At 35.3% G+C, this 72,089-nt stretch overlaps 2 protein-coding genes and 3 pseudogenes across 2 annotated transcripts; 4 read left to right on the top strand and 1 right to left on the bottom strand.

Annotated features, from left to right (window-relative positions):
• The window catches only part of LOC121224517 (mitogen-activated protein kinase 7-like), a 1,066-nt pseudogene extending 786 nt beyond the window's left edge, over positions 1-280 (top strand).
• Positions 281-2,966: 2,686 nt separating this feature from the next.
• Positions 2,967-8,704, bottom strand: LOC121224676 (uncharacterized; annotated as a pseudogene).
• A 9,872-nt stretch (positions 8,705-18,576) lies between these two features.
• On the top strand, positions 18,577-21,305 carry LOC107945821 (probable ubiquitin-conjugating enzyme E2 16). The gene is made up of 6 exons (XM_016879966.2): positions 18,577-18,943; positions 19,031-19,134; positions 19,219-19,321; positions 19,431-19,494; positions 20,550-20,638; positions 20,910-21,305. Exons 1-6 carry the CDS (start codon positions 18,914-18,916, stop codon positions 21,003-21,005), a joined length of 486 nt encoding a protein of 161 aa, XP_016735455.1. The 5' UTR covers positions 18,577-18,913; the 3' UTR covers positions 21,006-21,305.
• A 1,325-nt stretch (positions 21,306-22,630) lies between these two features.
• On the top strand, positions 22,631-24,666 carry LOC107945820 (AAA-ATPase At1g43910). The gene is made up of 2 exons (XM_016879965.2): positions 22,631-23,897; positions 24,003-24,666. The coding sequence occupies exons 1-2, from the start codon at positions 22,896-22,898 to the stop codon at positions 24,471-24,473; spliced, it is 1,473 nt and encodes a 490-aa protein (XP_016735454.2). The 5' UTR covers positions 22,631-22,895; the 3' UTR covers positions 24,474-24,666.
• Positions 24,667-27,420: 2,754 nt separating this feature from the next.
• On the top strand, positions 27,421-30,691 carry LOC121224516 (protein EXPRESSION OF TERPENOIDS 1-like; annotated as a pseudogene).
• Positions 30,692-72,089: the final 41,398 nt, after the last annotated feature.

Genomic DNA, 72,089 nt, shown 5'->3' with positions numbered 1-72,089 from the left:
CCTCGAAGTCCAGCAGGAGCTGATCTTCAGTTTGATAACCCAAAGCCAAAGGTAATGATCACTTCCTTCTCTACGGCACATTTGTCTCGTATACCCTCCAAAGCCGATCCTTAGCCATAGAATTGTTGCAAAGGATGCTTATTTCGGACCCGTCCAAGAGAATTACTGTCACAGAAGCACTCCAACATCCTTACATGGCAAACTATATGATCCAAGGTGCAATCCACCAGCCCGAGTCCCGATTAATCTCGACATTGATGAAAACATGGAGAAGAAATGATTAGGGGATGAAGTGAGTGAGATGCTTCACTACCACCAGAGGCTGATCAAAAAGTGCTACACCACATTGGTTAGCTTTGCTTACAGAAACAGTATTGGTATTGGTATAGAGAATTTACTACCTGAGCTTACCAATTGAGCAAAACATTTGTCTTTAACCCTTGTAATTATTCGGGTTTGAAATAAAAATAAATCCCGGGTTGAAACATTTCTGGATTTTACTTTCCTGTTCAAGCATTAAGGCTTAATCAAGTTAACACAGCTTTAAACCCTGGTTAGTCAAAACCATATTGGGCCTGAAGTTCCTTCAATATATCACTTAATCATAGCTGCCCCACATTTAGTCTAAAAAAGTAAAATAAACAATGTTCAATTTGCAGCAACTAGGAACCTTCGGGGCAATGCATGTGTTTGAAAGGATTCTAAATCAAATATCTGCTGTTGTGTGAACTACTTAATAATATTATATTTCCCTCTGGAAAAATCAATTGTCAGTTCAAAGTCTAAACCAGCCACCAGCCAACAATTCAACATTGTTAAAGAAAATAATGTTGTGGTACATTGATCCAGATTTTGATCTTAAAATAATTAAATAAATAAGGAATTAAGAATGAAGAAAGAATTACATATATTGCTACTGACACAGTAAACAAAAGATAGTTAAAGAATCTTAAATATAAAATTGTTTGAGAGCGCCATAATCACCCTGGTCTTTGCAGGAGCCACATGCTTTAAACCAGACCAGCCATGAGCTTGAAATTTAAGAATAATAATGGCAAACATAAAACACTAGTGCCTGCATTTTTTTATGGGGACCAATCTTCAGAAATCCGACATGAATCATGTACTTGTACGGCTTATATAGAGACTCCGTGAAAACATGTCCTTTTCCCAGGAAGCACTATGGTTACTCACCATTCTTGAATAGCTGTTAGAACACAACATAAATGCAATCCTGAAATGAAGATTTACTGCAACCGCAAGCTAGCAAAGAAACACGTCTTAAGCCGACAGAAGTAGAAAAAAAAAAAAAACCCTTAACAACATACACTGGTGTAGCCATTCATGTTTACAGTGTAACAGCAAGCTTGCCAACATCAATTTTGCAACTGCTACTTGCTAATAAAAAGACCATACTTTCAACTTCTATTTTTATCTTTTTAAATTTCCAGTGGGCATTTTCCTGTCTATAAAATTCAAATAAAATACTTCATCAACCTCTTTACTTCTCATCTCATCTTGATTTCCCTTTTAGCTTTTAACAAACTCCTTTCTTTCTCTAGATCTCTCGTCCTTCCATCTCTGGTTTCTTTTATCTACATTAATATAATCAATATCCATAGTTCTTTCCTGTTTTTCCCTTATTTGGTGTTTTTGATATGCTCAACAATCTTTCCCTGATGTTTGAGGATCATGTCTCCCGTACTCAGTGAAAATCCTCCTTTCTGGTTTATGATTAAACTCTACTCTGAGCGCAGGACCCATCTGTTCAATCTTTCTCTGTTGTTTTCCTTACTGGTTCTACGTTTTTCATGAACTCTCTTCTCTCTCCTCTCTCTCTCTCTCTCTCTCTGATTGTAACCCCATAGCCCGCTCTTTTCTCAAGCTTTTCTTCACCATTTTTCATAAATAATTCCATATCTGAGTTTCTTTGCATAATAAATTTCTGGGTTCTAGGCCAGTTATTGTTCTTCTGTTTTTTGTTATAATTGTTGTTGTTACTTATGTCTACTTCAAGCATTGGAGCATCCTCAGGTTCAAGCACGCTGAGAAGCTCGAGTTCATCGGAGGATTTTCAGCCGATTTTGGATGGAAAGGAAGCGCAAGAGAATGCTATCCAATAGGGAATCTGCACGTCCGCTCTCGATGCGTAAACAAAGCACCTGATATCTGATGGCCCAAGTTTCTGATCTCACCAACCACAATAACCAATCCTCACAAGCATCAATGTCACCACGCAGCTTTACTCCAACGTTGAGCGAGAAACTTGGTTCTTAGAGCTCAGATATGGAGCTCAGCAACAGTTGCAATCTCTCAATGAAATCATTCATTCATAAAACTCAGCAATGGGTTCTCCAAATGACACTAACTTTGACCAGCCGGCCTACTGTCATCCTTATCATCAGCTCAAGATGATAGTTTATATCTGGATTTTTCCAAACCATCAACCCTTATGCCTCTGCTGACATGATGATGTATTGATTGATTAATCAGGTCTTTGCAGTGTACCCTGGCTTCTGGTTGTTCATTAATGTTGCTCTTTTTATCTTTTACTGGTGTTTTCAAATGCCCGAGTTTTTTTCTTTTATTTCCTCGTTTTACTTGTATTATTTATGTGTATTAGAAATTCAAATTGCAACGCAGATGCATTTTCAGTTACACCGCGTTTATTATTATTATGAATGTAATAAATACCACCACAATCAATTAAGATGATCGAAATTGAAAAAAATAATCGAGACTTCACAAAATTTATGGTAAAACTTTCTTTAAACTTCAAACAAGTTACATGATCCACCTCCATTCTCAATCCAAATCTGCATAACATAAATCATACAAAGTCGAGAACTATAAGCCTAAAATCTTCGATCTCTTGGAATTCCAGAGTGTTGTAACTTCTATACAGCCATCTTTCACTCAACTGTCGGGTGATCTTTGTAGTCAAGACTATAAATGAACCTGCTTTTTCACCGTGGACCAGATGAAGCACGAGGTTACCCTTCATTGATTTAAGTGTTGAGTGACAAAGAGTACTCCCATCACAAGTAAAAGGCAACCACCAGTGTGCTGAAAAAGAGGGCACCGGGTTGTCGTGTCTGGACAAAACCATATACTCCACTTGAGGTTACGAGAATAAGGTCAGTGAGCCCATCATTCGAGAAGTCCTCGCAATCAGGGCATGGGAGGGCGGAGCAGGAAGATCGATTGATGTTAATACACTTCCTCCAGGAGAAATAATTACACCTGTTGGTCTCCAGCAGCAAGGATCATTTGCTGATTGTCATGCACACGCAATGAGATCGACTTGAATGTTGGAACCACCATACCGCCTTCCATCATCCCTGAAGGTGAAGGAAGATTTGACCACGTAGCATCTGTCAGGAGCTGCCATTGCCAAACAGCATCAGTCCATGCAAGCCAGGAGAGTATGCATTACCTGCGAGGATTAATGCATTCTAAGTTCCCAAATCTTCAGCTTACATAAAAATCTAACAAAATAAAACAATACATGAATTACTGAACCCGGTAGTTGCAAGATTGCACAATACCAGCCAAGGAGCTTGTGCAACTACGTCAGCTTCACAGAGGAGTGGCTACTAGGGGGGGAAGTTTCACATGAAAGAGTTACCTATAGAGTGTGTCCATCTCTATTACACGGAATGCTTACATCTATCAGGAAAGAAGGGAGAGGAATAACAGGATATACGGCAGGTTACTGGAATCCTCTGTCAAGATCTTGCATATATTAAGGAGGCTATCAAAATAAGACTAGCAAGGACAATCAAAGCAAACTTCCTGTAAATAGGAGTCTTTGTATAACTTGGGGATTAAATGGCTCTGCCTTCTTTCCATTTTTTCTTTTTTCTTTTTTCTTTTTTTTGTATGATTCATTGTCCTCTAGCTAATGGGCTAGAAAAGTTTGACCTACCAGTTAACTGCTCCTTCGGATGATAAATTTGCTTTCTCATCCAAAAACACAGTAGTAAAGGTATCACTCATTCCATGTTCACACATAACATGAATAAGGACAGATCTGCTAATAAAGTACTTAACTAGATATTCCAAAAACCCAAATCTAGGAAGGCATTTTTATAAACTTCAAATCTATAGGTCAAATAAATGAAAAAAGATATTGTTCTTTTTCTTTTAGAAAAGAATTCAGAACTCAAATGCATGCATCTTCAATCCAATGCCATGGAGCTACAAAAACATTAGACATAGAACAGCAGCATACCTCCTCGATTTGTCAAGAAAATAACATCACATGGCTCCCTTACGATGCCTATGTCCATCACTTCTGGGGATCAGAATGGGTGTTGCAACTTCTAAAGAAGCAACATGACTACTTCGACCAAAACCTCTGTAGAACTCTCCATGCTGGAATAAATTGAAAGGGGAATGATACATATTGAAGCATTAAATAGTTGTTCTCGAACTGGTACTCCAGAGGTTGCCACAGCCCAACAAGGTCGCAGCACCTCCATTGATCCACTAATACAGTCTGCTCAGCACCATTTCCACCAACAGCCTGAGGAGAACAAATATAAGTGGTCACTTCAGAAGTAGTTAGAACATTTGTACTAATGGAGTCATTTTTAAATATGAGATGCACAACAAAAACAATTTGGTACAAGGTAATATAATAAAATAAAAGAGAAGCCCGCACCTGGACATGATCCAGGACTCCATCTCCATTGATATCAGCATGAAGGCCTCTTCTTGAAGATGAAGCTGATGAAATCAATAAATATTATCCGTCAATTCAGTATAGCAATATACAATCTTGACATATAGCATGAATACATTGTATTTAAAGCTAACAGTAGGTCCATTTGACAATTGCAATGCATATTTCATGAGGGAAGAAAAATATATAACTAAAGCTGAAAATTAGATCAAGAAAAGATTTTCGATAAAAAAAAAAAAAAAACAGGGCTGACTTTCAAGTTACAAAAGTAGCATTTCATATTAACAGACAGTGAAAGAAATTTAGACACAAATTAGTTCAGCCATTCTCACAAAGCATTATATTTAAAAGTACATAGTGAGAGTCAACAGTCACCTTGCATACAGTTCGACCAGATGCCAAATGAACAGCTTCTATCCCTTCCTTTTGATGGGCCACAACAACGTTAGGAACCCACCAGAGCTGGGTGTAGTTTGTTATGGTTGGAATATAAGCCATTGGCTGCAACAAAAAAGTAAAGAAGAAAATTATAGGCATTTATAAGATAAATTCCATAGACTGTTTCCTTCGTGAATCAGGGAAAAAACTAATCATTAAAAACATACACGGTAAACATATCTTGCAAGGAAAATTCAGTTTGGAATATATCTGGAAATCACAAAAGAGAAACTGACAAGATAATGAAACTGAGAGGTCATACAATATAAGCAATATCCTTCAGTAAATAAGTTTGTCACAGGGTCGGGTCTCCTAGTGTACAAGACCAACTAAGTGGAGCAGCAAAAGGCGGCAATTAGATGCATCGAAGTCATAGAAAAGTCGCAACAAAGGAGAACATACAGTTATAAGAAAAGAGGTGCATATGAGGTGTCATTCCAATGAACTACAAGATACATTTCATCACAGCTAAAATGAAACCAGCCAAATAACTGAAAAACCTTCATGTCCATAGTCTCCTCTAAACTTCTGAATGAATGTTTGACAGAAGTACGCATATCCCATTGAAAAACTTACCTTCTTAGATTTTGCTGAACCGGCATACTTGGCAGCTTTCCAATCAAGTTTGATATTTTTTTGAATCATCCTTCCCTGGAGGATGGTGTTCCTCAGGCTTATGAAAAGGATATGTTGTTGACTTTCCAGGTACTCTTTTCAATGTTTTCCTCTTATGTCGCTTGAAATGTGACAACTTCAACAATGTATCTTCTCTCCTATCCTAGAGAAAAAAGATAGATGTAACATGAATCCCTCACATTCTTGAGTATGAAAAGAACAGAGTTCATAATTAGCATGTACTAATAATAGCTTACCCAATGATGTGGCATAACTCCAAGGATTGATTCTCTAAATTCCCTGCATTCAAACTACAGTTCACATGTCTAAGAGATTCTATACTTGGGATTGATTCAACTAGATTGGAAAAAAATCAAAATATTATCGCATTGGGAATCATCTAGATAGGGGAAATGCTTTAAAAGAAATAAACATACCAACGCAATTAGACAAATAACCACAACTTAGATTAGTTAAAAGTTACAGAAAACTAGAAACATGAGAGAACAAGTGTGCTTTAATAGCAGGTGAAATGAGACTCGTATTTGACTGAAAATTTGACTCACAAAACAAAGATGAATGTAACCAGGAAAACAGATGTGAAGCTAGAAAAAAACCAGCTGCCTATGATTTTTACTTGAATTATGACGAGTCAATTAACAAATAAGATTCAGCTACTAGTATCTTTTTTCCCCAAAGCACTTAAAGTTTATAACCTCCTTCAGAGATATATAATAATCCAAATGGCCTTAAAGCATACCTCACCAGGTTGACGAGTGTTCAGAGCATGCACATCAAGCTTGTAGTTATGTTGTGGAATTAGCTGTGATGAATCTGAAGAATGTTCTTCAATATTCTAAACCAAAAAATAAAATGATTATATCAGCATGTAGCGAAGGAGAAGATAGCTGATAAAGGTACCAAACTTGCAAATAAGGTGACAGCAACTATAAAGCAGCACTTATATTCTCCAAAAGCTTAACATTTGGTGAAAGATATGCAGAACTGCAAAGAGAACAACAGAAAATAATGATGAAAATTTTAAAAAATATTTCTGAAAATAAAGAAGCATACCTCGTTCTTCCTAGACCATTGAAGTCCACCTTTTCGTCCATCAAATGCATAAAAAGCAAAATGACGTAAATTCACAGTTCCAGAGTTTTCAGAAGCCTATATAGGATACAATGTATCAGTATTCAGATCATGAAACTAGGAGTGACATCCACTTATTTCTAATGCTGCGGATTTTGTGCATAGAAGTGCAGGAACATCAAGGAGCTCAAATAGAGAGAATAATAGAAATCATTTTGAACTTTGACAGGTTCAAATGGTTAATGCCAGAATGACAACTTCTAGGTATTTGACAGACAAGTTTAAAAAGACTAAAGTAACAAAAAGAAAAAAAATGGAACATAACAGAAGGAAGCACTCAAGAAAGTGTGTGAAATGGGGGGCTGTTCAGCAGCAGACTTAACATGCCTGGGTTTTACTAAATCTCTTTGCATAAACATGGGAATACCAACATAAATAATAATAAGCAAGCAGATGTTTAACATCGATGGACAATGATACATCCATACCTCCTTTTCATTTGCACTTCTTCTATGCTGCTCGGCACTTCGTTCTGCCATCCCAATTTCTTCAAAAGGATCTAGGTATAACTGATAATGTTAAGGAAACTTGTTAATTAACCGAAGATAAGTAACATAAAGAAAACCACTTCACAAACCATATATCCAAGTCTTGGTAATATTAAACACTGCAATGCTAAAAAGTTATTAAAAAATCAGTTCCTATGTAATCTGAATCTAATAGTTTTAAGAACCCAGACTTGGTGAACAGAAATGTACAGCAAGATTTTAAGCTTATAACTGGAGAAGGGACACTACAACGACGACGATGACGACAAAAACAACAACAAAAGCTTAGCTTAACATACATGGGGCTGCATTTCCATCCTCCCACCAACAATGACTAAACCTGAATCCCCGTGCTTCAAGGTGTAATTACTTATCGAAATTGCAATCTCTCTATGGTGCGCATTATGTGGAAAATCCTCCTGAATGCCACAAAAACCCAAGCCTATCAGGAAAACACTATTTGAGAACAAGTTACAGAATAGATCAAATACAAAACCCCAAGTACACAAACCTGCAAATTATTCTCCCATAACTTTGTGAGATTATGGTCAAAACACATAACAGACCAACCCGAAGTAACAACAACCAGGACCTGTTTCTGAGGTTGCCCAGACTTATAAATTCGATCTATAACACCGGTGGCCATGGCTACGGGACGTCTACCAGAAGCAACCCTGATCTTATCAGGCAACAAAGACACCTCTGCCAGCAAAGGCGCTTCACTGAATCCTTCATCAACACGCCGTGCGTGTGGCTCTAATACCTAGTAGGTTCCGAATTCAATCAAATTCATAATTTAGAAAAAAAATAGTTTTTCTTGCCACACAAATAAATTGATTAATTCTACAAAGAATTGAATAACCTGAATTTTGGCATCGTGAGTGGCGACGAGGATTTCCTTTTTCCGTCGCCATTCAGATCGGCAACGAGAGGCGGGGGGAGACGTTCAGCTTCGTATTTGATCGGGTATTCATCGGATAAATGATACCACGCTTCTCTAAACGAAAAATCTCCCTCGTGCTACACAAAACAAAGAAGGAAGTAAAAAATGGATATAGAAGGGAATTAAAAAGCCCATGTGTTTCTAGGGTTTATGGTTCGTGAGATGAATAGAAGTGAAGAAACAGGAAATAAACGAACCTGAAGAGAGAAGAATATGGCGAAAGCAGAGAGCATAAGAATAGCTAAATCTCGTTTCCTCATGGGGGCTCTGAGAGTTGGAGTCGCAGCTGGATTGAAGGATCAATGTCTGACTGGGGTCAGCTCAGCAAATCAGATGTAATTGTAAAACACTGGAAGTGGAAAAAAACGTCGGGCGGTTCATGTTTCAACTGACATAGGAAAACAAAGCATGGACTGGATCAGATCTTCGAGTTAGGGCCGAAAAGGAAACATGTCGGGTAAGAAATGGGTTCAAGCCCATAGAAACATTAAGGGCCACAAAAAGGGTAAATTTATTTTGGTTAAACAACAGCATTAGTCACCCAACTATTAATGTGTTTCTGTTTTTGTCACCAAACTACAAAAATTTTCAATTTTGTCACTAACATTTTTTTATTGTTTTTGTTATTGTCACCCTCAGTTAAATTGTTAATAGAAATAATGGCGTGACATCGTTTAACACTTAGCCACCGACACTTATACATTCTATTAGTTTGGTTTTGATTCTAAATAATCCAACAAATTTGATTCTTTATATTTACAAATTCTATCAATTTGGTCTTCAAACACGTCTTTATCATAAATTGAAATTATAAATCAAATTTACAACTTTGACTATGCACTTTTTTATAAATAAATTTATTATACTATATTAAAATGTATAATATAATATTTCCTCGATATATATAAATAATATAATATTAATCTTTTACTATATATTTTGGTTGGTTATATATGAGTGCAATGAACATTTGAGCCCTTTTATTTTTGAATTTTTTTTACTGAAATTTTAGAGTCCAAGAAAAGTGAACTTCTTAACTTGTAACACTTATATAGCAAAGCTAAAAATAGTTTAACCAATTGAAATTATTTTTAGTTAAGTCTAATTTTATTGAACTATTTTCAAACTATTTTAAATTAATTTAATCAACTTGCCTTTACTATATTTAGCCACTGAAACTCCTATAAATACAGCCTCCATGATTTTATGTTGCATGAATTCGTTTATTATTATTAAAAAATAGTGACCTTAAATTGAAGTTTAATAAAATTCTTAATATAGTAATAATGTGAATTTACTATGGACTTGATTAGATTTACCTTTAATATAGGTTGAACTAGACCTTGAGTTATATATATATACTACAATAAGAATTTCTTGTTTACCATGTTATTGTATTTGATTGAATATGCAAGTTGAATTTATTTTTAAATGTGATTTATGCTGAATATATGGTTACAAGCCCAAAATAAATTTTGAGAAAAGAAGGAAAAAAAGAAATTATTTCGTGTGGAAAATCCATAGTTGTTGTTAGAAAGAAGTGTGATAGTGGGAAAGTCTATGTCTAGGACCTAAATGTGCTATGGGTTATTTTTCTAAGATGGAAAAAGGGTCTATTTATAAGTTAAATTTGTAGGTCAAATAATATTAAAATAACCTACACTAATCAGAATTTAAGTGGGAACTAAATGCAGAGTTTAACTAGGAGAAAAAAAGCTGAAAAATACGATGCATAACTTTACAAATTTCCACATTGACTCATATTTCCACAACGCCCTCTTTACTAAAGTCGGCCACGGGCTTATCTCGAACTATGCAATATATTAACTGAGTCGAAGCAGTGATTAGAAGCTGGAAGTCTTCTAGTCTTCTTCTTGTTCACTACCAAATCAAAATTGACCCTGGTTTGATTTCCACGAACACAATGCATTATCTTTTCAAAACCTACATTTAAAAGAGAACCTCTCTTATACGAAACAATCATATCTTTTTCCCTCTTATGACCAAGTTATCTCCGCTTCAAATGAGTCGACTTCGACTCCTTAACAAACAAGGGACGTCTTATTTCACCAGTCACCATTGATTCTTCCAAAACATAAAGATTGTCAATCATTTTACCTTTCATCAAAACAAGAACCCACGGGATACCTTAATGTCGCTTGACTCGATGTTAATTTTACAACCCTTCAAGTTTGAAATTCCTAAAGAGATGAGATTTTTCTTTAAGTCAAGCAAATATCTGACATCTAACAGTGTCCTAATTGTCTCATCGTGCATCCTGATCTTAACAATACCAATATCGGTTACCTTGCTGGGTGAACCATTCCCAATACGTACAACTCCACCTTCAACTGAATTGTATGTGAAAAACCAGTCCCTGTTGGGACACATGTGGAAAGAATACCCCGAATCCAAGATCTACTCGGATGTAAACTTAGAGCTTTTACTTGTTGACACCAATAAGAAATCATCACCCTTGTCATTGGCCAAATTAGCACCAGCTAAATCTTCCTCGTTGCTTTCAGCAACTTTTTTATTTCGCAGTTTGTAACAATTTGCCTTGACATAATTTAACTTCTTACAATAGCGACATCTTTTGTCTCATTTCCTTGATGCTACCAAAATCGAGGCTTGCCTATCTGACTTGCTATCCGAACCAAACTCATTGTCAAGTTTGCCTTTGCTCAATAGATGACCCTTCACATCCTCGAATGAGAAATTATCTATCAAAAATCAAGGTCTCCCTGAAAGACTTGTACGAAGGGGGTGAAGAGCACAATAATAGCATAGCCTGATTTTCATCGTCAACCTGAACCTTAACATTTTTTAAATCATTCAAAAGAGTAATAAATTGACTGATGTAACCTCTAAGGTGTTCACTTTCATCCATGTGGAACGTGTATAAACATTGTTTCAACACCAATCGATTAGCCATAAACTTTGTCGCGTGAAAGGTTTCTAACCTTTTCCATAAGATGAATGTCATTTTCTCCATCAAAACCTCCTTCTCAAGATTACTCTAAATCAAAATTGTCGTAATTCGAAACTTGCCACAAATTGAAATTTGTGATGGCATCAAACTTATCAATATCAAATTAGCACCAGCTAAATCTTCCTCGTTACTCTCAGCAACCCTTTTATTTTGCAGTTTGTTACAATTTTCCTTGATATGATCTAACTTCTTTCAATAACGACATCTCTTGTCTCGTTTCCTTGATGCTACCAAAACCGAGGCTAGCCTATCTGACTTGCTATTTTAACCAAACTCGTTGTCAAGTTTGTCTTTACTCAACAGATGACCCTTCACATCAAGACCTACTCTTTGGCTAGGCCACCCAGCTTGACCCGAAGGCTCGCCCGAAGAGTAGGAGGGTTTAGGCAAAAATATAAGCTCGAAAAATGGGCTTGGGAAAAAAAGACATTTTTTGCCTGAGCCCGACCTGAATTCACTAAATGCCAAAAAAATTACTGTTTTTTATTTATTTTATTGATATTTTATTGTTGTTTTCTCCCTATTTTGCTACCATTTCACCATTATATTGCTACTATTTTGTTATTATTGTTTGGACATTGTATAACACTTGTTTTATTGTTAATTTTGGTATTATTTTAGAGACATTTTCTTGTTAAGTTGCATCTATCTTAGTATTATTTAAGTATACATATTTTTTAAAATTTATTTTCAATTTGTTCAAAAATATTTATTTTAATGTTTTTAGTATTTTTGATGTATTATATATATTTAAAAGTTATGTAAAAAAATAATATAATATAAAAAAATTTAATATGGGCGGGTCAGGCCCAGGTTTTAGCATTTTTATCCGGGCCAGGCTTGAGCAAATTTTTAGGCCCATTTTTCAGATCAGGTTGGGCCTAGAAAGCGGACCTTACATTTTGCTTGGGCCTGGCCCAAACCCGGCCCATGATCACCTCTATTCACATCCTCGAATGAGAAATTATCTATGTCATAAATCAAGTCTCCTTGAAAGACTTGTATGAAGGGGGTAAAGAGCACAATAATAGCATAGCCTGATCTTTATCATCAATCTAAACCTCAACATTTTTTAAATCATTCAAAAAGTAATAAATTGACTGATGTGACCTCTAATGTGCTCACTTTCATCCATGTGGAACGTGTATAGACATTGTTTCAATACCAATTGGTTAGCCAGAGACTTTGTGGCGTGAAGGGTTTCTAACTTTTTCCATAAGATGAATGTCATTTTCTCCATCAAAACCTCATTCTCAAGATTGCGCTAAATCAGAATCGTAACTTGCCATAGATTAAAATTTGTGATGCCGTCAAACTTATCAATATCAAACTTATTGTTGCCATCTCTGAATGGGTTGATTACGGAAATTGAACTAACTCTGATACCGATTTGTTAGGGATAAACTCGGTTAAGAAACGAACAAGTAAAATAACGAAGAAATTAAAAAATTGAACATAAATATTTTATGTGGAAAACCCCTCCGAAGAAGAAAAAAATTCATGGGAAAAGATAATTTCACTAAAACAACAAAAACAAATAGTACAAAATATAGAGATAAAATAAACCCCGAAACTCAAAAATAAGAACCCTCAAAACATAAACACAAAATTCTCTGAAAGCTTGAAAAGCTAATACCCAATTGTGTTATGGGTTATTTTTCTAGGGTGGAAAAAAAGCCTATTTATAGGCTAAATTTGTAGGTTAAATAATATAAAAATAACCTACACTAATCAGAGTTTAATTGGGAGAAGAAAAGCAAAAAAATACGAGGCATAACTGTAATGACCCAAATTTAAGGTTAACGGAATAGTGGTTTCGAGACCACAAATCCGATGAGGAAAAAATTATTTTTATTATATTTCTATGGCCTACAATTTCACGGAAAGATTTTGTGAAAAATTTAGTTCAAAAATTTTAACGTTTGGGCACTCAATTTAGTCAAAAGGACTAAATTGTAAAAAGTGCAAAAGTTGAGTTCTATATGTTAGAGGTGTTCAATTGTTATGAAATTTTAAATTGGAGGTCTTTATATGGTAATTAGACAACTGGTTAAGTTGGTGGACAAAAATGGACATGGTTAGGCATGTTTCCAAAGTTTTTCATTAAGGGCATTTTAGTCATTTAGTTATTAAAATGAATTAAAAACAAAATTAAAAGCCAATTTTTGGTCATCTTCTTCATTAGGCCGAATTTAGCAAGGGTAGAAGCCATAGTTAGGGTTTTCAAGCTTCCAAGCTCCATAGTAAGTGATCCCAAGCCCCGTTTTTAATACTCTTTACGTTTTTAAGACCCCGGTAGCTTAATTTAGCCTATTCTAGCAATAATTTAAACTAGGGTTCATATTTGGAAAAATACCCATAGGTGAAATGTGTTTATTTTGATGTTTTATGGTGGAATATGAAGCTAGAAATTATGTTAAACAACTTTTGCTAAGCGATTTTAAGTGAAAACGAGTAAGTTGACATAATCGGTAAAAATACCTAATGTTTATAAGTAAGTGTTAGAGTGGGAATTTGATGTTGCCATAGAAGGAAAAAATGTTCAGCATGTCATAAAACATAAGAATATGAGATGAAGTTTAATTTCCGAGCCTTGGGGAAAAATGTAATTATGTAAAAGTTTAGAGGCAAAATCGTAATTTTACCAAAGTTAGAGTCGAGGGCTATTTTGATAAATGTGAGTATTAAATGAGTTAAATTTGCTATTTTAGATCAAGAAGAACGAAACTCAAGGTTAGACGAAGGAAAGAATAAAGTTGAAGGCTAAGTTGGTGAATTTGGCTATATTTTGTACCGAGATAAGTTTATGGTAAATAAATATAATATTTCAATAATTATTATTAATATTGTTATTTTCCAGCAATTATGCATTTATTTTATGAATTTATTTAATGTTAACTCAAGTATGAGATGACAGAGAATTGGTGTTAAAAAGCCCCGTTGAAACATGAGGAATGTATCGGATACAAATGTCATGACATTTGGGTAAAGAGGTACCATGTAAGACCATGTCTGGGACATGGCGTTGGCACCGAGATGAGAGGTACCATGTAAGACCATGTCTGGGACATGGCGTTGGCACCGAGATGAGAGGTCCCTCGTAAGACCATGTCTGGGACATGACATGGACACCGATATGAGAACATCCCATGTAAGACCATGTCTGGGACATGGCTTTGGCATGTTAATATCAGAAAAGACCCAAGTATCCTTATTATTCCAACGTGGCTCAACGGGCTAGTAAACGAATCATGTTAATGAAAGTTCATTTAAAAGCATAAATGGCAAGCTCAGATGAGTTATAAGAGTTAAGAACTTACTATATAATTAATTGATACTCAATGTTTCAGCAAGAGAAGAATAAGTTACGATCATGAGTTAACTAAGTAAACCAATAAGAGAACGAGAATGAGATTAAATAAAGAGTAAACTAGAGATATTGACATTTGAGTTTAATTATGTGTTAAATGTTGTTATTTATTTGCTAGTAAACTTACTAAGCTTTATGCTTACTTCTTTTATTTTTCTTTCTCTTATAGTATTGTAAAACTACTTTCGGGAACTTAAAGACGTCGGAGATCGTCCATACTATCAACAACAACAACTCGGTATTTTATAATGAACCATGTTTGGGTTATGGCATGTATAGGGACTTAGTTATTTTGAATGTTTGTATTTATGATTTTGATAAAGAATGATATGTAAGTATTTGATGATGAATGGTTGTTAAAATGGCTAGGTATGAAGGTGTTTGTTGTTACAAATGTTTAGGTGATAAATCATGCATAGAAATCATGAAAGAGTAAAATTTGCAAAGAAACAGATTTCAAGCAGCAACAGTGATGTGACTTTGAAAAATCACCTAGAATAGTATAAATTAATTAGAAGTTGAATGATATATATAATTAAAGCTTATTGAGTATACTTTCATATAAAAATAATGGTGTAGCAAAATGAATTTTATATTTTAAGATATGTGAATTTTAGTAAGATAGGGTCAGAACTGTTTTTGGAGTCCCCTGTTCTGAGTTTATAAAATAATTATAAATTGTACAAAAATGGTTATGAGTTTTAGTTTATATGTATAGATTTCTTATTGAGTCTATTTTCTGTAGAAACAAGTGAGAACACCATATGAAAATCCTACAATGAGAAAGCTTATTTTTAGTGACAAGAGGTCAAGATAGTCGAGTGGTGAAACAAGGGAGAATTTAACTAATAAACTGTACTAATTGGCTGAACCAAAAATTCTAAAAAATTTATGGTAAGAAGATATATGAGTCTAGTTTCAGGGAAAATTTACGGATTTAAATTTCAAATTCCGTAGCTCGAGTTATAACTAAATTAGTAACTACTGCGCAGGTGGACAACTTTGTTGTGAATAGTGAAATTAATATCAAAAGTAAAATTTTATGCCCCGAATTTTTAAGTTAATTAAAGTAATGCCTCGAGCTCGACTCCGGAAACGGTCTCGGGTAAGGGGTGTTACAATAACTTCACACAAGAACATAACAAAATAACAAAGAAACGAAACAAGATAGATGAAAAGATGAGAAGTGGTGTGTAAAAGTCCTAAGGAGTCTTGGAAACTAGATGAATCCACCCCCTTCAAACGGCTCTAATTTCCTCTCCAAGAAAGAAATCTTGGTAGGAAAAAAGCTTGGATACGATCCCCACAATCTAAAAAGATTGTTAAAACTTTTCTAAAAGAAAAACTTAAGAGAAATTCTTTAAAAGAAAAACTAAAAAAGAATTTTATTAACTCAAAGAGAGAAGTTGCTGAATCGATTATTAATTGTGTACAATAAAGAAGTCTTTATATAGGCTAACTAAGTACATCCAAAGAAAAACTCTCAACTATACTGAAACTCTAATTAACCTAAACAAGAAGTAGTTTTAAACTAAACTTTCTTGTTGACATAAAACTCCAAAATAACTTAAAATACTTAAAAATATATCCAAAATTTGAAATAAATAATAAAATAATAGGACTTAATAAATACAATATTGGGCTCATATATAATAAAATTTAAGCCTAAAAATTGAATCTAATATGATTTAAACTCGAATTAAAAGCCTGAAACTCATAATTTTAGTAATAATCCCGTCCATAAATTTTACTTGTTCAATCTTCACTAAAACAGTCATAACTTGAGCTCTTGAACTCAAAATCTAGTGATACAAATTGCGTTTCAAAGCTAAGAGATAGATCTTCGAATGCTATGAATATCTCAACTTAGAAATGCCTTGATCCCATCCAAAAAGTCATCGCAATTTGACTGAGTTTCCAAACTTGAAAATTGGCAGCTTCAATGAATAGAATTTAATAAATTTCACTCCATCCGTGCATGTATCAATTGTTTACGCAGTTCGATTTTTCCTATGTCTGAAAAGCCTAGTTCAGTGAAATAATCCACTATCTTTCAACCTTATACATAAGGTGATTTAAGTCCTAACACACCTTGATTTAGCAGCCTCACTTTTGTACGTAAAGATCTAGATCACTCCCTTTAAATTTTCGCACCGAAAACTATCAATAATCAAAGTGACACACTTGTTTGCTCAATTAATGCACTCACAATAACAAGTTCCCCTTAAAAAATACTAGCAAAAATAGTATACAATATATTAATAAAGTCCAAGATAATGTAGGGATGTTGGAGATAAGTCTTCAATGCAATACATATCTAATCTCCTTATTTCAAAGAATCTGATTTCTTAATTTGATCCAATTTTCAAAATATGTTGCTTCAAATGAATCATTCTTCATATATGATCTATCATATTTCTACAATATCAACAAGGTTCATTGTCCAACAATTTTGTTCTTAAAAATTATCAACTTCAAATATGTCAGATTATGATGTCTGTCGTAGTGGCCTCAACACATATCACCCGTGCGAAGAAGGTTGAGAAAACATGTTTTACGTAATGACTGCCTTTGGATTTTATATAACTGCATCCGGATGCCTCCGTTCCTAGCTGTTTTGGTAGTAATAACTGCACATAAAACAATGGCCATGCTTGAAGAAGGCAAATGATAGAAGGTTTTGACATGTAAAAAAGAAAATATTATTAATCTAGGTGGTTGTCCTTCTAGAACATCCTTTCTAATTAATGTTGTAATGAAAGCAGAATATGAGAAACATAATTTGCTTATCCAAAAGATTTGTTGCAAAGGAAAAGCATTCAGTCAGCAAGACTAGAATATGCTTGGTTTGGTTAAATCAGAATAAGCATCGCAGGAGTCAAAAGGAAGTGACTACCCTGGGCATATACCTGCCGAAAGGTTAAAAGTAAAAGATCCTCCCACCTTTATTTTTCCTACTTGCTGCTATCCATGGATAACAACGAATTTCAGCTTTGCAAATATCATATAATAAATTACTGTTTTTTTTAAGAAAATAAAAAAAAAGTCGGTGTTAGATAATTAAAACGGACCATGTAAAATTTTAATTTCGCTTCTAAAATTATAAATAAAATATTGTAGATTCAACTCTCTTTCTTTAAATATTAAAACATATACATCTATTTTCCCCCCACTAATATTGAACAAAAATTTGCCTTATAAGTAGGACCCTTTAGCCACTACACGTATCTTTTGGCATTGCCATGCCATGCAAAAAGCCGGTTTCTGTGGTAAGAAATGAAATGTCATTGATATCTTCTAGCTTTAGGGGTTTTTTTTTTCATAAAAGAATATATTTGTTCCATGAGAATAGGGAATATATGGTAAAGATTCATATTTTGGATTTTAAATTTAAATACAATGGCAGATCTTAGGATTAAGTTTTGGGGGACTGATAAACTTTTTTAAAATTTTAGGAGTTTAATGAATTTAAAAAAAAATACGGATCTAATTAAAATTTTTATGAGATAAATGAGAATTTTTAAAAAAATTTAAGAGAGCTTAATTAAAATTTTATGGGAAAATAGAAATTTCCCAAATATTTTTTTGGGGAGGGGGACTAATCCCCTCTTTTAAAACAACCTATTAAATTAAAAAAAATTAATTCCGAAAAACATCCTCAAACTACAATTTATATTCTAGATTTATCACTGAACTTCAAAATTATTTAATTAAATCTTCAAAATATCATTATTATATTAATTAAGTTCATCTCTCAATCTAGCCATCACTTTAGGTGTTTACACAAGGACCTGATTGATACATACAAATACTTCAAGAACTGAATTAGAATATTTTTAAAATTTAAAAACCAATTTAAAACGTGGACTATAGTGGGAGCATATGTGCCATAGAAAAAGGATAATCAAAGGACGGTAGAAACGACATCGTAGAGAGTGTTGAATCAATTGACTTGGAAGACTTTTTTTGTGGAAAAAAGAAAAACCGCCTTGACAAATATAAGCCATGGAGTAAGGAGAGAGAGAAAGCGAGGTAACGGTGGGGAACACAAAGAGGGGCCAAATACTCCCCTCATAAATCGTCGCTCTTTCTTTCTCTTTCTCAAAAGCGCTCTTCCCTTTCCTTTCATTGTTGTTGTTCCGTAGTATTTCTTTTATTTTTCCTTTTTGATTTCCAAGAGACTCTCATATTTATAGAAAGAGAGGACCCAAACGCACCGTATATAAGCATGAGCAGCTCTTCCGCCTCTTCTCGCAAGGTTCCGTTCCTTTCCTTTACTTCACTCCCTTTCCCTTCTTTTGTCAATTTTGGTTTGATGGGAATTTGATTTGGGTTGTTTGTTTAGGCACTAAGTAAAATTGCATGCAATCGGCTGCAAAAGGAACTGGTAGAGTGGCAGGTCAACCCTCCTTCTGGTTTCAAACACAAAGTCACTGATAATCTTCAAAGGTTTTGCATTGATTCTCTCTTTTCTGTATTTTTTTTTAAATTGATACTTTTTTTTAATTTTATTTTCTTTTTGTTTTTTTAAAGGTGGGTGATTGAAGTAAATGGAGCTGCGGGAACTTTGTACACCAATGAAACCTATCAGCTTCAAGTGGATTTCCCTGAACATTACCCTATGGAAGCTCCCCAGGTTTGGTTTTTACTCAAGACCCCATTTTTTAGTGTTTTTTTTCTTCAATTCCATTCTAATAATTTTGCACTTTCTGTTTTGTTTCTTTTGGGGGTTACATTGGTGGCAGGTGATATTTCTTCAACCGGCACCTCTCCATCCACATATTTATAGCAATGGCCATATTTGTTTAGGTAAGAATTTATATTAGTTTTCCGTAAATATGCTCTGTTTTTTAGTGATTTTCGATTCCTCTCAAGTTTTCTAATATATTTTTATCTTTTATATAAATATTTATTGCAGTAGACATGTCATGATCTGATTTCTCCCTTTGCTTTCTTCTTAATTTTTATCCATTTGTCCTTTGAAAATGATGGGGTGTTTTGGATACTATTGCCTCCTCAGTAATTTGTTGTTACCTTTGAAAATGTTTTCCTTTTTGACATTGTTAAAAGGATCATTGAAGGTTTATGTGAGATTATTGTCACAGATATTCATATTATTGTATCATCTATCTTCCTATCCTTTTCACCAAAATGTATTCTATATGAAACAAGAAAAAAAAAAGGTGGAAGTCCAAATTCCAAGTCTCCTAATACTTACAACCGGTAGCCGAAAACTATGGTTAGCTTTGTCTCTAATATTGTATAATGATAGGGAAAAGGAAGGGGAAAAGGAACTTTAAAGATGGTTGCTTTAAGTCGTAGAGATGCATCATATAATGATAAGAAAAAGAAAGTTAAAGATGGTTGGTTTATGCGGTATAGATGTTCTTCCCTTTAAGCATGAGCTTTGCAAGAGTTCACCAGGAATTGGTTTTATTTTAGGGGGAGTTTTCGTTACCTTTTTCTTTTTGTTCATGGCTGTCGGGTGATGCTACCTATCTGTTAGAGTAATGGGTGATCTTAGGTTATCTCTTCTGCATTTGCATAAAGAGCATGGCTTCATTGGCAAGGTTGAGACTTGATTTTTATTCCTTTTGTGGTTTCTTCAACTGGACAAGGTGGGGTTAGAGTAGCTTGAGAAATGAGCTAAGGATAACATTTTTTATATACTTGCTGTGACTTCCCAACATTTGTTTGCCAGATTCAAATTATAGATTTGTTAATGTAAAAAATGTTTGTAAAATTCCAATGTTCACACACACACAGTAATATTGCTCAGTTTTGACTTGTATGTGCTTTCATTATTTCATAACTTGCAACAAGACAGACATATAATACATGATTGTTCCATTGTATTTTTGTAGATATCTTATATGATTCATGGTCCCCAGCCATGACAGTTAGTTCTATATGTATCAGCATTCTCTCCATGCTATCAAGCGCAACTGTGAAGGTTTGATTACAAATTCAATTAATTTTCGTGGTGCTTTCTTATTGCACTGTCTTCAAGAACCGTTTGTCATGCACAAGGCATACTACCGATTTTTTATTTGGGTCTCAAAGTTTCCAGACCAGAAATGAAGACTGCTTTTCTTGCAAATCATGACCATGTCCTGAATGGTTCCAGATTATTTGATGATACAGCAAATGGGTCAATTGTTATCTTAATCTTGTGTCTTCAAATCTCCTCTACATCTTTTAATACCATTAATCATGGCTTGCAGCAATGCCCTGAAGACAACGATCGCTATGTAAAGAACTGTAGAAATGGTCGATCTCCAAAGCAGACCAGGTGGTGGTTCCATGATGACAAAGTTTAACGGCATCAACATCTTCCTAGTTTAATATCTATAGATTTAGTCAAACAAATTCCACTTTTAAGGAAAAACAAAACAAAAGGAGAAAGCATTTTTCCAGTCAAAGGTAAATGCTTAATAACTCCTGTGAATGGTTATTATATGCTGGTATTTCGTAAAAGAAAGGTAAAAAGTTTAAAAGACTTTCTTTAGCAACTTGTAAGGAACAAAGCTCACTCAACTAATAGTGTTAAACCCGTGTGGGGAATGCTTGGTGTACTGTAAGCAACAAGCACGTGAATGAAAAACGATATCTTCCTAAAACAAGTTTTCTGAATGTTTAATTATTATATTTGTATACTAGAAAATAATTATATTTTAAAAGTGTAAAATTTCTAATCATTTATATTAATGGCTTATGTAAATTTTTAAAATTATATTTTATTATGTATTCATTTACTGTAATTTAGTCCATGAATTATTAAATGTCCAATACTTTAATATAGCAAATTTTATTTAAAAAATCAATTTAAAAGTTTGCAATAAATTAATCTAAGTAAAGAAAGTTTAATAATTTTAATTTTAAATAAATTATAGATTTAACTTTTATTAGGTTTAACATAAATTAATATCGTCTATTTTTAAATTAAATGACAAAACTACATAAAAGTATAATAAATTATTTTAAGGAGTTTAATAATATAGGTAAAAAACAAATATTATTTACAAATATATTTATAGAAATTTGATTTAAAATAATTGAGGGTTTGATTAAATTTATGATGTCGTGTCCAAAATTTATTGTGATTGAGTTTTATTGATTTTATATAAAAGCATAAAAAGATAAAAATGGTGAGAAGAGATTGTATGAAATTGTGATTTTTCGTATCTCTATTTCTTTTCAACAGGAGAACAATAAATCAGAGTAAATTTTCTTTAATCATTTTTAAAGGATTAAAGTGTAATTTTATTTTTATTATTTAAAAATTTAAAAAACTGAAAAATTTTCCAATTTCCTGTCAGCTTCCTAACTAAGGGGCTGATGATTTTGGACTTTGGAGCTCAGCCTAACACACTCAAAAAAAAAAGAAAAAAAAAAAAGAGAAAGTGATTTAGGCTTGACATGGAAAGAGTAAAGGAAATTGTTGTATGGTGTGCTGTAAAGAGAAAAGACAAGGAAAGCCTAAGATTTTACAATATTATTATCTAGTCAACTAGCTAGGTATCCAATTTTGTTTTCAAGTCCTTCAATAGTTCTTAGTAAGGGGAATTTCTCTGAAATGCAACCAAATCCTTCAGAACATGAGGATTGTAAGAAACATAAAAATGTAGTGTTTATACTATCTTCTTAGAACATGTGGCTTGTCAGTGTCTCAGGGACATGAGAGTATAGTATTTTCTCCATCACACTCATTTCATGGTGATCTGTTTTTTAGGACAAATACATTTATTGAATTTTTTAACTTTTAATTTACTCGAATGACACTTTTTTTTAAGGAAAAAAAATTGTAACTAGTATTATATTCATGTGATTATAGTGAAAGTATGAGATGTTAACAACTGGTTAGGTTGGGCAAGATTGTCATGAGTATTGGCTGTATTCCATAGCTGACTGTATTTAACATCACATCCCCCAATGTTCTGCACTCAAAAAGTCTAATTAAAGAAGCAGCTTGGCAATGTCTGGTGTGTAATATTCAACATAGAGTAGCCGTCCAAAAACAGTCTCTCACTTAATCTCTTCCATACAATTTCCTCGTGACGCTATTTTAGATTAAACAACATACATCTTCGAATTTGCTACATTCAATCCAAGTCAAGGAGTAGTCTCCACCTTACAGAAACCAGGCCACACTTAAAACCCACTTCAGTTTTCGTTTCTCCTCCATCGAATTTTTCTCCCTGTATCCAAAAATGGCTTCCCTTTTGAAAGAGCTACCTTCCATGTCTACCATCCTTGCTGCTTATGCTTCCCTCTCAGCAATGGCCATGTTAATCCGTACAATCTTGAATGAAATGATCCCGAAACCGATGCAAAGGTTTATCAACACCAAATTCTCTAATCTGGTATCCAAATACTTATCCTCCAACTTCACTTTCATCATAGAAGAACGCTGGCAAGCTGTTTATAACGAAACTTTTCGAGCTGTTGAGGTCTACCTTCCTACCCGAATCGGCCCTTCCACCGACAAACTTCTCCTCGGCTCCAATGACATTAACAACCCAACATCGCCGCCGAAACGGAAGATCCCTTCCGATTGCAAAATCATCGATGAATTCGAAGGTATAACCTTGGAGTGGACTCTGCATGTTAAAGAATCGGAAAAGTACTACATCCCTGATAAAAAAACCTATCACTTGACGTGCAAGAAAAGAGCTAGGGAACTTGTTGAACAAAAGTATTTTCCCCATATAGCGAAGACAGCTCAAACAATCTTGAGCAAGCGAGAAAAGCTCAACATCTATACCTATAACCAAGATCGTTCCAGGTGGGAATCGGCTGTTTTCAAGCACCCGGCAAGGTTCGAGACTTTGGCTATGGAACTAGAGCTGAAGCAGTTTATTATGGATGACCTGGACTTATTTGTGGGACGCAAGGATTTCTTTGAAAACGTTGGGAGGGCTTGGAAACGTGGCTACCTTTTGTTTGGTCCTCCAGGGACTGGCAAATCTTCACTGGTAGCTGCAATTGCAAATTACTTGAACTACAACGTGTATGATCTCGAGTTCCAAAGTGTTCGAAATGATGCCGATCTTAGACGTATACTTACTTCCACCACAAACCGCTCTATTCTTCTAATTGAAGATATAGATTGCAGCACAAAGATTTCAAAAGATCGTGGCAAGTTAAAAAATGACCGTGAGAAGGAAGGCGAAGTTGGAAGAACCGATCGTCCTTCAGCCATTGATCCTGGAGTAAGCACCTCATTAAACTTTCTAAGCTATAACATTATAAAATTATTATTATTAGCTTAGATAACGATGATTTATGTGTGTGTGTGTGTTTTAATTTTTCTGTAGGTAACATTGTCGGGACTATTGAATTTCATTGATGGACTGTGGTCGAGCTGTGGGAATGAAAGGATCATCATCTTCACGACGAATCACAAAGAGAAGTTGGACCCTGCTCTGTTGCGGCCAGGGCGCATGGATGTGCATATTCATATGGGATATTGTACTCCAACAGGATTCAGAAAACTTGCAACTACATATCTTGGAATCAAAGATGATAAACTCTTTGGTCCCATTGATGACCTGATTAAGGTTGTTGAGGTTACCCCAGCTGAAGTGGCGCAACAATTGATGATCAAAAGTGATGACCCTGAAGCTGCTCTCCATGGTCTCATTACGTACCTTAACACGAAAAAGGATAAAGTTGGAGAAGATGTGATTCAACAAGAAGAAGAAGCAAAGGATGAAAATGATAAGAATGATGGAAATCAAACGAAAGAACCTGATGAAAGTAAAACTGGTTGTATATATCTTTCTTAGATATATTGTTGTCTTTTTCAAACAATTGGGTCTAAACTAGGTTCCTTGCTTAATTATCTGGAAGTAGGAGACATCCATGTCTGTTGTGGAGATATGTTTGTATGTAATTATGTCTTTTAGGTAGCTACAAATCCATCTGGCTTGTAATATCGTAATCATTGTTATGAATATGAACTACATTTGACTTCCGGTCTCTTTTTGCATTGATCTCCACAAGAAAAAAAAGGGTTGCAAATTATGATCAAATCAACTCATTAACATTATGCCACAGACACAGACCATTTTATTTTACTTTAAAATCAAATACAAATAATGTTGCGAGACGGATCATGTTAAATCCAAGCAACCCTATTCTCAAAGTAGCATAGTCTTTGTCAGGTGTCCACCCAAATATTGCTTTATTTGAAGTATGAATAAATCAAGGCCATATACCAACTTGCACATTTTGACATTTTTGTTCGGGAAAAAAACAAAGAGAATAACACTGGCTGACAATAGTTTGTTTGCGTTTGGTTTTTAAAAATTTTTAGTTAATAAGATGCCTAAGTATGTATATATCAAAAAATTAATGTTAAATATAACAAACTAACTGAATATTTATACTAAAAAAAGATTTGTAGGTTGGCATTTTGAATAGAGGATTTAGGGTTCTTTTGGATGGGCGGTGCGTTTACTTGCGCTTAGTGTAAAAATAACGGTGACGATAAGATTTGATACTGTAGCGTGGGACAAATAGAAATCTAAACACACCGCATTAGAAGTAAATGTCTATCCAAAGGGACTCTTAGTGTTTGAGAATAGTCGGTGAGTAACGAAGAAAGTTCATGGTTGTGAGGATAAACCCTCTGATGTTGGAGATTAATCTATAGACTCACCCATGGTGGAATTTGTATCCTTTAGAGACAAACTTGTTGGTCAACATAGTATGGGTAATGATGGCAAAAATAATGAGAAAGATGATATCATCCCAGAAGATGGAGATATTCGTATGGAAATTATTAATGAGGTACCATCAATAATTTCTCGGAATGAATTCACACACTTGTAGCAAAAACTATGTCCAGTGGTAATCAAGTTATTGGGTTAAAAGATAGACTTTGAACAAGATCTATGTTTTTATGAAGTCATTGCAGAGTATACCTCTTATCGATTTTGCAAATGATTATTATCCGGTGAAACTTTAATAAGCTAATGATTATGAAAAAGTCCTTCTAAAAGTTAATGGGTGTTTTTTGGCTAGTATTTAACTGTTCAATCATGGACGCCCTTTTTTTATTATGTAAGATTATCCTCATAATGAAATAGTCTAAATCTGTCTACCAAAACTATCGAGTGCATGTATAAAAAGAGTACTAGTAGGATTGTTAAAATAACTTATAGCAAAGGAAATGAAACTTGTAAGAGCTTTGCAAGAAAGGTTATTTGTGTAAAATTGAGAAATTTTTTGATCTCTAAAATTAGAATTGAAGAGGCATTCAGAAAGTAGAGTATGAGGCGCTTCCAAATCTTCGTTTTAATGATGGTTATTATGGTCACGTTAAAGAGGGATGTCCAACTCTTAATTCCAATGATGAAAATAAAGAAATTACTAGAATACAACAACTATAAGTGATGTAGGTGAAATGGAGTGTGGAGGAGAAAAGTTTGACTCTTAAATGTTAGTGGAGCATAAATCAAGACGAAAAGGGCGTAGAGAGGTTGGCAAATCAATTGGAAATCAAGAGTTCAATAATGGAGGAATTTCAAGGAGATAAAATCTCTAATAAGATTAATCAACAATTTTCTTAATGAAGTTCTATCTTTGCTTAATATTGACTCGCATCAAATGTTTAATAAGGGTCCAACTGGGTCTAAAGGGAAGGGGAAAGTGGACAAGGGTAAAGGAAAAGTTCCTAAAGGCCCAAGGGAATATAAAAGGCCTAAAGGCCCAACTACTAGCAATAATAGAGTATTTATTTTGAGGCCTGAAATGAGTATTAACAAATAGGAAATTAGTACAAATATCTTGATAAATTCAACAGTTGGATTGTTAAAATATAATCGTATAAAAATTATGAGTAGGTGTAAAACTACATTAGTTTTACATCAATGAAAGTGGATTCCCTTTCCTCCCCTGGCACACAAACACACACACTCTCTGTATCTATTTAAGCAAAACGTGTTTAACCAAACAACAAAAGAAAAACTAAAAAAGTAGCGGTTTTACGGGAACAAAGTTGGTGGGGAGAAAGTGAGCATCGAATGGGAATGAGAAAGAGAAAGATAGAAACTACAATTGCTTATATGCACAAAAGAAATCGAGAAAAAGGTAAGACGGAATTCTCTTAATTTTATTTCTTTATGTAAAAAATTCCCTTTTTCCCTTTTTTTTTCTAACTTTTTGGGTTTTGATTTCTTCACTAGACAATACAAGAGAAAAGTGTGAGGAAAACCTCCAAGATTTCAAGGAAAAAGAGATGGGCTAATGGGAAGAAACTTTCAAACTTAGATGAAAGATAATGAAAGGCACGGCGGCAGCGTTTTTGTAAAAAAAAAAAGCTATAAATGATTAGTTTATTACATCTTAAATTATTTGTTTTTGCAACAAGGAAAACAAGATAAAATAATTGTAAAAAAAAGACTTGGAGAGTGGAAGCGTGAAGAAGATATTGATTGTAAGTATTGGAAAGAAGGAACTCCAACAGAACTTGACGTGTTGCCCACTCTTTTTTTAATCCAAAATCAACATTTTCTTTCTTGCAATTATGGGGAATGAACACCACCACCAACAACAAAATAAGCAATACAAAAATGCTACTAGTATTTGTCACTTTCAATTTAAGATTAATAATAAGCTAATAGTAACACATTCAGGACGGAGAATTGGTAATAGCTAGGGGAAAACAAGAATCGAAACAGATAGGGAAGTTTCTAATATGGATTATTAGTTGAGGTGTGAGAAAAGACAATGTTTGGGTGTTTCTCACTAGGAGAAAGAGGAAGTTACAACCAACAACATCAACTAGAAATTCAACCCGACAACTGGTTTTGGTACAAAAATGAAGACATTTCTTATGAGGGTTTTGAGCTATGGAAACAATAAGATCTTTACTTGTCTGTAGGTGGGTTAGGAGTTGGACTTAGTAGGAACTCCATAAGCATATTTGAGGATTCTTTTAGCTCGAGATTAGGCTTCGTGATTACAAAAAGTAGTAGTATAGTAGGAGGAGGAAAATGAGGCATGAATTGCCAAGATTTTGGGAATTAAGCTAAGAAAGATTGTCCACACATGAGGTGTAGAACTTGTTGTAAGAGCTGAGGATTCGATTGCCAAACCCCTATCAAAAGAACTTGGGTTCCTGTTACCAAACGCTGTGAAAAACTGTAACACCCCTCGCCCAACCTGATCACCAGGTCCGAGCTTCGAAATGCTACACTCATTGTCAGAGCAACTACAATCATATAACATTCAATTCGAATCATTATACCAGTAAATACATGTACTAATGAAATGTACTATTTTCATTCATTCTTGGTTTTTACACGAGCTTACGAAAGCCTGATACCATCCTGAAATCATTAAGGGTTATTATGCGAATTTTTTCAATCATTTAAGGTCAATGTTGCGACTTTTAGAGTTTGGTGTCGCAATAATAAAGATCAAATACAAGCTTCCCTGATCACGGATCATATTGCAAAGTTTTCAAAATAAAATAGAGTCAATGTCGTAAAATTTTGGGTGTGATGTCGCAACATCACATGTAGCCCACTAAATTCCTATATCAAATGAGTTTTACCTAACAAGTTCAAATACTCAAATTCAACTTAACCATACCATACCAAAAACTTGTCAAAACAAACCATTTAACCATTTTCATTCAACCAATTCAATATAACTTCAAATAACACAAAACATACCAATTAAACTTTTTCAATTGTAAATAATTTATCTAACCAACTAGCCATTCAAAAAATAAACTTATCATCTATGCTAATCTATGTGCCATCATGTTATTTTAAGTGCCATGTATAACTCAACCACAATTTCCAAAACATACTATTTTCATTAGGCATTAGCTTTGCCAAAATCATGCATTAGAAAGGTTTCAAATTATGATTAGCAATCACAATTAACATATAAAAAACACTTATGTATATGCCATAATTTCAAACCTTAAACAATAAAAAAGCTACCAATTTGGTGATAGGATAGTGTGAGCTTTAGGATGATCCGACTTGATGTGGTCCGCAAGGTGGCGATCTATAAAGAAAAGGGAAAAAAAAGGGTAAACATATGAAATGCTTAGTAAGTTCAAAATGGAATTTAAACATACATTGAATATTTAAAACGATTAAACTAATCAAATTGGCATTCAACTTAGTTATCCTTTGTCATATTATGATATGAATAGACATATAACATCGCCAAATAAACGTGTTAGTCCTATTTCCAAATCATAAGTAATATCAAGGCTTTAGCGGAATCATGTAACCATTCACATATCAAACATCAATAATTCTATTTCATCTCACCATTTCATTTTCAATTTATCATTAAGTTCCATTTCTAATCTATTGAATATCACTCGATAGAACTATAGTTAAGCGAACTCGGATACACAGGTTAATATATTGCTCACAAAAGCTAACAGTATGATAAAATTGCTCACACAAGCTGTCATTATAATGGATTTGCTCACACAAGTTGTTGTTATAATAGATTTGCTCATACAAGCTGACATTATAATAGATTTCTCATTCGGGCTAAGCCTACGATATGTACAACTCGAAGAATTTGCAACAAATGTTAAATTTCATAATAACATGTAAAATCGCTGATCCACCATGCGTATAACCTTAATGATATGTTATACGTATCTTAACCTTTTTCTACACTTTGGTCATTTTGAACAGAATTAACAATTAAACTTTACAATCTAGTCTTTTTTCACATCTAAGTTTAAAATCTATCAATTTAACACTAAATTCTTTAGGAATTCAACAACAAAAACATTCAAAAACTTTAGCAGTTTTGCAAATCGATACATGGGCTAGCTAAATATAGCTCCCATGACCTCAAAAACATAAAAAATTATAAGAAAATGACTTAATTGCACTAACCAATTAAGGATCGAAAGCTTAAACTCTTGAAAGATTCTCTTCAATGGTGGCTTCAGTGGAGAAAGATGAAGATGAAGGCTTCTTCTCTTTTTTTCCACTTAATGTTTCTTTTATAGGTAAATTAATCCTTTAATTATATTTAATTTAATCATATTTTAACTAAACAATTTATAATTGCTTAAGTTAATTAATTTATAATGCTACCATCCACTTATATAATTTAAAATAGGTCTATTTGCTATTTTAGTCCTTTGGTTAATTACAATTAAGTCCCTTACTCTTTGACCAATTAAAAACTTATTGCGATAAAATTTTTATAATTTAGTCATTGTACCCTAATTAAGAAATTAATAGGAAAAATTAAAGAATCGAAATTTAATATTCTTTTATAGCAACTCCTTAAATATTATAATTTAATATTTACGGACTTGGTTTATGGAAATGGGGTTTTGAAATTGCCTTTTTTGGCACTATTGAAAATTGGGTTGTTACAAAGGCAACAAAGTCTTACTACTTTGCAGCAGCAGCAACAACAACAACTCCAGCTTCGTAAAGAGAATATCAAAAGAAAATTAGAGAATCCAACATGTTCTTCTCTTGCTTGCACTTGTTTAACAACAAACACGTTAGATGAAGTTCCATTATTGTTGTATATATTCTTTATCTGGTATTATCTCTCAAAGATCCATTCTTTTTTAATAATTTAAAAGAAAATTTAGAAGCAAATAAAAACACATATATTAATTTTGACTAGTGTATAATCGACCTCCATAGTAAACCCTATAGCAAATTTCCCTTTTACACATATTTTTAACCTCTTCCTTTGCATTCTTTTCTCTATCTCTTCTCAAGTTGATATTTGTGTATAACTCAATTGTCCTATTCGTATTTTTGTTAATCGTAAAAATAAAGAAAACCCAAATTTAATTTTACTTATCCAATCTAATAAATGAATTGAAGTTATTATTATGGATGTTTTGTTCTGAGCATTGTTTTGATGTGTGATAGTGAGCAACATTGAGGATGTTGACGATCAATATGCTTATCAGATAGTAGTGAACATCAAAGGGCATGTTTTTAAAGGAATTCTTTTTTATCAAGGCCCTAATAGTGGCTAAAACATGGCAACAGTAGTAGTAGCTAGTGAGAGTTCTTCTAGCCCTACTATCATTGCCAATATGACTACCATTGCAGCTAATGCCAAATCCAGTAGCACAATGGCTATAACTTCTTCATTAACCACCTTAGTTTTGGACTCATCCTCTCTATGTCTAACTCCACTTAACATATTTATGGCTGGTACACAGTTTTATTTTTCCAAACCCAAGATCTTGAAAACACACTCCACAATATTTTTTTTCTTATTTGTCTAATCTTGTCAATTTTCTAAGCATTTGATGACAATGAAGTAATACAACATTTGATACCACCTACCATTCAAGTAAGGACATGTTAAAAGTGTTTTAAGAAAAAGAAGATCAAGAGAGAGAGAGAAATGGTGGAGATGTCTGTTAATTTTTTTGTGCAAAATTGAATTCTTTTTATGCAAATCATCAATATAAATTCTTCTTCCCATTCCCTCTTAATTGAAATCTGAAGTTGTTTGTATACGAAATGTGCGTAGAAATAGCATAACAATGGAGTTTTAATATCATTTTAGTGAGATTGTGGGTTTTTAAGGGTAAATTTTGGTTGAATAATTTCAAAATGGTTTACTATGAGTTTGGGTTCAATGATCAATTTAGCATATGATTTTTTATCTCAATTTGGCACTTGAGTTTGGCTTCAATATTCACTTTGGTACTTGAGTTTTTTTTTATTATGTACTTGAGTTTGACTTCAATGTTCAATTTGATATCGAGCTTTTCTTGTCCCAATTAAGTACTTATGTTTTATTTACTACAGCATACATGTGAAACATTTGTAATAGCCCGCTTGTCGTAGATTATATTGATATTTTGTTGGCGTATAATTGAGTAAGCCAGAGTAGTATGGGGTTAATTATCAATTAAAGTGTTGGGTTGATGTGTTACGTGAATTTATTAGTACGCCCTTGTGAGGGACGCCTTGTTGGAATTTTCCATTTAGCCAACTTTAGGGTTTAGCAGACTATTTTGTGAGACGATCCGCCAACCCCAAATCTTCTAGGTGAATTTGTTAGTTCCTAGAGCGATATGATTATTTTATGTAGAAATGATAGCTTGGTAAGTATCGTTAGAGTTTAGTTGAGATCTAGTTGGGATTGAACTAGAGTGCTATAGATGGCAACTTGATATGTTTAGGTAGTCGAATGACCTGTTTAGTTGGTTACTTAAGCCTACAAGCAATGCTTTATGACTTTGATTAATGGCAGTAGTTGCATTTGGTAAAAAGATTAGACTTCAAATCTTGTTAAGCAAATTTAGCTTCAATTTTCAAGGGTGATAGCGGGATTTCCGACCTTCCCACTAAGCTTATTTTCCATTGTCTGTGCTGTATAAGGATGCCTATAGCCAGCATGTTTCACCTTTGTTTCTCTGTGTTCTTCTATATGTCTTTACATCAATGCATGCGTGATCAAATTTTTAGTAGATGAATAGTCTGATAATTATGGTTGTTTCTTATTTACCTCAAGAAGCTAGTGAAGGTTCGAGCAATCGAGGCAAATGATCAATAGAGTAGATTTTATGCTAAAGTTCCTGGTGAGTTCTTTCTTGTTTCCTTTGAGTTATAAAAATTCTATGATATGTGGGGTGTAAAAGGTAAGTTGTCCCTACTGAAGATAGGTCAATGTGTCTTGTATTAACGAGTATGTAGTAAGTTTGTGATATGTGTGTGTGAGCATGGCCATGGTCGAGGTAAAAATACCCACATTATGTACGAGCCCAGTACCAAACTATCTGTGACATGTGAAAAGAAACAATATTTATGATGCTTTCGGTAGGGCATCTTTATTGCAAACTAAACTAGCAAATTACGGCTCGACCTTGCTGATATGCGATTCTGATTTCTAAAATATGGGTCCGAGGCTGGCACAAGTTTGTGTCATAGGTAAACATACATGATTGAGGAAATTATGTATAAGTCGACGATATAGACTTTTTTTAGCACCTTTTGAGCTATAATTCATGCAGTTTAGTAGTAATTTTTGTCGAAATTCATACTTTAATTATAAAATAATTAACTTGAACTTAAATTATTAACATATTGAATTTTAATTATTTTTATAATAAATTTTCACAAATTTGGTTTATTTTCGACAGTTTTGCACAAAAGGTGAAAATTAGCTTGACAGACACCTCGAAAGACTTGAACCATTGGGGTAATTTTTGCATTAAGTGAATCAAGAGCATGGCTAAATTATTTTCCAGCCAAGGACAGTCCAATAATGATTATTATACATACTTTTTAATTAATTTTTATCCAACATTAGTTGGATAAAAACTTAATATAAAGTTTGAAAAAGAAAGTGGCCTACTGTGCTAAGTACAGAGGGCTGAACCACCAAGCAATTGGGCAGCCCAAAACCTTCCCTATAGCTGATCCAATCAGCTGATTTTTTCTGATTTTCATACTTACAAACCAGCCCTTTAGCTTCCCCTAAATGCTATTCAAAGCCCTCTACTTTTTGTGCCTTTTACTTTTTACCTCAAGCTAAATATAGCAAAGTTTGAAACATTCAAACTTGCTTAATGCATGGCCGGCCAAGTGAGCTTGAATGGCTGAAATTTATTTGCTATTTTTAGCAGTCATTCCCACCTATATATACTCCTATTCCTTTCCTCATTTCACTCCCATTCATTTTTATACGTCTCTGTCTTTCACTCACTTTCTCTCTTTCTTCCCCTTCTTTATTTTCTCCTTTTTCTTGTTTCATTCCCTTGCCGACTTCCTTCTTGAAAAAGAGCTTTCATCCACCTTGGAGCAGAAGCATTCAAGTGTTTGTGAAGGCCTTGGATTGACAAAATAAGCAGAGAAGGAGAGGAGAGTACTAGTCTGGCTTCGGAGAAATATTGAATTTGCTTTTTAGTTCCCTTCTCTTTAATTGTCTTGTTCATGTTGTGATCATGAACATGAATATTTTTTATGTCTTATTCTTGACTTAATTAAAATGTATTAAATTTAATTCGTGTTAGATTGATTACATTCTGTCCACTTAAATTATTATAATCGTGTTCGTGTTGTTATTAAGCATTGGTAATTTGTTCAATTAAATAAAATCATGCATATGTTATACTTGCATTATAATTGTAAGGTAAAAAATGAATTAATTATTAATCGTATTGAAATTTTAATTAATTGACACAATATTTAATTGGTGCATGCTTAATCTTCTAAGGTAGTTGAAGGTTAAATTAACGATGGTATTAAACGATACATTAGCCTTGCATAACTTGTAAGATTATTGTGATTAAATTATTTCAATATAAGAATATGTTGTTACTTCACTTAATCTTATACTTGCTTATGAAATTGATTAATTTTTTGAATTGAAGTAGTAATGTATTCAAGAGATTAATTGGTTTAGTAAGTTTGTATGTGCATTAGTTAGCAAAATACCAAGTTGTCGTGAAATTATTCGTAACAGCATGAACATGAGTTTAGTAATTTTAAGTTAAAGAATGTAATTGATCTAACACATTTATGTCATATTGATTAAACTTGTTAACTAATCCTGCATTGGAATTTTAAGTTTTATTTTTCTTAGATTACTTAATTAATTTTTAGTTTTTAAGTCACTTCTTCAAATTAACATATTTTTCTTCACCAAAGTGTTTAATTTTACACTTCATAAATATTTTCTTTCTTAGTCCCTGTGGGTACTATAACTCGACATTTACTTGTCACTATATTACTTAATACAATTGTGTACACTTGCACATTTCCGTTGTTCCACCCGCCAAGGGTACTGTATGCATTATAGTGGTGAAGTGTTGTTGCTGGAGAACTGTACTAACATCTTGGTATAATGTATCTGTATGATTGAGTCTCGAAATTGTCTTTATTTTTGGGTTACTATCAGTAACCTGATAACTATTCTATGTCATTTGGAACTCACTAAGTGTAATTGAACTGAATTTGTTACCTTTCTTTCTCAGGCTTAAGTAGTAGAAGTAGACTACGCTATTGTTGTGCTTACAAGTGAGCCACTTGTCTATCTTGGGTCATGCATGGCTAGTTGGCAGCTAGTGTATATATGCGTTGGTACTTAACTTTTGTTTTTACCCCACAATTGTATTATTTTTATCTTAAAGTGGAACTAGCTTTTATTATTCACGTGCACGCCAAACTACATTGATTCGCAGTGTACAAACTTGCCATTTTCTATTAAGTGTATTTGCCATACATGGCAGCATATGTTTTAAAGGTTTCCTTTATTAATTCCTATTATTTTCTTTAAGGATGCCTTACTAAATGAACCAAGAATTATGATCTTTAACTAAAAGAAGAACCTTTACAACTGATTTCTCAAAGATTTAAATTAAGCCAAAAGAATTGAATCTATCAGTAACGCCTTAGCCCTTTTTGGCGGTTTGTTTGGCTGATTGATATATGTCATGTCTTCTTGACGGGCTAAGGGGTGTTACAACATTCATTAGGCCTAGTGATGTCTGTAACAACCCAATTTTCAGTGGTGACGAAACAGTGGTTTTGAGACCACAAGTTTCTATCGTGTCGACTCATAACTATTGTTTATGAAATATTTTTAGAGTCATTAGGGTTGTATTAATTTTTGGTTAGTAAATTTTATCATTTGAATAGCTAATTATGAAAAAGAACTAATTTGTAAAAGATGCAAAATTTATCAATTAATACAATTGGATGATTTAATGGCCTAATTAATAAATGTGAGAGGACCAATAGGGAAAATAGTCCTTATTTTAGATAGCGGAAGGTAATGGGTATTAAATTTAAAGAAAAATTGAATAAAATTTTAGTATAATGGTAATTTTGTAATTAAAACAAAGTTAAAACAAAATTAAGTAAAGATTAAGCACTTTCTTCTTCATTCTATCTTCAACCTTGCCGAAAAACCATGGAAAATTAAGCTTGGAGAATCGTCGAAACATAGTATCTTGCATGTGAGTGATTTCTGTACCCGTTTATTGTCATTTTTATGTTTTTGAGATCGTTGCAACTAGGTCCAACTAGCCCGTACCTTCGTTTTAGAATCTGCTAAAAATTTTAAAAGTTATCATGGATGGATCTTGATTGTTTTTTTTATGATAACCATATATTTGAACCTTTGGTTGTGTTGTTTGGTGATTTTTGTTAGATTTTAATTTTAGGTCTAAATTGTGAAAATGTCAAAATTTTAGGGTTTGATAGTTGTAATACCCAAATTTTACCCGCCCCTTTTTTTATAAAATAAAAGGTCCAGTTTGTTTTTACAAAGCTGAATCTAAAACAAATAATGGGCCCTGAATACATGGCCCAAATTGAAATAAAGTAGAGGCCCAAATCTAGTGGCCTAAAACAATGGCAGAAACCCTAGGATTTCTGGGGAGAACTCGCGCCGCAGCCACCTAGTCCGAATCTCCGCGCGATCTTCACCTGCAAACACAAGAAAGGAAAGAAAATCAAGGATTTCGAAATCAAATCAAATAGATATTAGCAGATTTCTTTGTATATTTACAATTGCTATAAAAGCAATCTTAATATACTGTAATAAGGACAAATTGAAAATCAATAAAAAAACACAATTATCTTTACAACAAAAACACTGTTAGTTCAATATCGAAAGAGCAGAAATCATTCCAAGGTTGATATTTATTTCTCTATCTTTGTTAATCTACAGTTTTTATTATTATATGTTTTTATCTATGTGCTAAGAAAAATAAATAATAAGAAACAGAAAGAAATAACCTGGTGTTTTGAGCCCAGATAGCCGTGAACGGCCGAGGGAGCCGTCTCCGATGAAAGACGGCTTGAAACTAAAAGGTTTCTTGGGGTTTTGAGGTGTTTCTACTGGTCTTTTGAGGATTTTGAGCCCGGATTTGCGTTTAGGGGCTTTGGAGGGACCGGATAGGGGTTTTCCTCTCTTCTGGCCACCGCATATGGCGGTGCCGGTGTCGGAGATCGGTGACCAGTGCGGTGGCTAATGACCGGACTGGAGGCCGGGCTAATGGGGGCGAGAGAGTGGCTTTTGGAGTTTTTTTGGAAGGAAGAATAAAATGAAATTTTTTGAAGTATTTTTGGCTTAAATAGCCTATCGAAACGGCGTCGTTTCATTAGGCTCCCCCAGGCGCTAAAACGATGTCGTTTTGGGGAGGCCGACCCGACTTCGACCGGACCCAGATCCAGGATCCGCGTGTTTTTTATGCGGAGGGGCAAATTGCGCTTTTGGCCCCTCTGCCTTTTAATATATTTCCAATTAGGTTTTTTTTTTATTTTTTAATTCGCCCCTTTAATTTACTTTGAATTTCAATTTAACCCTACTTGAACGACACCGTTTTAGAGGAGATTTTCATCTCCATATAGTCATAGGGAAAGTGTATTCCCCTGAACTGAACTTAATCTATATGAGCCTATAATGGGTGAAGATCGAGAAATCTGCTGGTTTGGGTACCTTTACTTTAGAGCCAAACTGTATATAATGAGCCTTAGGAGCTTGCCTTAGGTAGAACCACACTAAACCCTTGTAGATGTCCTAATAGATGTTTTACTCTTATTTGATTATATGCTTATATTTGATACTGAATTTTGTGTTTTATTTTGATTGCATGACATGGCATTTCATTTCACCATAAAAGGCGTCAGTTCATATTCAGTTGCTAGATAGAAAGCTTGTCATGGAAAAAAGGGTTTCTTGATAAAGTGGAGGACAATGCGGCTGTCCTAACTTGGTCTAAAACAATGTAGCAAAAAAAGGGTGATAGTTTGGCTGATGGGTATGTATCGGAATTATGGGACTTTACGCGCATCAGTGTAACTCAAAACAATTTGCAAGAATTGAAGGAGATATGAGATCAGTGGAATGACGAGGTTAGATAGCTATTCTAAGATAATTATGGGGATTTGCCTTATTTGCTTTGACATAAAGGTAGACAAGCGTTTGTTTCGAGCCCTCGCCCAATTTTGGAATCCTGCTTACAGCTGCTTTACCTTTAAGAAGGTTGATTTGGTGCCTACGATAGAAGAACATGTGGCTTTACTCCGATGTTCAAAGTTTCAAGTAGACAGGGTCTACTCGAGAGCGGTAAATGTGCCAACCTTTTCAAAGAAACTGATGAGTATAACAAGGATGAGTGAGCAGTGGGTTGCTGCACGGATTAAGCAAAAGGAGGATAGTAAGTGCGTTCCTTGGAGAAGCTTGAAAGATACAATTCTAACACACCCAGATGTAAGAAAGAGGTTAGATGTCTTTGCTTTAAGTATATATGGCTTGGTTGTCTTCCATAAAGCCTTGGGACATGTGGATGAAGCAGTCACTGATTTATTCGACTGGCTCAATAAGAAGGTTACACCGATTCCAGTAATTTTGGCAGAAACTTTCAGGTCATTGAGTGCATGCCGAAGGATGGGTGAAGGTAGATTTATTGGATGTGCACAGCTTCTACTCACATGGTTTCACAGTCACTTTTGGAAGGTGGATAAGGTTTCGTATCGGGTTTTCTCTGAAAATTATTCACCGCTAAAGGAGATAGTAGCTACGCCGAGGAGAGACGACATTTCGGAGGAGAAGTGGATGGTGATTCTTCAAAATCTTTAGGAGGATGACGTTGAGTGGAGAGCTCCTTGGTTGCTTCCAGATGAGATCCTGTATAGGTGTGGTAATTTTGATTGGGTTCCTTTGCATGGTATTTAGGGAGCTGTTGGATATGCCCCATTATTGGTGCTAAGGTAATATAGGTCAAGGAAATTTATACCTGCGACCCAAGGGATAGCTGATTGTGAATTTTCATACAAGGACGATGGTTATAGAAAGAAGATTCAAGAGATGTCTAGTGTGTAGAAACAGACTCGCTGAATGAAGAGGATAGTTGTGGGTCTGATGACAACCACTGAGTATCATGAATGGTGGGTTAGGAGGATTAACGATAATACACCTAAGTTAAATCAGGGAAACAACCAGTCAATCAAGGAATCTTTACGAGCCGTCCCTTCTGAGTTGGAAATTATAAGACAGAATTTTGAAAAAAGAAATACGGATTTAGAAAAGAAGATAGAACAGATGGAGGAAGAAAAGATGAACTTGAGATTAGACTTAGATGTTCAGAAGCTTGAAACTGAGAAATTAATGAAAGATAAAAATAAGGCTAAGGAGGAGCTGGATAGTCTGAAGACGGATTATAAAAAGTTGCGTCTGTCGATGAGAACTGCTGGGCTGAGAAAAACTTCAGAACAGTGGCGAGAAGAAATTTGAGAAGAAAAGGACAAAGCTGATAGATGGGAACAGAAATTCCAAGAGATGCAGAGGCAAAACGAGGCTTTAGAAAAGAGTTTGTCAGAAAGTCAACAGGAAAAGGGCGAGTTAAAGATAGGGTGACTGAGTTGGAAAGATCTCTTCATCAGTATCGAAGTCGAAATTCCGCAATAGAGTTGAAAGTAAGCTTGAGCAAGATTGAAGAAATGAAGAAAAGAATCGAAGAGCTAGAACCGACGTTGCAAAATTGTGAAATCTGGATCAAGCACTTGGAAGCAAATAAAAATTGTAATAATGAACAACTACACTACTTTCAGAACAAAATTAGGAGCAGAGATCATATTATGGAAGAAGCTGTGGTCCAGATCCGAGAAGTAGCTGATCACGTACAAACTTCGGTAGTACAGGCAGACATGCTGAGTGTGAAGTACGAATTAGAATCAGATCGGGGGCAAGAGTTAGCTGTGTTACTTTGAAAGATTAGAATGCTGAGTAATAGGGCAAAGCTTTATTTGTAATTCACTTTATGTAAAGAAATTTGCTTTCTAGAAAAGTTTTCTTAAATGGAATTGAATCAAAATTGACGCCTTTTTGCATTCATTTCATGCATAGCATGCATCAAAAAATAATAATAATAATAAACACTAAAAGATTTTAATTAATTCCTCAGATAATCTGGAAACCAACCAACCTACCAAACACCTCTACGGTACTCGATCGAAAACTAAGGACATGGACCAAAGGCTAGAACAGTTCCAAAAGGAAATGCAGGAGCAACTTCAACAGCAAATGAATGAGTAGTTTGAGAAAATTCAGCAAAAAATGATAGAGAAAATGATGGAATCTCAAGGGAGTATGATGGCCAGTTAACTCAATGGTTGAACAAGAGAACTAATAAAGGAAAAGGCTCAGTACTTCATGTTGAAGAAGGAGACAATGAGGGGCCTGTCTATCCTCCAGACTTTACCCCCCAGCAAGTTGAGATATACCCGCGTAGGTTCTCTGTTACCATTAAGCCTCAACAATTTCAGGATGACACTGCGACGCTAATGAATCTTCAGGCTGGATCAGGCTCTAACCCCGGAGCTAACCTTGTTAATCCTGCTATCCCTGACTTTGATGAGACAGCTGGGAAGGAGAAAATGAATGATGAATTGCCAAAATAGCTAGAGGAAAAGTACAAATGGCTGGAAGAGAAATTTAGAGAGATGGAATGTGCGGAGAGCTACTATGGGATGGATGCTAAAGAATTGAGCTTGGTTCCGGGTTTAGTACTCCCTTACAAGTTCAAAATGCCAGAGTTTGAGAAGTACAACGGAACTACTAGCCCTGAAGCTCATATTACCATGTTTTGTAGGCGAATGACTGGGCATGTTAATAACGACCCGCTGCTAATATATTGCTTCTAGGATAGCCTCATAGGGGTAGCGTTTAAGTGGTACAATCAATTGAGCCGTACCAAGATTAATTCGTGAAGTGATTTAGCACAGGCATTCATAAAACAATACAATCATGTGACTGATATGGTACCTGATAGAATCACTCTACAAAATATGGAGAAGAAACCCGGTGAAAGTTTTTGGCAGTATGCACAGAGGTGGAGGGAGGTTTCTGTCCAAGTTCAGCCGTCTCTTCTAGAAAGAGAGATGACAATGCTCTTTGTTAATACATTGAAGGCTCTATTTATTACTCACATGTTGGGAAGTGCTACTAAAAGCTTTTCCGACATAATTATGAATGGTGAAATGATAGAAAATGCTATCAAAAGCGGGAAGATAGATGCGAGAGAAAGTAGCAGAAGGTCAGCATCGAAGAAAAAGGAAAACGAGGTCAATAATCCCAGTTTCTCAAAGACGATTACGGTAAATCAGCCAAGAAAGGTGGCTGTTAACAAACAATAAGCCGACACAAGGCAAAACAAGGAAAAGCCCCAATTTATGCCCATTCCAATGTCATATAAGGAGTTGTACCAAAAGTTATTGAATGCACACGTAGTTTCTCCCTTTTATTAGAACCTCTGCAGCCTCCGTACCCCAGGTGGTACGATGGAAACGCACAATGCGATTATCACGCTGGAATCGTGGGGCATTCTATAGAACATTGTACGGCGTTCAAAAAGTTGGTTGAAAATCTCATAGGCATTGGCGTCGTTAAATTGGATGATTTGCCCAATGCAGAGAATCCGTTACCTAATCATAATGATAATGGAGTGAACATGATATGTGGGAGCATGGGTAGAAAAATCAAGGAAGACATAGCAGAAGTGAAAATTCTTTTGAGATGGGTCTGGAGGAATATGGTAGAAAGGGGATTGTTTGTTTTGGATTCAGAGAGAAGCTTTGAAAGGATGGAAAACTACTGTGAGTTCCATCACGAGGATGGACATGAGATTCAAGAATGTACAGAATTCAGAGCCTTGGTTCAAAACCTGATGGATGACAAGGAAATAGAGTTTTACGAAGAGGTTAAGAAAGAGGGGAGTATCTGCACATCCGAATCCACAAATATTCCAAGGGTAACTCAGCCTGTGGTCATTATCTCGCAACCAAAGAACGATGAAGTGAGAACGCCAGTAATGCCAAGGATCATAATAAAGAAACCTGCAGCATTTTCTTACCAAGATAGTAAGAAAGTACCATGGAATTACGAATGCAATACAACTGTCCCTAGAAAAGAGATTACAGATGATCGAGGTATAGATGCCTATCCAGAGCTGGTGAAAGAAAGGGCCGTAACAGTGGAGCAAAAGGGGAAATAGCTGAGCCTGTGTCATCCATTAACGAGCCAGTAAAAGAGGAAGAAGCTGTGGAATTTCTCAAAATTTTGAAGCATAGTGAGTATAATGTGGTCGAACAGTTGCATAAACAGCCGACTCGCACATCCATACTAGCCTTGCTCTTGAATTCCGAAGTACACATAGTGCGTTGATGAAGGTGTTGAATGAAACCTATGTAGCCAATGATATTTCTGTCAACAAATTGGACCGGTTGGTCAATAATATCAGTGCTGATAACTTCATATTCTTTAACGATGATGAGATACCACCTGGAGGCATGGGGTCCACTAAGGCTTTGCATACCACTACACGATGCAATGGGTATACTTTTGCAGGTGTGGTAATTGACAATGGATTAGCTTTGAACGTGTTGCCGTTATCCATACTTAACAGGCTTCCCATAGACAGCTCGCACATGAAAACATGCCAAAACATAGTGAGGGCATTTGATGGTACCGAAAGAAAGGTCATGGGAAGAATTGAGATACCCCTATTGATTGGCCCAACAGTTTATGAGGTGGATTTCCTCGTAATGGACATTAAACCCTCCTACAATTGCTTATTGGGGAGACCATGGATACATTCGGAGGGGGCTGTGCCGTCATCATTACATCAGAAACTAAAGCTAGTATCAGAAGGTCGACTGGTAACAATAAATGCCGAAGAGGATATCATAGTAGCTGTATCCAATGAGGTGCCATATGTGGATACTAATGATGAGTCGGTGGAATGCTCTTTTCGATCTCCGGAGTTTGTGAATACAACATTTGTTCCTGAAGGAGACAAGGTTCTGGTGCCTAAAATATCCAAGACTACAGAGATGGGTTTGCGACTGTTGGTAGAAAAGGGAGCTTTACCCAGAAGAGGATTAGGGAAATACATGCAAGGGGGAATTGGGGTCCCAGCACTAAAAGAGAAACAAGACAGCTTTGGTTTAAGGTATAAGCTAGATAGAGGGCAGAGAAGGAAGGAGCTGGAAAGGAGGCAAGAAAGAAGAAGGGCGCATCTGAATGGGGAGGAAATCAAATGGGAGCCAATGATCATTCCTCACATATCCAAAACCTTCGTATCTGGAGGGACCATTCATTCTGAGAGAAGGGTACTGATTGAAGAAAGCATTGAAAAGACGTTGGAAAATGTGCACATCAACGCCATATATGAGAAGACCAATGATGAAGGGAGCATGTTAGATATCTGCCCTTTTGAACCTGGGAGTATTCTAGATAATCGGACTGCGGAAGAAATACCTGAAGTCTTTAGAACTCTCTCAGAGTAATGTTCAGAACAAGCTTGTTATTTTAGCCTAGAAATAATAAGAACTCCTTTGTGAAAAAGGCTTATGTTCAGATATCATTATTTTAATAAAATACATCTTTGAAATTGTTTCGACCAAATATTCTTTTATTCTTTCCATACAAGTAAATAGATTAATTATTCTTTCATAATCATATTGCACAAATAATGGTACATAAATTCATACATTCTTTTGTAACCATATTAGGTCATTGTATATCAATGACGTGAATGACGCCGCTACAAACTCAGAGTTTCCTTTTGAACGAAACATGTGTTTAGAGGGATCGCATGATTTTGAAGGTGACGTAGATTGTGGTTTATCCTTGGACTTGTTGAGGATGGTAGAATAGGAAGAGAAATAGATCATGCGTCACAAAGAGACAATTGAAACTGTGAGCTTAGAAGAAGGGAAAGAGGTGAAAATTGGGACAGAGATTTCAGCAAAGACAAGACAATACCTTGTTGAATTACTCCAGGAATTCAAAGATGTCTTCGCATGGTCATACCAAGATATGCCTGGATTGAGCATGGACATTGTAGTGCATCATCTACCTATTAGGGAAGATTGTAAGCTAGTTCAACAGAAGCTCAGAAGAATGAGACCTGATATTGTGCTTAAGATAAAAGATGAGGTAAAAAAACAAGTTGATGCTGGGTTTTTGCAGGAGGTCAAATATTCTGAATGGGTAGCCAACATCATCCCAGTCCCTAAAAAAGATGGAAAAGTACGAATGTGCGTGGATTACAGAGATCTAAACAAAGCAAGCCCGAAGGATAATTTCCCATTGCCACATGATTATACTTTGGTGGATAATACAACGGGATATTCACTCTTTTCTTTCATGGATGGTTTCTCAGGATATAATCAGATAAAGATGCATCTTGAAGATATGAGAAAGACTATATTCATTACTTTGTAGGGAACATTTTGCTATAAAGTGATGCCATTCGGATTAAAGAATGCAGGTGCAACATATCAGAGAGTCATAGTAGCCTTGTTCCATGACATGATGCACAGGGAGATTGAGGTTTATGTCGATGATATGATAGCCAAATCCAGAACAGAAGAGGAGCATGTACAGGTCCTAAGGAAATTGTTCCTAAGATTAAGGAAGTTCCAGCTCAAACTCAATCCGACGAAATGCACTTTTGGAGCTAGGTCAGGAAAGTTGTTGGGCTTCGTAGTCAGTGAAAAAAGAATCGAGATTGACCCAGAGAAATTCAAAGAAATACGAGACTTATCGCCACTACGTACTCATAAAGAAGTTTGAGGTTTCTTAGGAAGATTGAATTATATTGCTCGGTTCATTTCACAGTTGACCGAGAAATGTGATCCCATATTTCGTCTTCTGAAGAAATATAACCTGGTGTTTGGAATGAAGAATGCCAGAAAGCCTTTGAAAAGATAAAGCAATACCTATCCAATACTCTAGTGCTGTCACCATCTAGCCCAGATAGACCCTTGATTTTGTATTTAACGGTGTTCGACAATTCTATGGGATATGTGCTGGGACAACATGATGCGACTGGAAGGAAGGAAAAGGCGATATACTATCTCAGCAAGAAATTCACTGATTGTGAAATGAGATATTCGCCTATCGAAAAATTATGTTGTGCCTTAATTTGGACGACAAAAAGGTTGAGGCAATACTTACTTTATCATACGACTTGGCTAATTTCAAAATTAGACCCTTTAAAGTATATGATGGAGTCAACAGTGTTGAATGGGAGAATGGCTAGATGACAAATCTTGCTCTCCGAGTTCGACATAGTATATGTAAGTCAGAAGGCCATCAAAGGGAGTGCGATAGCAGATTTCTTGGCTAGCAGAGCTTCTGAAGATTATGAACCGCTAGATTTTGACTTCCCGAATGAAGACTTGATGTATGTGGCAAATGCTGAAGGGGGTCCCTAAGAAAATCAATCTTGGAAGTTAAACTTTGACGGGGCTTCGAATGCGTTAGCCAATGGGATTGGGGCAATCTTGGTATCTCCAAATGGAGATTATCATCCTGTCACCAGCAAATTGGATTTTGATTGCACCAATAACATGGCTGAATAAGAAGCTTGCATCATGGGTATCCGAGCAGCCATAGAACGGAAAATCAGGACACTAGAAGTATATGGAGACTCAGCATTGGTAATATACCAACTAAAAGGGGAATAGGAAACGAGAGACCCCAAGTTAATCCGTTATCGGAAATTGGTTTTGGAATTGATTGAAGAGTTTGACAACATTACCTTTTACTATCTCCCACGGGAAGAAAACCAGATGGCTGATGCTCTTGCTACTTTAGCCTCCATGATTGAAGTGAATAAATTAGAGGATATGAAGCCCATTCAAATTAGTATTTATGAGATCCTGGCTCACTACTACAGTATCGAAGAAGTGGAGAATAATAATCGCCCCTGGTACCAATATATATTGCTATATGTAAAGAATCACGAATATCCTGATCAGGCAACGGAGAATGATAAGAGGACATTGAGTAGGTTAGCTATTGACTATGTTCTAGATTGAGAGATTATATATAAAAAGGGAAAGGATCGAGTACTGCTGAGATGCGTGGATGCGTGGATGAGGGTATTTGTGGAACACATGCTAATGGATTCACCATGGCAAGACAGATCATGAGATTCGGATATTACTGGTCCTCCATGGAAGGAGATTGCATTAACTATGCTAAGAAGTGCCACAAATGCCAAATTTATAGGGATAAAATGCATGTGCCTCCTTCACCTTTTCATGTTATGACTTCTCCATGGCCTTTCTCCATGTGGGGTATGGACGTTATTGGACCAATATCACTGAAGGCTTCTAATGGACACCGTTTCATTTTTGTGGTTATTGACTATTTCACTAAGTGGGTAGAAGCAGCCTCATATGCTAATGTCACGAAGTCAGCAGTCAGTAGGTTTTTGAATAAAGAGATCATATGTCGATATAGAATGCCTGAAAGAATCATATCTGATAATACGCTGAATCTGAATAACAACACAATAGCAGAAGTCTGCAGTCAGTTCAATATTAAACACCATCATTCATCGCCATACCGACAAAAAATGAATGGTGCAATGGAGGCGGCCAACAAAAATATTAAGAAAATTGTGGCAAAAATGGCTGAAACTTACAAAGATTGGCATGAGAAGTTACCGTTCGCTCTTCTTGCTTACCGAACATCTGCCAGGACTTCTATTGGGGCAACACCTTTTTCTTTGGTTTATGGAATTGAGGCAGTTTTACCCATTGAGGTTGAAATTCCTACTCTCCGGGTATTGGCTGAGCTAAAGTTGGATGAGGCCGAATGGATCCAATCTCGGTATGATCAGTTGAACTTGATAGAAGAAAAAAGACTAAAAGCTATTCGTCATGGTCAAATGTACTAGAAACGAATGATGCGAGCTTATAACAAAAAGGTTTGTCCTAGAGAATTTCATGAGGGGGACTTGGTGTTGAAAAAGATCATCCCTTTACAAAAGGATTTCAGAGGGAAATGGATGCCAAACTGGGAAGGACCTTATGTTGTAAAAAAAGCTTTTTCTAGAGGTGCTTTGATTTTGAGTGAAATAGATGGTAAAAACTTACCAAATCCTGTAAATTCTGATTCAGTCAAGAAATATTTCACTTGAGGGAAAAGGAGGAATCAAAGTGAAAACCCACAAAGGGCGCTCTGAATTAAAAAAATAGAGAGGCCAAGGTGAAAACTCGCAAAGGGCGCCTTGAGACCAAAGGGGATTTGACTTGAAAACTCGAAAAGGGCAGGTCAAACATTGACTAGACGGGGGCATGTAATGAGATTGATATACTCGAATCAACAGAAAAGGGTAGGCAACATCTTGGGGCATCGATGAAGTACTATAGATCTCCTAGACACATGTTAAATTCAAAATGGTTCTTAGTTTGCACGGAGAAGTTCAAGCGGTGATATCCAAGGCATCTAGTCTTCGTATTACTTATACAGAATTTATTTGTTCTTGTAATACTTTATCCTTCACTATTCTTGAATATCTTTTTCTTTTCAAGACACCTGCTCTCAATAAGTTCTTTTTCTTTCATAATCTCGGTGCGAGCATGTTGCATTAGAATAATGGTTAATAGACTAATATACTTTCACGACGGAAGTTTTGCATATTACTCTGGAAGATTCTAAATAATACAGTAACCTGAAGTAGGACTATTGTTTAGAACATGCCAAGTTTGAAAGTTGAAATGTCTAAGATTTTGTCAAGATATCTTGTGGGTGGAAAAGTTTTAATCACCAAGAAGAAGTTCCCTTTAAAAGAAAATTCTTCGTTTATGCAAGAGCATTTGGTATGACACATTGGGAATGATGTAAGAGACCAAAGAGTTTCACATTCAGTACCCTTAAATTCTGATAGCAGAGGATTGTGAAAAGGCCAAATCTTTTACTCTTGGGTTACAACGGGAAAAAGATGGTACAAATTTTGCATCCCAGTGGATCAAACTTGGAGGTTTACAGTGGGGGGCAATCTGGTCAAGTGTTTCTTTAGAGACGCCAGCCAAACAACAGGCTATAGCGCATTAGTGATAAAGCCTTAATAAACTTCGAGCAATGATAACTTAAGCGAAAATGGATCATTCTCAAAAATAGCATTCTACATTCATGCAAATACCATTCATACATGTCTAGTTAGGAGTATTTGATGCATTTCAATCATGCCATCCTAATCTTAGGCATATTTAGGTTCATTATAGAGGTCATGTTCCTCAGAGAACAGATTGGAGAGATCACAAGGCCTGCAGGCTGAAGATAGCAGATATTGCCTTCCTGTACCGGCGGTGAAGCAGATCGAAGATATTTAGTCTTATCGCTTTGACATTGCAATGGAAAAGATTGAAGCCACAACGGCGAATCTTATTTCCCTAGCATTGTAGCGGAGCAGATTGAAGCCACGACAACGAATCTTATCTCCCTAGTGTTAAGGCTTGGAGTAGCTGAAGTGGAGCGGATTAAAGCTGTGGGCAGCGAATCCTATCTGTTTAGCATTACAGTAGAGCAGATTGAAGCCACGACGGTGAATCTTACTTCCCTGGCAGTATAGTGGAACAGATTGAAGCTACGACGGTGAATCTCATTTCCTCAACATTGCAATTTAAAAGACTGAAGCCGCGACTGAGAGTCTTACTTCCCTGGCGTTGTAGCGGAGCAGATTGAAGCCACGACGGTGAATCTTATCTCCCTAGTGTTAAGGTTTGGATTAGCTTAAGTGGAGTGGATTAAAGCTGTGGGCAGCGAATCCTATCTCTTTAGCATTACAGTGGAGCAGATTAAAACCACGACGGTGAATCTTACTTCCCTGGCGATGTAGTGGAATAGATTGAAGCTACAACGGCGAATCTCGTTTCCTCAACATTGCAATTTAAAAGACTGAAGCCGTGACGGCGAGTCTTACTTCCCTGGCGTTGTAGCGAAACAAATTGAAGCTATGACAGCGAATCTTGGAATTTCAAATACTGAAGATGGCGAATCTTATCTCCCTGAAATTGCAGTGGAGCAGATTAAAGCCAATAATCCTATCTCTCTGAAGTTGCAGTGGAGTAGATTGAAACTTTAGTTCCTATACCTCTGAAGATGCAGTAGAAAGGAATGAAGCTACTTGAAGGAGAAGAGTACCAAGGTCCAGCATGATCGGGAAAAATTGGGCATTTTTAAAAGTCTTTACTCCGTTCCCGTTTCACAACAACGAGCAAAGAGGGGCAGCTGTAATATCCAAATTTTACCCGCCCTATTTTTATAAAAAAAGGGTCCAGTTTGTTTTTACAAAGTTGAATCTAAAACAAATAATGGGCCCAGAATACATGGCCCAAATTGAAATAAAGCAGAGGCCCAAATCTAGTGGCCCAAAACAATGGCAGAAACCCTAGGGTTTCTGGGGAGAACTCGCGCCGCAGCCACCTAGTCTGAATCTCCGCGGGATCTTCAACTGCAAACACAAGAAAGGAAATAAAATCAAAGATTTCGAAATCAAATAAAACAGATATTAGCAGATTTCTTTGTATCTTTACGATTGCTATAAAAGCAATCTTAATATACTGTAATAAGGACGGATTGAAAATCAATACAAAAAACACAATTATCTTTACAGCAAAAACACAGTTAGTTCAATACCGAAAGAGCAGAAATCGTTCCAAGGTTGATATTTATTTCTCTATCTTTGTTAATCTATAGTTTTTATTATTATATGTTTTTATCTATGTGCTAAGAAAAATAAATAATAAGAAAAGGAAAGAAATAACCCGATGTTTTGAGCCCAGATAGCCGTGAACGGTCGAGGGAGCCGTCTCCGAGGAAAGACGGCCGGAAATCGAAAGGTTTCTTGGGTTTTTGAGGCATTTCTACTGATCTTTTGAGGGTTTGAGCCCGGATTTGCATTTAGGGGCTTTGGAGGGACCGAATATAGGTTTTCCTCTCTTCCGGCCACCGCATACGGTGGTGTCAACGCCAGAGATTGGCGGCCGACGCGGTGGCTAACGACCGGTTGATGACCTGACTGGAGGCCGGGCTAATGGGGGTGAGAGAGTTTTTTTTGGAGTTTTGTTTTTGAAGGAAGAATAAAATAAAATTTTTTGAAGTGTTTTTGGCTTAAATAGCCTATCGAAACAGCGTCGTTTCATTAGGCCTCCCCAGGCACTAAAACGACGTCGTTTTGGGGAGGCCAACCCGACTTCGACCGAACCCGGATCCAGGATCAGCATGTTTTTTATGCGGAGGGGCAAATTGCGCTTTTGGCCCCTCCGCCTTTTAATATATTTCCAATTATGTTTTTTTTTTAATTCGCGCGTTCAATTTAGGCCTTTTACCTTCAATTATTTGCGAATTTGCCCCAGTTTTTTATTTACAGTTCAAATTAGTTTTTTTATTAATTAATTTTTATTTTTTATTTTGTATTTTTTTATTTTTTCATATTTAATTATTTTATTTAAATCTATGTATATATGTATTTTTGTACATATTTATATATACATACGCATATTTTTTTTAATGTAACGTAATTATTTTTTTAATATCTATATATGTATATATATTTATCCTTGTATATATATGTATGTATACATATTAATATTTTTAACCATTTTTTTATTTATATATATATGGATATATTTATTTTTAAAACGCGAATGCATGTATTTTTTTTATACTTTATAATGTATAATTTTTTTCCCTTTATTTTCACAAATGCATTATATTAGGTTTCTATAAATTTTAACCCAAAATTTCATATGTAGGTTATGTGAATGTCTTTTAATTTCAATGAATATATTATGTGATCTTTATTCTTTATTTTTTATTATTTCTTTCATTTGTTTATTGACTTATGTTTTCATTTGTTTTTTGTTCATTTATTTGATATTCTTGCATGTCGTTGGTTATTTTTTTTATGTATGTTAGTTTTGTTTATTTATATGTTTATATTATTTCTATGCCATTATTGTATTTATTATTGTTGTATTTGTTATTGTGGCATCTATACATACATTCATTATAACATTATGTCACCTTTTTTACTCGAATTTAAAAAATATAAATTTTCAAAATAGAGATAATACTCATATTTAGGATTTTCAAGAAGATTGAGCCCAATGTATTGTGTTTCGATTTTCTTCGTAAAATCTAACAATCGAGGATTACTCTTTAATCAAACAAAATAAAACTTGTCATCGGGATTTCAATATGTTGTGTCCTAACGTATTGGATGTGACACGTTGATTTCTCGAGATAAAGATTTTTTTAAAAAATAAAGGAAATATTGAATGTTTGGGATTTTAAGAAATTGTGCCCTAACGTATTGGGCTACAATTTCTTCATAAATTTTAAACAATTAAGTATTTTCTTAAATTTTATTACACAAGTTTTTTTTTTGGACTAACTAACCTTGAAGAGAATAAAATGTTGTGCCCTAACGCATTGGGTGTGATATTTTTCTTTTTAAAATGAGAAAGTCTTAATAAATAATTTAATTTAACTAAGGATAGTATTTATTAACTATCGACATTAAGACACTAATTAATCAACTAGGTACTAATTTTTGGGCATAACGAGGGCACTAATCCTTCCTGTACGTAACCGACTCCCGGATCCATTTTTCTAAAACTCGTAGACCAAAGCCGTTTATAGGTGATCCAATCACTTCTGAATAAAAGATTGGTGGCGACTCCAATTTTCATCGGAAACCAATTTTTTTTTTCAAAATTAAAAATGGTTTCGACAATAGTAAAATGTTTATTAGGGATTTTTTAAGAGCCTGGTATATTTGGCTGAAAGGTTGACTTGATAAAAATGGTTAAATTGATGATTTTCAGGTTAAGGGACTAAATTGCAAAAGTTGTAAAAGTTAGGGGTAATTATGTAAATTTGACAAATAAAATGGTATAAAATGTAAAGTGAATTGGAAGGTGAAATGTAAGCTAATAATTGAGAAGTTTTTCATTTTAGATCAATACCCTATTGATATTCATGAAAAAGGAAAAATTATGGATTAGTCCCTAAACTTTTGCAACTACTACAATTCAGTCCATGTAAGTTCGTACAGTTTATAATTTAACATTTATATGAAATTTTTGATGGTATAATGTGATATAATAGATATATTTGATTATAAATGATGTAAAGTTATTTGAGAAAAGTTGTTGAAGTTCAATATTTGGATCGGATTGAACACGGGATAGGGTACAATCGAGATACGGTGTGTTATAGGGGATTAGAGTGGAGACTTTTGTGGAGTGATATATATTCGTTTCTCGAGTATGCCGAGGTTCAACATTTGTTGCAAACTCTTATGTTATACTCATTGTTTTGGTGTGTTTTCAGTTTTTCTAGCTATTCGGAGCCATTGGTGTGTTATCGAGTGGACTGGCTCGTATGAGCATCTGGCGTGTTTCGGATGGATTAGCTCTTATGAGCATCTGGTGTGTTTCGGTTGGAATATCGATGTACTTATAACCGTAAGTCGTTCATCAGATTGTAAATTTCTATAATGTAATTTTTTAGTGATCCTGATGTTTATGTCATGTTTTTGAGCTTTGAATTGAATTTTGCAATTCACCTAGTTGAGATTGTGGATGATAGGGAATACATATGGTTTTGTTATTATTGAATGAGTTGTTGTACTTACTTCGGTAAGATTTATTGTTTTAGTACGTCAAACTTACTAAGCTTCAATGAGCTTACTTGTGTTATTTTCTATTCTTGTAGATACTTTGAAGGTTGGACGATCAGATCGACACTCAAGTCACACTATCAACTCATTTTGTGTAGTTTTTGGAATGTTCATTTCGGATTATATGGCATGTAATAGGCTTGTACGTCATTATTATTGTTTTGATATGTAAAATGTTAAAGTATTATTTTTTTTAAGTACAAGTAGTTAACTTAATATGATATGTGAACTAAGGAAGATGTTTTAGTGCAAATATATGGTATGTGTTAATTGAATGTTGTGATTGAGGTGCCTACGTTTGGCATATTGGTTGAATGCTAGATGGTGTGACTTAAAATACTTTGAATGATAGTTCTTTTTGTTGTAAAATTGTATATACTTGTGGTATCAATGAGGATACATTGGTTAGGCACTTAGGATGGTTGATTTAGCATGTTTTTAGCTTGTTTAATGTCACTTTGAATAGTTATTTTGGCTGGTAAATGAATTATTTAGAGTCCAAGTAAGCTTGACATGGTAAACTAATTGCTTAAGGTTCATTTTGGGTCCACACGGGCGTGTGACTCAGTTGTGTGAGACACATAGCCTGGCGACACGGTCGTGTGTCATTTGATGAATTCTTTAGGGTGCAAGTCACTGAGTTACACGACCTGGCACACGAGCCTATGGGGCAACTCAAAAAGTTACAAGGATGAGGACACGGGCTGGGACACAGTTATGTGTCCCTAATTTGATTATTACATGGCCTGAGACACGTACGTGTGTCTCAGCTGTGTAAGGCACACGATCTAGCCACACGGTCGTGTGACCTCTGTTTTGCAAATTTTGCATCTTTTTTCTAGACTTTCTAAACTATTTCAAATTAGTCCCAAATTGTTTCTAGGTTATTTTTAGGGCTTCGATGGCTCGACTTAGGGACAATATGCATGCGTATGAATGTTTTATGATGTGATTATAATATTGAATGATGTAATGTTTAAACGTTTCTGATTGTTTAGTAATACTCCGTAATCCTTACCCGGTAAAGGAGACAGGTTAAGGGGTGTTACAATGTCATTTGGTATAGTTACCAAATTAAATATCGAAGCCAAACTCAAGTGCCAAATTGAGACAAAAAAAAAAGAACTTAGATTCCAAATTGAACATTAAAAATCAAGCTCAAGTGCCAAATAATATATTAACCCATCTGAAATTTCCTTTTCACAAAACTAATTTTCCCTGTTTCCTCGTATGGTTGTTGGTTTCAAACAGACATAACTATTGGTTTCTTCTTTGGTTGGACAAACTGCAATGACCACCACTTTTTTACCTATAACAATATACATGGGTTGTCCAGTCATGCATAACTGAGAGAACAAGCTTAGCTAGCTTTCATTCCAAAAGGTGAAACCTAAAACCCTCTCCCTCTCTCTCTCTCTCTATATATATATACTTTTATGACTTGACTTTGATAAAAAGTATAGAATGAAGTTGAAGATTTCATCTGAATAAAAGTTCTAACTTAATTTGGATTAATTTATAATGCAAAATTGTTAATCCTTGATTTCTTTTGGTCCTTTAAATGGTTATTTTTTCTTATAATACCATACTATATAGTAATAGCACCTTTGGTGGTAATTTCATAACAATTCACAACTTGCAATATGTGTATAAACATAATACACTTTTTGCATAAAGGGAATATTGGTATTCAAGTACTACATCAAAAGTCATACTAAGTAGTTATCACAAAGATGCTATGGATTAGGATCTTGGCAATGGGATTAGGTTACATACTTCATACAAACTAGAATGATGTGTAAAAAAGAAACATTTCGATTGACATCTTGGTGTTGTCATAAAGTCACTACCAGAGTGATGAAAAGTTTAAAATCATAAGTTGAAGAATGATTCCTGCAAAAAAAAATGTAAAATGCAAAAATCTAAATAAAGATTAATCTTAAGTAACTTATGGGTTTTCACAATTATCCACACTTTTAATGTTATTTGAACCTACATAATCCTGTTCATATAATGTTGTTCCTATCTATGATTGATGTGAATAATTAATTTGGATTTCTTTGCATTTGTACCAATAGTAACTTTTTCAAAATTTTGTGTTTCAAATGGAAACTACATTCTACAACATAAATCCATTTATTTATTTTGTGAGTTTGTTGATATTTGAAAGCAACAACAACCTTTTAAAGAAAATGCTTTATATCTAAATATTTTTTGAAGGTAGGTAGTCTGGTTTATTAATATATGTTTCACTGATAACTTTCATATTTAGAGTTATTTTAGTATAGTTTTCACATTTTTTAGAAGGTAATTTTAACATTTAAATTAGTTTTTATTGCGTTTATAGCTTTTTGAATTAATTATATTTTATTTAAATATTTCTTTTTTTAGTCATTTGTAGAGTTAGGTCAAGCTTACTTGCTAGTTTTCTTTCTCTATTGTAGGTATTGAATTAAGACTAGAAGATTTGGTGTATAGAGTAAAAAGTGGTGAAGTTAAGTATTCCACTCAATTGAATTTAAATTAGTGTGATAGAGCATGCTCTTCAATTTAAAAATTTTGAACAACAAGCAATCCACTCCGCCACAATTTCTGCATGTGGTGGAGCGACACGATTAAAAACCCTAAAAACAAGGGTGATGAGATTTAAAAGGAAAAAAAAAAGAGGAAAAGAGAAGGAAGTTAACTTGAAGACTAATGGACAACTCTCTCAAACCAAGAGAAACTTCAAGCCTGGAAAGGTAATAAGAAAAAGAGATCTGGAGCACTCGACATAAATTCTAGAACTATTTTTCTCTCTAGATATTTCTTTTTACTTCGTATCGATGCATGTTTGTTTTGAATATCTTTTTTTGTGATTTTCTCAATTTAATATGAACTAAACTTTATTCTATTGGAATGATAATGGATCTTATTTTTTAGTTAATTAATTTATTTTCTCTTCAATTGTTTTGATCTTGGCTAATTATTTATCCAATCTTGTGCTTGTTTAATCTGCTTGTCTGACCACTAAGTTGTATTAATTTGATAATCTACATTTGTCTTGGAAGATAAAAATGAATGTTTATATTTGAACTAAATATATTAGGATTAACTTTCGTCAAGCTGACAAATGATTTAATTTGCGATTGAGATAGTAATATACTTGGTGCCCTAATTAATCAAATAGGTTTGTTCTTAGTGACTTCACCTAACTTGCCTAGCATAGGAATATAGCTAGTGGGGAAAGGGGATTAACTGAGCTAGATACTAGAAAGGTCTAGTTCATGTCATTGAATCATGGATTAATAATTACATAGATTGAAAAATTGAACGAGAGATAATTGATTAACTGAATTAGGTAAAGTTAGAGTTCTAAGTCCTTAAAATTGATTAAGAAACTTAGAAGTTGTCATTGTTTTAGTTTAGTAAATTCCCCATAATTTGCTTAGTTTAATTTTAGTAGTAATTAGAATTTACTTTTTTTTCTAGATTAAATAAAATTAGATAGTTCATACTTAGCAACTTAGAAGTTGGTCCTCATGGGAACAATATCTCCTTATAACCTTATTGCTTGATAGATACGTGCACTTCTGTTATGAATTTTCACTCATCAACCATAACTTCATAAAAAGAATTCACATTGTTTCGGACTCCATAAAATTGCATTAATCTTTCTTTAAGGCCTTTTTCGTGTGTGTTAAAGTTTAATTGTTACTATTTATTTTCTTGTAATTGTGTTTCTATCTACCCATTGAACATTCCACTAGTTCAGTTGTTGCATCTAAGAAAAAAACTAAAATGTTGTTGGCACGTTTGACATGTTGCAATTGAATGGTTACAATTCCATCTTATCTGATGATTTATGGGTTACTTCAAAGGGAATTAATTTTCAAAACACAGATAAATGTTCGACAATGCCAATTTTATCTCATCGTTCCCTGAAAAGTCTTTTTAGGAAGAAAAAAAAATGAAGCCTCAAGAAACATTAAGTTGTGAGAACCATATTTGCTTTTCCTAATGCATTGAGTTTTTGAGAGTTGAGTTGAGAGCATTCCCCAATTACCTTATTTAGAAAATCCACTTTTTCTCTTATTCTCATGTGTCCAAAGAGGAATAATATTATATTTGTAAATTTCTTGCCACTTGTAAGGAAAGGAAAGTTTCACTCTTTTTGGGTGGAATCTCCCCCATTAAAATTCTCATTGTTTCGAAATTCAAAACTGACAACATTTATTTGGAAATATATGTGAACAACTAAATGTTCTTCCTTTTTCAGTTTTCCTGTTGGTAATGTTACCTATCAGACTCTTGAGTTTAATCAATATTAGGAACCTTGTTTGTATGTATATATATAAATTTTCCTTCTATTTAGACAAGTTTTGGAAATTTAGACACTAAAGAAAAACATGCATAAATTGTAATGCCCCTAACCCGTCTCCATCGCTGAATTAGGGTTACAGAGTATTACAAGGTAGAATAGGATATTTCATTTCATTTCAAAACAATTAAACTAATAATTTATAAACATATAACAAATAAAATCAATTTATGGTATAAATACACTTACAGGCCCTAAATCGAGCTTATGGGGTCCTAAAAATAGTTTGGGAACAATTGGGGACTAATTTGAATCACAACAGAAAAATATACAAAAATTGAAATTTTTGGGAACAGGGGTCACACTGCAGTGTGGAATATCCCAGGCCGTGTGGCTCCACACATGTCAGTGTGGCTTTTGCACACGCCCGTGTAGCTAGACCATGTAACTAATTGTGACCGTGTGAAAAATCTTGCTCCTAAAAATTAATAAGACACATGGCCGTGTGGTCAGGCCGTGTGCACTTTAAAAAGCTTCCAAAACAAGACAAACTTTCATCCAACACTTAGGTTCTGAGCCATATCAAAATCAACCATTTCCATACTTTAAAAACACATTTAAACAAGCCTAAAACATGGCAAAACAATCAACATAAGTGCCTAACCAATGTGTCCTCATTGACACCACGATTCAATTATCAACCTCAATTCACTTGACACATCAACTAATTTGCATTCACATTCATAATTTCATATATAAAACTCATGCCAAACTTATCATTTCTTCTTAATCATTCACATTCATTCATACCAAGATTCAAACCTTAAATAAGGTTTATATCACATGACCAAAACAACTTTACATGAACATATTAACACCAAGATTAAAGGCACATACACAAGTAAGCTTATACCAAGCTTAAAACATAACATTTGTAATAAGTATCTAAACATATACAAAAACACCTATTACATGTCATATAACCAAAAATAAACATATCTAAATCTAGGAAAATGTATCTGGATAGTGTTATCTTTAAGTTAATTCGATTGCCCGACTCCAAAAAATGTTATCTACAGGGAACAAAAAAGAACACGAGTAAGCTTCACTAGAGCTTAGTAAGTTCAATGGTTAAAGCGATAAAGCTTACCAAATTAAATATAACAATTTTAATAACAAGAGTAAAAATCAAAGTCTCCTATCAACTACAATCCACAACAGGTGAGTTTATACATAAACAAGTACGAGATCATTCACTATCAAGCCACAATGCTATCAAGAGATTCATTAATAATCGTTCAACAATTCAATAACAAGACATTTAACACAAGAAACATTGCCTGATGAACGATATACGGATATGAGTACATAGTTATCCATCTGAAACACGCCAAATGCTCAAACAAGCCAATCCAACATATAACATGCCTCGACACCAAGTGCCTAGCCCATAGGTTAACATCCCTCCTATAACATGCCTCGGCACCAAGTGCCAAGCTCGAAGGCTTTACATCCGCCCCCAGTAACATGCCAGAAAAACTGCAAATAGAACATGATAGTCCACAACAAATAATAGACTTTCGTATATTTTGTGAACAGAAATTAAACAGGAATCATCATCTCATCTCAAACCAATCCCAAATAGTGCGCACTATAACCTATTGGCATGCCAATCGTACTCTATCCTACATTTATCCGGCTTAGGAGTTATTTTTGTAAAACACATATCCAAGCAATTTATTACCTCAATTCATTTTAAATTAACAATAAAACATTCATTTCAACATTCAAAATACAATACCTCATTCAATTTATATTGCAATTTATATCAAAACAAACCGAATGAACTTACCAGGGCTAAACTGTAGTAACATCAAAGATTCAAAGACTATTCAGGTACTTTCCCTTTTCCTTGGTTATCTACTTGTTCTTGATTTATGATATAATTTATTTCAAATATTAGCCTCAATTTCATATACTATTCAATTTAATACATATAACTTCCTATTTACAATTTTGCACATTAGACCTCAAACATTTACATTTTATTCAATTTGGTCCTTAAGACCAAAACAAGCTTATTTCATATAATTAAAATTTAAACCCAAATAACCCAATTTAAACCATTCAAAAAGAGCCCCTTAATTTCTAAATTTTTCAAGAAAATCCATGTCTATTTTAATTTATTTTCAATTCAATCCCTAAACATGAAATGTACTAAAAATCTCTTTAAAACTTATTATCATCCAACAATCAAGCTTTCAATAAAATTAAATAATATAAAATACACTCAAAGTCATCAATGATAAATTTTTTAACGTTTAACAGTTTCACAAATTAGTCTTTAAACTAGTTAGATATCAATACAACGATCACAAAAACATAAAATTTATGAAAAACGGACCAAGAAAATACTTACATGCAAGCATGAACTCAAACCAAAGCTTCGCCAATTCTTTCCATGGAGATTCGATCAACATAAAGAAGAAATGAAAAAGATGACACCGTTTTACACTTTCTTTTATTTGATTTTTTAACTTAATTACAAAAATATCATTATCGCATTTTTTTAATCCATTTTCATTTACCTACCATCTACTAGCATCAAATAAGATTTAATTACCTTGTAAGACCCTCACTTCATGTTTAAATATCCATTTAACACATAATATATTAATGGTTTACTTTTGTAACTTTTACAAATTAGTTCTTTTTACTTAATTAACTTTCTAAACATTTAAATTTCTTAACCAAAATTTAATATGACACTAATGACCTCGTAAATATTAAATAATTAATATTTACAGACTGACATGTCAGAATTCGTGTTTCCAAAACCACTATTCCAACACCACTAAAAAACAGATTGTAACGTGAATAATACTAGTGGATATGTTAAGATGGTTCTTATAACACCCCACACCCGATCCAATCGTCGGATTCGAGATGTGAGATGTCACATTCGTTGTTGAAGCAACTACAATTTCATTTCAATATCTAAAAGATAAATCATTCAAGCAATTAAGTTTTAAACTTCTAAAAACATTATTTATTCAAATCTAGGTTACAAGTAAGCTTACGAAAGCTCTTATGAAACATCGGTCGCTATTAAGTGACCAAAACATAAAAACAACTAAAACAAAAGTTTTTGTCGCGCCATCGAAGGAAGAATGTGTTGCTACACTGAGGACAGTAACATGATGTCACGACTTTAGCTGAGGTGACTCTGACCATGAAAACAATAACCTATCATCGCGACCTTGAAGACAGAGGACTTAATGTCGCGACTTTAATAGGGGAATGTTGCGAGTATGAATACAATTCTTTCAGTTTGTGCATCTTTTTTCTCAAACCTACCAAGCACCAATTCCAGTTGGTCCAAATAAAATAACCCAAAAGCTCAACACATCACATTCTAGGCATTTATTCAAATGCCAAACTACCATCCTTGGCACATTTAAACATCTTTAAACATATGATCATATACATATTCATATTTATTCTAGTCTCATGCATCACTCTCTATTACTTGGCATGTAAGCAATATCTCAATTTCGAGCATACATATATAAAATGAATAAGCATACCATTAAATCACTAGATTAGTACATACACATATCATTAAACATACATGGTCACATTCATAATGCAAACCCTTTTATCATAAGTACCAAAACCTCAGAATGAACTTAAGACCAACTCAAGGTATTAAGTACACACCACTTACTATAAACATAAAAAAAATTATACAAACTTTGCTAAGTCAAGAGTTGAGTTCTGTAAGCTGTCAATCACCTTGAAACTTCACGATTAACATTACCTGCGTAAAAAAATAAACAAACCGTATTTTGAGTAATAGGGCTCAGTGGTGCTAACATTATTTAAAACATTAATCACATATAAGATGAGAAAAATACCGAGTACATATGATATGAAATCCAAACACTATCTAAATCACAAATTTATTTATTGTCTCATGAAACAAAACATCATTCTTTATGATATTTAACATGTCATATTCTATCATTCAATCTCTTTACTATTATATCTCACTTACATGAACATCATAGCATATTACAAGAGTCTTTCCATTTTTTCATTACAATCTCAAATCTATTGATTCGTTTACAACTGTAACGACCCCTAGGGATTGTAATAACCATATCATATGACCTTTCACATAACATATTTTATTTCTTTAACATTAGTATGCATGATACATAATTCACCATTACATTCCATATCAAATATCAACAAGCAAAGTGTATGTTTCTGTAACACCCCGAACCCGAGACCGACACCGGAGTCGAACACGAGGTGTTAACAGACTTTAAACCCCTTATAAAAAATATTTCCCAGACACTGCCAATCTGCGTACTAGTCGCTTTAAAAATCATATCTTGAGTTTCACAACTCGAAAATCAGTTTCGTGATTTTTCCCTGAAACTAGACTCATATGCCCATCTACATATTTTTTTCTATAATTTTTGGTCGGGCCAATTAGTACAGTTTATTAGTCAAAATCTCCCATGTTACAGGGATCGACTACCCTGACCTTTGCACATTACGACTTGGATATCTCCTTGTACAGGGCTCCAATACTGATGCCGTTTGTTTCTATAGAAACTAGACTCAGAGAGGAATCTATACATATATGGTATGACTCCTAATTATCTCTGGTTAATTTATAATGAATTTCCAAAGTCGGAACAGGGAATCCAGAAACCGTTCTGGCCCTGTCTCACGAGAACCTGAATATCTCTTAACATACTGTCCGTATGATTGTTTCGTTACTTTCCTATGAAAGTAGATTCATCAAGGTTTGTTTACATAATTTATTCACTATTTAATTCCATTCCAACTATTTTTAGTGATTTTCCAAATCTACATCACTGCTGCTGTCAGCATCTGCCTTTAAGGTAGACTTTACCTATTTCATGGTTTCCATGATTCAACTAGCCCTTTTTGCATAAATAGCACAATTTATGAAAATGATTAACCATCCCCGTGGCCAATCCTTGTCAAGCATATCCACACCAAATGATTATAACATTATACTCAAACACATATAAGCCATTTTCGCATGGCTATCCAAAATTTATACAAGTCCAAAGGGTCCACGACCCACAACAAACGGGTAGTCCTATACATGCCATTTCAAAGTTCAACCAAAATTGTACCAAAAGGGGCTTTGATAGTGTGGGCGACTTTGACCTCAAGATCCCGAGTCCGATAGCTGGAGAACCAAATCTATAAAACAGAGGAGCAATGAAACGGAGTAAGCAATTTATGCTTAGTAAGTTCTGAGCAAGGAATTCCAGCACAACAAAAGTATAGCATTCATATAGCTAAACGGATAATTTCATATGCACAAATTTACGATATCGTACTTGCTTCACATTATCAACCCTTATGTACATACACAAAAGATCAACTCAGCCAAAGGCCGGTAGCTCGTTTATCAACTGAGCGAACACTTATTTGTAAGGGCTCAACTAAATTCAAGCACATACGAAACATACCTCAATGTTGGGGTGTTTCGAGAGTATTAACTGGAATTTTACAGCAAATTCATTCATTCCCAAATCACGTACCTTCGGAATTTAACCGGATATAGCTCCTCGTTCAAATGCCTTCGGGACATAGCCCGGTTATAGTAATTCGCACAAATGCCTTCGGGACTTAACCCGGATTTAGTAACTCGCACAAATGCCTTCGGGACTTAACCCGGATTTAGTAACTCGCACAAATGCCTTCGGGACTTAACCCGGATTTAGTAACTCGCACAAATGCCTTCGGGCTTAGCCCGGAATTAGTATCTCGCACAAATGCCTTCGGATCTTAGTCCGGATATTGTCACTTAGCACAAGCCTTCGGGACTTAGCCCGGACAGCATTCAAATAACCATGCACATTTAACAATAAATCATGGCCCATTCGTATTTCATTTTCGTTAGCAAAACTCAAACACAAGACATTTATCATTCTTGCAAATTCGGCTCAATAGCCACACAAAGAGCATGATTTTAATTTGCTCAAAACATGATCTAATCACATCATAATTTAAGCTCTTTTACTCAAGAACTTACCTCGAGTGTTGTCGAACGATTCCGATAGCTATTCGACCACTTTTTCCTTCCCTTTATCGGATTTAGTTCCCCTTTGCTCTTGAGCTTAGCCTAGCTACATGCATGGCCGAACCTCTTCAACCTTTCTTCTTCCTTCCTCCTTAAAATTTTTGGCCAAGGATGAACCAAAGGATGAGCATTTTTTTTTCTTTGTTTTTTTCTTTCTAGTTTCGGCTAAATGAAGATGAGAAAGGATGAACAAAAATTTTCTCCTTTCTTTTCTTTAGCTCACGGCAATGGGGGGGGGGGAGAAAACAACTACACATTTTTTTTTGTATTCATCATACTCCTTTTCATTATTTTATGCCCATGCCCCTTATTTTATTTTTTCCTACATACCTCACTAGGCCAACATGTTCCCAACATGTTTCCACCCATAGCATGGCCAACCACTAGCTCAAATTTTGGGTAATTTGACATGCAAACCCATCATTTTCACAACATGCATTAATAGACCATTTTAAATTAGCCTATCATATTTTCACCATGTCTCATATCAATCCCTATTTAATAATTTCTCATGCAATTGGCAAAATTGGAGAATGAAACTTCCACATACTCATGTACACACATAATAAGCATAGAATATGGAAATCAATTATTTTTATGACTCGGTTTTGTGGTCCCGAAACCACTTCCCGACTAGGGTCAATTTTGGGCTGTCACAACTCTCCCCCACTTAAGAAATTTTCGTCCCCGAAAATCTTACCGGTAAATAGGTTTGGGTATCATTCCTTCATCGAGCTCTCGGTTTCCCAAGTAGCTTCCTCGATCCCGTGTTTGAGCCATAACACCTTCACTAACGGAACCCTTTTGTTTCGCAACTCCTTTTGCTTCACGAGCTAGGATACGCATCGGTTCTTCTTCATAACTCATATCGGCTTGAATTTCAACCTCTGATGGGCTAATTATGTGCGATGGATCAGATCGATAGCGTCGAAGCATCGAAACATGAAAGACGTCGTGAATCTTTTCAAGCTCAGGGGCTAAATCAATCTATACGCAACTGGACCAACTCGTTCGGAGATTTCGTACGGCCCAATGAATCTCGGGCTCAACTTGCCCTTACGGCCAAACCTGAGTACCTTTTTCCAAGGCGAAACTTTAAGGAACACTTTATCTCCCACCTGATATTCAATGTCCTTTCGTTTCAAATCCGCATACGATTTTTGACGATCTGTGGCTGCTTCCAGACTTTCACGGATTACCTTTACTTTCTGTTCGGCATCCTTAATCAAATCAACTCCGAAAATTTTACTTTCACCGAGCTCGGTCCAAAACAATGGTGTACGGCATTTACAACCGTACAAAGCCTCGTAAGGTGCCATCTTAATACTTGATTGAAAACTATTGTTGTAAGCGAATTCAATCAAAGGTAAATACCGTTCTCATGAACTACTGAACTCGAGGATGCAACATCTCAACATATCCTCAAGTATCTGAATTATCCACTCAGATTGACCATCGGTTTGGGGATGAAAAGCAGTGCTAAAATGCAGCTTGGTACCCAAAGCTTCTTGCAATTTCCTCCAAAATCGCGAGGTGAATCTCGGATCTCTATCCGACACGATAGAAATAGGTACCCCGTGTAATCTCACAATCTGAGAAACGTGCAATTCAACTAGTCTATCCAATGAAAAATCCATACACACGGGGATAAAGTGAGCCGTCTTAGTCAGTCTATCAACAACAACCCAAATTGCATCCTTCTTACTTGCTGACAATGGCAGTCCGGACACGAAGTCCATTGTGACTCGATCCCATTTCCACTCGGGTATCATGATTGGCTGAAGTAATCCTGAAGGCACTTGATGTTCCGCTTTCACTTGTTGACATATTAAACATTTCGAAACAAAGTCGGAGATGTCTTGTTTCATACCATGCCACCAAAACCAACGTTTCAAATCGTTGTACATTTTCGTACTCCCCGGGTGACTTGACATTCGGCTACAATGGGCTTCGTTCAGAATCATCGAAATGAGTTCCGAACTCCTTGGAATACACAAACGACTTCTGAACCTCAAACAATCATCATCATCAATTTGAAACTCCGATTCCTTGTTCGGAGCACACTCAGCCCGTTTTGCAACCAATTCATCATCAACTTTCTGGGCTTCACGAATTTGATGAATCAATAATGGTTTGGCTTTTAATTCAGCTATTAACACATTGTCGGGTAGAACAGACAAGTGCACATTCATCGCTCGTAAAGCAAATAATGATTTCCGGCTTAAGGCGTCCGCAACCATATTAGCCTTTCCCGGGTGGTAATCAATGACAAGCTCGTAATCTTTCAACAACTCAAGCCAACGTCTTTGTCGCAGATTTAAGTCTCTTTGAGTCATCAAATTTTTGAGACTTTTGTGGTCCGAAAATACATGGCACTTCTCACCAAATAAGTAATGTCGCCATATTTTTAAAGCAAATACGATGGCAGCTAGTTCAAGATCATGGGTCGGATAATTTTTCTCATGTGGCTTTAATTGTCTCGACGCATAGGCCACCACTCGACCTTCTTGCATCAATACGCAACCCAACCCAAGTAGGGATGCGTCACTATAAATGACAAACTCTTTGCCTAATTCGGGTTGCACTAAAATTGGAGCTTCAGTCAAATAAGTTTTTAGTTGATCAAAACTTTTCTGACATTTCTCCGTCCATTCGAACTTAACATCCTTTTGAAGTAGCTTCGTCATTGGTGTGGCTATCATCGAGAAACCTTTGACAAATCGTCGGTAATAACCGGCAAGTCCCAGGAAGCTCCGAACTTCGGTAATATTTCTTGCAGGCTTCCAGTTAAGTATGGCTGAAATTTTGCTCGGGTCAGCTCGAATACCCGATGCGGATACCACATGACCCAAGAAGCTAACCTTTCTTAACCAGAACTCACACTTACTGAACTTAGCATATAACTGCTTATCCCGCAAAATTTGCAACACTAGCCTCAGATGCTCAGCATGTTCGGTCTCATCTCTTGAATAGACCAAGATGTCATCAATGAACACAACTACGAACCGATCCAAATATGGTCTGAAGATCCGATTCATCAAATCCATAAATACCGCAGGGGCATTTGTGAGCCCAAACGGCATCACTAAGAACTCGTAGTGACCATATCCCGTTCTGAAAGCAGTTTTGGGTATGTCCGAATCTCGAATTTGCAACTGATAATAGCCCGATCTCAAATCTATTTTTGAGAACATTGAGGCTCCCTTCAGTTGGTCGAACAAATCATCGATACGCGGTAACGGATATTTGTTCTTTATCGTCACTTTATTCAGTTGACGATAGTCAATGCACAACCTCATGGTTCCGTCCTTCTTTTTCACGAACAATACTGGTGCACCCCAAGGTGAGAAACTTGGTCGAGCAAAACCTCTATCCGTCAATTCTTGCAACTGAGCTTTCAACTCTTTTAACTCGGTTGGTGCCATACGATACGGAGCTATCGAAATCGGCATAGTCCCAGGTGCAAGCTCAATACCAAACTCTACCTCCCGAACAGGTGGTAAACCCGGTAATCCTTCAGGAAAAACATCCGGGTATTCACAAACCACCGGCACAGATTCGGGTTTCTTGTCTAATTCTTTGTCATCCAGTACATACGCAAGGTATGCTTCGCACCCTTTTCTTACATATTTCTGGGCCAACATTGCTGATATTACAGCTGGCATCCCCTCCAAGTCCGTAGACTCAACTCGGATTACTTCGTTATTTGCGCACCTCAAATCAATAGTCTTGCTTTTGCAATTCACAACCGCATCATGCGCGGTCAACCAATCCAAACCAAAAATAACATCAAATTCATCAAACGGCAAAAGCATCAAGTCCGCCGGAAAACAGGAACCTCGAATTTCTAGGGGACATTTCTTACACACTTTGTCGACCAGCACGTAACGACCCAAGGGATTTGACACCCGAATTACGAACTCAGTAGACTCAATAGGTAAAGTCTTACTGGATGCTAAGGTTTCACATGTGTAAGAATGAGTAGAACCGGGGTCAATCAAAGCAATTACATTAGTATCAAAGAGAGTAAAAGTACCGGTAATAACATCAGGCGAAGAAGCATCCTCGCGGGCACGTATAGCATAAGCTCTAGCAGGCGCACGAGCCTCGGATCTGGTCGTAGCATCTCTAGATCCTCTCTGACCACCACCAGCATTGCCCGTATTTTCAGATGGTCTACCTCGAGCAGTGGTAGCACCCGGTTTCCCACTCTGATTTACATTCTGTTCAGACAACCTCGGGCAATCTTTAATGAAGTGGTCAACTGATCCGCACTTGTAACAGGAGCGGTCAGGGAATCTACAACTCCCTGAATGCCATTTACCGCAATATCGACATTTCGTTCTGTCTCGACGTTCATTCCCAACACTGGCGACCGAAGTGCCTCGTGTACCCACAGGGGGTCGATCACGATCTCGTCTAAAAAGGCCCGAAGTGCCTCTAAACTGGCCCGCATCATCTCGAAATTTCTTCGATGCCTGTTGAAGAGACTTTCCCGAAGATCTTTTACGAAACTCTCCAGTTCCCACATCAACTTTTTGTTTTTCTTTTCTAAGCTCTTCGGCTTTACAAGCTCGCTCGACCAGTACTACGAACTCTCGTATTTCAAGAACGCCAACGAACATTTTTATATCTTCATTCAGCCCATCCTCGAAGCGTTTACACATGATAGCCTCGGACGAAACACATTCCCGAGCGTATCTACTAAGTCTAACAAATTTTCGCTCGTAATCAGTAACTGATATGGAACCTTGCTTAAGCTCAAGAAATTCCTTCCGTTTTTTATCAACAAATCTCTGACTGATATACTTTTTCCGAAACTCAGTTTGGAAAAACTCCCAAGTTACTTGCTCTCGGGGCACAACAGAAGTCAGAGTACTCCACCAATAATAGGCAGAATCACGTAGCAAGGAGATAGTACACTTTAGGCATTCATCGGGTGTACAATATAGCTCATCGAGTACCCGGATAGTGTTGTCCAACCAAAATTCAGCTTGCTCGGCATCGTCGCTATCCGTAGCTTTAAATTCAGTAGCCCCATGTTTTCGGATTCTGTCAACTGGGGGCTTATTTGACCTTATTTGGTCAGTTACCGGAGGTATTGTAGGTGCGGGGGTGGTATCAGTCGGGAATGGAGGTTGTGGAACAGCCGTATTAGTTCGAATGTATTGGTTGAACCAATCATTCATCACGCTATAGAAAGCTTGTCTAGCTTCCTCATTCGGGTTACTAGCATTAGGTTGAGAGTCCGCCGGTGCTGTCCCTTGTGCGGGAGCAGGCGCTACACTCTCAAGATCATCAGCTACCTCTCGGTTGGGATCGAGATCCATTACTATAAATAAACACATTTACAATTGTCAGAAATCACCACACTATCAAGTAATCACATAAAATGGCATGTATAGCTAGACCCAACGCATTACGGTAGTCCTAGAATCTACTAAACCGTAGCTCTGATACCAATCAAATGTAACACCCCGAACCCGAGACCGACACCGGAGTCGAACACGAGGTGTTAACAGACTTTAAACCCCTTATAAAAAATATTTCCCAGACACTGCCAATCTGCGTACTAGTCGCTTTAAAAATCATATCTTGAGTTTCACAACTCGAAAATCAGTTTCATGATTTTTCCCTGAAACTAGACTCATATGCCCATCTACATATTTTTTTCTATAATTTTTGGTCGGGCCAATTAGTACAGTTTATTAGTCAAAATCTCCCATGTTACAGGGATCGACTACCCTGACCTTTGCACATTACGACTTGGATATCTCCTTGTACAGGGCTCCAATACTGATGCCGTTTGTTTCTATAGAAACTAGACTCAGAGAGGAATCTATACATATATGGTATGACTCCTAATTATCTCTGGTTAATTTATAATGAATTTCCAAAGTCGGAACAGGGAATCCAGAAACCGTTCTGGCCCTGTCTCACGAGAACCTGAATATCTCTTAACATACTGTCCGTATGATTGTTTAGTCCTTTCCTATGAAAGTAGATTCATCAAGGTTTGTTTACATAATTTATTCACTATTTAATTCCATTCCTACTATTTTTAGTGATTTTCCAAATCTACATCACTGCTGCTGTCAGCATCTGCCTTTAAGGTAGACTTTACCTATTTCATGGTTTCCATGATTCAACTAGCCCTTTTTGCATAAATAGCACAATTTATGAAAATGATTAACCATCCCCGTGGCCAATCCTTGTCAAGCATATCCACACCAAATGATTATAACATTATACTCAAACACATATAAGCCATTTTCGCATGGCTATCCAAAATTTATACAAGTCCAAAGGGTCCACGACCCACAACAAACGGGTAGTCCTATACATGCCATTTCAAAGTTCAACCAAAATTGTACCAAAAGGGGGCTTTGATAGTGTGGGCGACTTTGACCTCAAGATCCCGAGTCCGATAGCTGGAGAACCAAATCTATAAAACAAAGGAGCAATGAAACGGAGTAAGCAATTTATGCTTAGTAAGTTCTGAGCAAGGAATTCCAGCACAACAAAAGTATAGCATTCATATAGCTAAACGGATAATTTCATATGCACAAATTTACGATATCGTACTTGCTTCACATTATCAACCCTTATGTACATACACAAAAGATCAACTCAGCCAAAGGCCGGTAGCTCGTTTATCAACTGAGCGAACACTTATTTGTAAGGGCTCAACTAAATTCAAGCACATACGAAACATACCTCAATGTTGGGGTGTTTCGAGAGTATTAACTGGAATTTTACAGCAAATTCATTCATTCCCAAATCACGTACCTTCGGAATTTAACCGGATATAGCTCCTCGTTCAAATGCCTTCGGGACATAGCCCGGTTATAGTAATTCGCACAAATGCCTTCGGCACTTAACCCGGATTTAGTAACTCGCACAAATGCCTTCGGGACTTAACCCGGATTTAGTAACTCGCATAAATGCCTTCGGGACTTAACCCGGATTTAGTAACTCGCACAAATGCCTTCGGGCTTAGCCCGGAATTAGTATCTCGCACAAATGCCTTCGGATCTTAGTCCGGATATTGTCACTTAGCACAAGCCTTCGGGACTTAGCCCGGACAGCATTCAAATAACCATGCACATTTAACAATAAATCATGGCCCATTCGTATTTCATTTTCGTTAGCAAAACTCAAACACAAGACATTTATCATTCTTGCAAATTCGGCTCAATAGCCACACAAAGAGCATGATTTTAATTTGCTCAAAACATGATCTAATCACATCATAATTTAAGCTCTTTTACTCAAGAACTTACCTCGGGTGTTGTCGAACGATTCCGATAGCTATTCGACCACTTTTTTCTTTCCTTTATCGGATTTAGTTCCCCTTTGCTCTTGAGCTTAGCCTAGCTACATGCATGGCCGAACCTCTTCAACCTTTCTTCTTCCTTCCTCCTTAAAATTTTTGGCCAAGGATGAACCAAAGGATGAGCATTTTTTTTTCTTTGTTTTTTTCTTTCTAGTTTCGGCTAAATGAAGATGAGAAAGGATGAACAAAAATTTTCTCCTTTCTTTTCTTTAGCTCACGGCAATGGGGGGGAGAAAACAACTACACACATTTTTTTTTGTATTCATCATACTCCTTTTCATTATTTTATGCCCATGCCCCTTATTTTATTTTTTTCCTACATACCTCACTAGGCCAACATGTTCCCAACATGTTTCCACCCATAGCATGGCCAACCACTAGCTCAAATTTTGGGTAATTTGACATGCAAACCCATCATTTTCACAACATGCATTAATAGACCATTTTAAATTAGCCTATCATATTTTCACCATGTCTCATATCAATCCCTATTTAATAATTTCTCATGCAATTGGCAAAATTGGAGAATGAAACTTCCACATACTCATGTACACACATAATAAGCATAGAATATGGAAATCAATTATTTTTATGACTCGGTTTTGTGGTCCCGAAACCACTTCCCGACTAGGGTCAATTTTGGGCTGTCACAGTTTCATAATCCCTACTAACCGGACAAGAACTCAATATAAATACACAGATCATCCAACCATCACACCAATATATCTGAAACCTAATGCCTCATAGGTATGTCCGAAGTATAATATCCACTTTGTGTCTTATTGGTATAAACTGAAGTAAATATATAAATGTGCCTAGCACCTCATCAGTATGTCAGAAGTATAATATGTGTTCCACGCCTCATCGGTATAAAATGAAGTAAAATCTCGTACACTAATCCTATGACATGTCAACTATACCTAACTCTATCTGAGACCTTTAATAGGGTAACAAATGTTTTAAACATATATACATGTTTCGCATATCTTAATTTAATATATATAACCAATTTACATCATGCTCAAATCAATTCATACAATTTCATGTTATTATATACATATCAACACATTTTTCACAAGTTACCAACCATTTCAGACTTACCTATTTATGAGACAAGTTCATTACCTTAAGTACATTAATTGCAACAATCCATATATGTAAATTGAACCTAAATCATGAAAGCACAAACTAAGATAGCATCTTGTCTACGACCTTTGTCTTTCCTTTATTTTGAGACGACCCAATGTTGTCTTTAACTACACACAATAACTCAGTTATAGAAACGAAATTAGTTTTCACACAACAACATGAAAAACACATCAATCAAACATAATTTGCATTTTTTCATTTTAGTCTTTATATTCGAATTGCTCATATTTTCTAATATTTAATATCGAATCAAAATCCAAATTCACATTCTTTCATTAGGGACCCCAAACTTTCAATCTATAACAAAATGTTTTAATAGTTTTCAATTTATTCAATTTAGTCCCTAATATTAAAATTAACTAAACCTTAAATTCTAAGCTAATTTCACTATCTTCTAATACAATCTTAGTAAAATCTAAGTTTAACAATTAAACATCTATCCGTTTCCAACTTAATTTCATCAACTTCCATCAATGGCAATTTGCATAAACTTAACAAATTAAGAAATCTAAGGTCTGGGCTAACTTAATCAAGCTTATTAGATCACTCGTCTATAAAAATTTCGAAGGAAGTACTTGTGTAGCTTAGTTAATTATGGATGGCAATGGCTAAAGAAAAACCTAAAATTTTCTTTCTTTTCTCTTTTCACTTGGACAACCAAAACAAGGGAAAGATGATGTAACACCCCAAATCTGACCTAGAAGTTATGGTCGGATTATGAAGGTTACATTGATAATTAAAAACTTTAGCCATTTATTCTTGAAACACATCTTATTTTGGAAAACAAATGGTTAGAAAAAATTAATTTTAGCTAACCTTTTATGCGATTTTAGAAAATCTCATACTCGAGAACACTTATTTTACAGTAAAATCACTTAATCACTTACTTAGTATAGTAGAGGAAAATTTTCAAAATTTTAGTTTCGAAAACTGATTTTTAATTTGATAATTTGTACAATTTTGTAGTTTTACATTTAAAGTATCAAAATCTGACAAA

This window comes from Gossypium hirsutum, chromosome D12 (assembly GCF_007990345.1).
Source record: "Gossypium hirsutum isolate 1008001.06 chromosome D12, Gossypium_hirsutum_v2.1, whole genome shotgun sequence".
Taxonomy (NCBI): domain Eukaryota; kingdom Viridiplantae; phylum Streptophyta; class Magnoliopsida; order Malvales; family Malvaceae; genus Gossypium; species Gossypium hirsutum.
The sequence above is the reverse complement of the archived record's forward strand: the minus strand, read 5'-3'. Positions and strand labels throughout refer to the sequence as shown.

Coding starts and splice junctions, on each gene's coding strand:
- LOC107945821 (XM_016879966.2), top strand. CDS start 18,914: ATGAGCAGCTCTTCCGCCTCTTCTCGCAAG. Junction 19,322..19,430: donor ACCCTATGGAAGCTCCCCAG/GTTTGGTTTTTA, acceptor CATTGGTGGCAG/GTGATATTTCTTCAACCGGC. Junction 19,495..20,549: donor CAATGGCCATATTTGTTTAG/GTAAGAATTTAT, acceptor GTATTTTTGTAG/ATATCTTATATGATTCATGG.
- LOC107945820 (XM_016879965.2), top strand. CDS start 22,896: ATGGCTTCCCTTTTGAAAGAGCTACCTTCCATGTCTACCATCCTTGCT. Junction 23,898..24,002: donor CTTCAGCCATTGATCCTGGA/GTAAGCACCTCA, acceptor ATTTTTCTGTAG/GTAACATTGTCGGGACTATT.